At 31.2% G+C, this 72089-nt stretch overlaps 4 protein-coding genes across 4 annotated transcripts; 1 reads left to right on the top strand and 3 right to left on the bottom strand.

Annotated features, from left to right (window-relative positions):
• Nucleotides 1-8325: 8325 nt before the first annotated feature.
• On the top strand, nucleotides 8326-10263 carry LOC140882977 (RING-H2 finger protein ATL46). The gene is made up of 2 exons (XM_073289251.1): nucleotides 8326-9903; nucleotides 10071-10263. The coding sequence occupies exon 1, from the start codon at nucleotides 8806-8808 to the stop codon at nucleotides 9898-9900; it is 1095 nt and encodes a 364-aa protein (XP_073145352.1). The 5' UTR covers nucleotides 8326-8805; the 3' UTR covers nucleotides 9901-9903; nucleotides 10071-10263.
• Nucleotides 10264-13485: 3222 nt separating this feature from the next.
• On the bottom strand, nucleotides 13486-13971 carry LOC140877198 (uncharacterized). Its single transcript, XM_073280728.1, has one exon. The coding sequence runs from the start codon at nucleotides 13969-13971 to the stop codon at nucleotides 13486-13488; it is 486 nt and encodes a 161-aa protein (XP_073136829.1).
• An 11456-nt stretch (nucleotides 13972-25427) lies between these two features.
• Nucleotides 25428-28715, bottom strand: LOC140883638 (uncharacterized). The gene is made up of 7 exons (XM_073290188.1): nucleotides 28326-28715; nucleotides 28123-28203; nucleotides 27852-28028; nucleotides 26941-27111; nucleotides 26597-26809; nucleotides 26422-26510; nucleotides 25428-26240 (listed from the first exon to the last, which is right to left on the bottom strand). Exons 1-7 carry the CDS (start codon nucleotides 28408-28410, stop codon nucleotides 25533-25535), a joined length of 1524 nt encoding a protein of 507 aa, XP_073146289.1. The 5' UTR covers nucleotides 28411-28715; the 3' UTR covers nucleotides 25428-25532.
• A 37355-nt stretch (nucleotides 28716-66070) lies between these two features.
• On the bottom strand, nucleotides 66071-68876 carry LOC140881280 (homeobox-leucine zipper protein HAT5). The gene is made up of 3 exons (XM_073286465.1): nucleotides 68407-68876; nucleotides 67942-68315; nucleotides 66071-66620 (listed from the first exon to the last, which is right to left on the bottom strand). Exons 1-3 carry the CDS (start codon nucleotides 68486-68488, stop codon nucleotides 66243-66245), a joined length of 834 nt encoding a protein of 277 aa, XP_073142566.1. The 5' UTR covers nucleotides 68489-68876; the 3' UTR covers nucleotides 66071-66242.
• Between the last annotated feature and the right edge of the window lie 3213 nt (nucleotides 68877-72089).

Genomic DNA, 72089 nt, shown 5'->3' with positions numbered 1-72089 from the left:
AATTTTTTTAAAAAAAAATGTGATGATGCCATAGTTAATTTTTTATGGAAATTTCCAAGTTTTTATTTTGCTTATTCTTTAAAAAATATGGCATTATGAGAAATATATATTTGGGTATGAAAATTTGACGTGTCTTTGAAAACTAGATATGATTGATATGAAGGAATCTCATTTTTCGTACATATGTTTGATATGAACATGAGAATGAAAATGACCATTCCTATGAAAATGGCTATTACCATATTCATAGGAATGGTCATTTCATCCATTTTGGATGGGAATGTTCATTTCCATTTATTTTTTTTGTAAATATTTTTTTTTCTATTTTAGTTTATTCTTATCAATCTAAACTTATATAAACTTATAAAATAATAACAATAATATTTAATATTATATATAAAATAATAAATTATTATATAATTATTTTACTATTATATATAAATAATTATTATTACATATATATCATTATTATTAATATCTTTTACTATCTCTTACTATTTTATTAAAGATATGGGGATGATACCAACTGTTTGGTCCGTTGGTGTGTCAATAAATATATTAAATAATATTTTAAATTTAAACCTTTGAACGTGGATCAACCGAATGAAGTTGAAGATAACTACAAAAATACAGATAAATTTTGTATTTATTGTTTATTTTATTTTGTATCAATAGCTTCTATTTGAGTGTGTGTATCATTATGTAGGATTAACAATAACGAATAGAAGAAATCTTCTGTTACCTAAAAATAAGGATCTTGAAGGAGAATGACGAAAGGGTTTATGTATTTGCCTTCCTAATCTATTTGAGAGAACGGCGCTGCGTGTGTAAAATTATAAGGAGTAATATGTAGATTAATTTGTAAAGTTATGCGATTATTCACTCATATAGTCGAATAAATAATAAGATGTATATGATCCAATTCTATTTGTTTATATAAACATAATCATTTAAATGAACCGATTACAAATACTTGTATCACAATCATTGAGTTTGAAGCACACACGATGCATCATTATGAGATGTGTAATAAGTGTAACATGTGAAAAATTAAAATACACATGCATGTGTTATTTCTAAAATAAAAAATACACATGTATATAAGAAACAATAAGAAAAATTTAGTTTTTAAATAATGGTAAAATATAATAAGCGACAAATAAAGGAATAATTTGCAAGACCGTGAAATGTAATTTAGTGGAGAATAGAGGAATAACCGGTTGATTTAACAAATAAACAGTACCTCTCCGCGTGTAAACTTAAGCAAAACATGTATATAGATTAGGAAGGCAAATACATAAACCCTTTCGTCATTCTCCTTCAAGATCCTTATTTTTAGGTAACAGAAGATTTCTTCTATTCGTTATTGTTAATCCTACATAATGATACACACACTCAAATAGAAGCTATTGATACAAAATAAAATAAACAATAAATACAAAATTTATATGTACACATTTTATCGAATATATGTTGTAAGCATGACAAACAACTATACCTATTGTATAAAGTGGGAACCGGTGGTGGCGCACCACACTGCAACACCAATATAGTTTCACTTCTTACTTGAACTTATGCTCGGTAATAACACTGCAAACACCATAATTTTTTTTTTAATCAACAATGTTAAAATCACAAAATCCATAACGAAGAAGAGAAAATTTCACTAATGTATTGAAATTCTACCAATGTAAACTACCTCACAAGAATGCTTAGATCCCGCACAACTAACAATACTTGGCTACTTTGTGTGCTCTTGGTTTTTTCCTTATTCACCATCCAAGGTCTTCCCATGAATTGACGAAAATCAGATCAACAATTTTGTTGTTGATAAGATGGGATTAACGTGCGGAAATGTGAGAGGAGTTGGAGCGATAATTACCCATAGACCTATCCAAGAAAATTTTTTTGATTAATAATGTGAGGGTAAATTTTGAGATTATTATTGTTTTCATCGGTTTAGAGAAGAAACTATTTTTTGTAGTTATCTTCAACTTCATTCGGTTGATCCACATTCAGAAGTTTAAATTTAAAATATTATTTAATATATTTATTGACACACCAACGAACAAACAGTTGGTATCACCCCCACATATTTAATAAAATAGTAATAGATAGTAAGAGATATATTGTAACTTTTCGACACACAATACCTATATACTGTTGGAAATAATGGATGGTAAATAAAATGGTGAATGAGGCTTTCATGCACATTGTCCCACATTGGTAAAATATGGGAATGGATGACACAATATAATGCCCAAGTTTAGATAATAGGTTAGGGCCCCAAGGGATACCCATGTTTGTTAAGGGAAGCGGACCTAGTCTAGGCTAGGTTCGAACCATTAGCCACACGCGCGCGCGCCGCCGCCGCCCGTCCGGCACGGGCCTGGGCTTGGCTTGGGCACATGTTTAAATTTTTTGGACAAAATAAATTAACAGAATATTTATTTGTTTCCGGATATTAATTTTATTTTTCTTCCGAAATGTTCTGCGTGTACTGTCAAAGTGCATCTGTTTTGTCCGAACCAGTGCATCTTTTCGGTCCAAACGAATGCATTTTTTGAGGCCGAACCAGCGCATCCCTTCGGTCTGAACCTGTGCATCCCCTCGGTCGAGTGTGCATCCCCTCGGCCGAGTGTGCATCCAACTGATGCATCTGTCCGCATGCAACTGTCCAACGTCTATAAATAGACCGCCCCACTTGCATTCATTCTCACCAATTCACTTATTCTCTTCTCTTCTGCATACTTCTGCATCTGAAGTTTCTTACAACACTTCTGTTCGAAGTTCTTCGGGTTGGCAGTGCTGCTACTCGAAGTTGATCAGCGTTCTATCTTGGGAGACATTTTGCATCAATCCCGTTAGCACCTAGGCGGGGCAAATCTGTCTTAAAGATAGAGAGTCTAACTCTCGGCTCGCTGTAGTTGATCGTGTTGATCGTTAATTGCGTACTGAGGTTGTTCGTGATAATTTTGCTAACATATACATATTTAAAAAATTTGTTTAAATATTTTTCTGCGAGAAATATTTAATTATATTATTATTTTTTTAAAGGGATATATAATATCATATTAGAAACTTAAAATGGTTTTTTTAATAATAACATTTACGGGTGATATCATCATTTAAAAATTAATTTAAAGTGTGATAATACAAATAAATATTTTTACAAGAATATTATTCTTATAAATCAGATACAACGTACTCTTGGTAAAATAAGTTTTTATGATATCTGAATAAAATAAAAATATAATATTTTTTAAAATTGAAAGTAATAGTATTTTTTGTTACTCAACAAACATATTATGACCAATTAAAGTTGGTTACTAACTTACTATCTCTAAGCCATTCGACCTTAATACAGAGCAGAGTGGTAAATCTCATCCGTAATGCATGTATTTTTTATTTTTATTTTTTTTGAATCAATCACGTAATCCATGTATACATATTAATTTTTCAAGATTTTTTAAAATGCACCCAATTTATGAATTAATACGGTTAGGTAGGTTAATTCGGTTTAACTAATTTATGATCCCCTATATATGTGTGTGATGCATGTATATTATATATAATTTTAATAGAAAATACAATTTTTTTACGTAATAAATTTTTTTATGAAATATAATGGTGCCAGAGTATTTATTTGTTCAAAGAGAATGTTTTAGTTTTAATTTTATTATATTCTGTTCTCGTTCAAAACTATTACGGAATTAGTATATTTTGAGGGGAAAATATATTGCTACTACGAAGTCAGTTACCATTAGGCCCAAAATATTTATAATTATTTTTTTCGGATGAGAAATATTTTTTATTTAATTCATGTATTAATAATAATAATAATAATAATATAGGACAAATATATACCAAATGTTGTATTTTGCCCACATGGGCATAGGTGAGTTGGTAAGGCCTGAGGTGACGTGAGAAGAAATTCTCCAGCGTTGCGGGTTCGATCCTCGTGTGGAGCATATTCCCTGCTGAAATATTGTGGGGGTATGCTCTGGGGATTGGGCCATGTGCTCCCTCCTTCAGGTCCCTGTCGCTCATGCACATCCCTCGATTTGCCCTCCGTATGAGCCAATGGGCCTCTGATTCATGTGGAATGGGGTCCCCTTCGGGGTAAACCTTTTAATATTAGTATATATATTTTATTCTTGGATCCAAATTACTTTCTTAAAAATTAGGTGCGTAATTTCAGCCCAATTCAATGGGTCGTAACTCGTAACTCGTAACTGTAAAGAAGATTAGCTTTGAAACAACCTCGGGCCCACTTCCTTCTGAAATACGACAGCACTCCGCCACGTTTCACGCTCTTCAGAGACGCGTGCGATTCACCAAAAATAATTCATTTAAATTTTAAATACCGACCCAAAAAAAAACCAAAAAAACAAAAAATACGTAATATATATTTTAGAAGTGAGTAAAATATATTTTGGTACACGAACTATTGGTAAAATATCATATTGGTACACGAACTATTGAAAATGGCTTAATTGGTACATGATCCAACTAAAAGGTCAATTTTACTCTTAAATTGAATTAATATTATATTGATTAATTTTAAAATATCATATTTATTAAAAATTAATATATATATATATATATATATATAATGATAAAAAATTGTCAAGTCAAATTATACAACAAATATTGTAATATATTGTTATGATAAAAATATAGATCACCGGCGTCTGTTGATCTTGTGTTTAAATGATTGAAACAAACATATTTACCATTTTAGTTTTTCAATATTTGATACAACAATTTTCAACATTAAAGACTAGATTATGAAAAAACAAATATCAAAGAAAAAATTTCACTCATTGTCTCGATTTACGTAGTTCTAGTAACCCAAAAAATTTTCACTTGATTTAATAATTTACAAATTTATACTTTTACGCACACTTGAATTAAATATTAATAAATAAATATTTATTTAATTATATTTTATTGTTATTAAATATATTTTAATCCTACATACATATGATTTATTTATTGAATTTGTGGTTTTATTAATGTATAATTTATATCAATTTTTTTAAATTGATAGATATTTACATTGATAGAAAAAATATCATTTCATTATATATTATTTATATTTTAAAATATAAATAATTTATTAATGAGTATTTTTTTCATTAATAAATTATTTAAATTTTAAAATATAAATAATTTATTAATGAGTATTTTTAGTCCTACATGCATATGATTTATTTATTGAGTTTGTGGTTTTATTAATATATATATATATATATATATATATATATATATATATATATATATTAATTTTCAATAAATATGATATTTTAAAATTAATTAATATAATATTAATTCATATTAAGGGTAAAATTGACCTTTTATTTGGATCATGTACCAATTAAGCCATTTTTAATATTTTGTGTACCAATATAACATTTTACCAATAGTTCGTGTGCCAAAATACATTTTACTCTTTTAGAAGTAGAAAATCAAAATTAAATCTGATATTTTGAAAATATTCATTTATTATATTTAAAAAATCATGAATGGCAAAAGGCAACGCATTATTTATGTTCCGAAAAAATTAATTACCTGATATATTGCGATTTGCGATTTATTAATTATATCGCTACTATCAAGATTATTTTGAGTACGTTTAGTTGATTTTCAAAACTTTAAAAAAACAAAAATTATTGTATAAAATTTTTTATGGGAAAACTTATAAATTATTAATGATAATCATCCATTACAAGTCGTATCAACCAAATATTATTATTTTTAAGTGTTATTTACATCAACCACCCCTGTGAAATATTGAAAATGCACATTTCTCCCCTTTGAAATTTTAATGGGCATCTTCAACCCTGATTTTTTAAAAAATTAGCACACTCGACCCTTCAGATGCATGATTATTGCCCACGCGCCCCTCATGCAACTCGACAAAGATTTTGATATTTTTTTTGCACCAAATACCCCTGTGAAATATTAAAAATGCATATTTGACCCCTGTGAAAATAATTTTTAAATCTATTTAACCCATAATACATAATTTTTAATAAAATCCAATTATAAATGTTTAGCAAACATTTTTTGTTTTATTAATTTTTATTTTTTATTTTAAATGTATTATCATTAATTAATTATTTTCTAAAAAATATTATTACTTTATCATGTTATCATTATTTTATTAAACTCACTTCCTATTTCCAAATTTTTCATTAAACATGCATTCATAAACTAGTATTTAAATATTTTCAAGCACCAAAATATTGAACTAAACTGATAAGTTCAAACATATTGCTTTTTCGATTTAGGATTATATATTATTGAACCAAAATTTAAATTTTTCGAGAATATGCATTGCATAATTTGTAATAAATAATAAAAATAACATGCTTATATAATTCTAAATTGAAAAAGTAACATTCATGAACTTATCATTTGGTTCAATATTTTGGTATTTTTAGATATTTAAATCCTTATTTATGAATCATGTTTAATGGAGAAGTTGAAAACATGAAGTGATTTGATAAAATAATGATAACGTGATAAAGTAATAGTTTTTTAAGAAATAAATTAATTATTAATTATAATTTTAAAATTAAAAATAAAAACAAATAAAATTAAAATTTTTTGGTACTTATCATGCACTTATCATTTCGATTTAATATTTTGGTACTTTTAGGTATTTAAATCTCATTTATGAATGCATTTTTAATGGAGAAGTTGGAAACATGAAGAAAGTTTAATAAAATAATTATAACAAGATAAAATAATAATATTTTTTAGAAAACAATTATATAATCATAATAAATTTAAAATTAAAAATAAAATTAATAAAATGTCTTCTAGTCATATCCTTATGAGGTAGAAGAAAGGGTTGACGTAGGAGTAATTGAAATCTTCGAACATCCATAAACATCTCACTGTGTTATTTATCAGTTTACGCACCTATTTCGTATCTGCATACACGATTTTCACAAAGTTTTTAAAATCTGTTATTTGACATATTTTTGCACTTCACTGTTTGTCAAATAGCATTAGACGCCAAGATAAAGATAGAATTCAGTCATTAAACCAATTGAATTCAGCCCCTCTTATCGAAACCGTTCTTTTTAGAGTGTATTCACCTCCCTCTACATTCTAAACCGATCCTAACAAAATTATTTAATACTTAATACATCTAAAAATATTTATAAATTTATGTTATTTATTCATTAAACATAAACTATTTTATATGATTAAAAATTAAAATAATTTTTTTATTTTATATATAAATATTATGCTCACTCAAAACGTGTGCGTTAATGGTTAATTTTAATTATTTTGCAAGGGCCAATAGATTTATAGTATTGCACCTTAGAATAATATCGTTCATCAATTTGAAATAGCGATCGAGACGCACACAACATAATAAATAAAAATTACATAAAGATAATAGATTATGGTGAATAGTAGGTAGAGTGTAATTTTGAATACGACTTCTTTGTTATTTACCGATAGAAATAAATGGGTATTTTTATAAGCTAGATATGTAATTTGAAGTTCGCTTCGTATTGACAGATCAAAAAATTAGTATAAGTGCATTATGTCATAGTTTTTGTAAAAATAACATACAATAAAGACAGTATGGATATAACTTTTTCATCATAGTGTGATATGTTGAACACTTTTATTATTTTGTCGTGAGATCATATGAAAAATTTATAATATTTGACTTGCGTTATTTATACGTTATTGTGTTAGTTTAAGGTTTACTCAGTACACATCGAAAAATAATAACTACGAGTTCTCGTATAATAAAAAAGATACCATGTTTGGTACAGTGAAAATAAATTTATAAGAATTAGTTAATATCTTTATGTAATAATTGTATTTATTTTTTTATTAAAAAGTAAATAAAAAACATGAAATACTAATAATTTGGCATCATCATTTAATGTGGCCGCCATATCTATTTCATTTTTCAAAAAAAAAAAAAAAAAAATATCGGGGGTTTGCATGTCTATTGCTTCTAATTCTCCATTACATTACATAAGAAAGTACAACCCGTCTCTTTCGGGTTACATATACACGTTACTCTTCGTATTTAATATTTGCAAAAAAAATTGAAGCACCTTTTACTCTTTCGGATTTTAAAGTCAAGAATGTCTAAATGCATCCCTTTATGATTATTATTATTGTTATTATTATTATTAATGTATTATCATCATTATTATTATTTGTAGTAAAATTAACTTTTTTTTTTTGGAAGAAAATAAACACAATTAAATAGATTGATGGATACTCGTTGAAACTGAAATCTTGGCTCTATGCCTTGTATATTTATGTGTGAAAAAAAACATACGTTTTGAAGCCAAATATCCCCTGCAATATTATATAAGATATGGCTGTAAGATTCCAACCAAAAGCTGTGTCTTTAGGTTTATTCTGCAAATTCAAGAAACTGGTCCACTCAATAACAAGGTAGGTAAAAATACTCAATCTTTAAAGTTTCCTCGTGTCCCCATCTTTTTTTCTTGCGATCATCGAGCAATCAGTGAGTAGGTATTTTGCATCTGAAAAGAACATAAATTGTTCTTTATTAGCCCCCTGATGTCACGCTCTTTTCTTTTTGTACGATTGTGTGAGCTAAAGATTTGAACCTGTCTTATTTTTTTGTGGGTGTTATGTGTTTGGGGGTGTTTCGTATCGAAGTGGTTGTGCTTGATTCTTCGCTTTAGTGAGTGGAAGAGGATAAAAAAAAAAGTGGATGCCTTTTTGGTTTCTTGTTCAGAAAATGGGTGTGCAGAGTTTCATCTGTTTGTTGAATTGATTGGTCCAATGGAGGGACTGCGAGTGCAGAAATGGTCTTCTTCTGGGCATGCCCATTTGAAAATTTCTTGGATTCAGCGTCGAATTTACCAAAAAGATGGGATTTTAACGCATGAATCGAGCCCTCCTCCATCTTCATCTGCCTCTAAAATTAACCCTGCTGTTCTATTCATTATTGTCGTTCTAGCAGTTCTTTTTTTCATAGCTGGGCTTCTCCACTTGCTGGTTAGATTTCTCACCAAGAACCAATCATCCTCTGATTCCGATAGAAATTTAGAGGCTTCGACATCTGATACCCTTGAGAGACAGCTGCAGCAGCTCTTTCATTTACATGACTCTGGTCTAGATCAAGCTTTTATCGATGCGCTGCCCGTGTTTTCGTATAAGGAGATTGTTGGCCCCAAGGAGCCTTTTGATTGTGCCGTTTGCCTGTGTGAATTCTTGGAGATGGACCAGTTGAGATTGCTTCCCATGTGTAGTCATGCCTTTCATATCAAATGCATCGATACTTGGCTGATGTCGAATTCGACGTGCCCTCTCTGCAGGGGAACCCTCTTTGATCCTGATTTCTCCGTTGAAAACCCCGTGTTCGAGTTTGATGAGTTCAGGGAAGAAGATGGATATCACGGTTATAGAGAGAACACATTCCCTATCATCCGGAAGAGGGTGGAAATTGAGGAAGTTGCTAAAGAAAAGGGGGTTTTCCCTGTTAGGCTTGGTAAGTTTAAAAGAATTGACAATGTGGATGGGGACTTGGGAGGTGAAACTAGTAGTAGTAAATTGGATGCTAGAAGGTGTTACTCAATGGGTTCTTATCAGTATCTTCTTGGTGATGTGAGTCTCACGGTGTCGTTGAGCCAAGATCGAAAGGTTCCTAATGCAAAGATCGGTAAACGGATGGATCCAACAAGTAATCCTTCAGCCGACGAGAGTACAGAAGGGAAGAAAATAACTATAGGTACAAAGACTGATAGCTATTCTGTTTCCAAGATTTGGTTGTGGCCAAAAAAGGCGAAATTCGGAAGTTCTTCTAATGTCCATTTGGATCATCCATCTCCTCTAAACAAAGACTTGCCTTGGATTCCTGGAACAGGAGCCGTTTGAAAGGTATTTTAGCTTCTATTTTTCTTGTTCAAACGCCAATCGGTTATTGTTAGCCATAGAGTTGGAAGAAACATATTGAATGAAATGTAAAATGTCAGATCTTTAAACGATTCAAGCAAGAGAACTCTTGTATTAATGCTTCTTTTTTCATCTGCTGTTATCTTGTCAAGAAAATTCAATTTCAAAACTAGATCAAGATTCGGTAGAGAAATCTTGGGAAGATCGAAATTCGAAACAGGACGATTGGCCTGGACAGTTTCAGATCAGTATTCACTTGTTCTTGTGGGGGAACTCGATGCTCTCAGATGAAATCAAGAGCCACAAGATTTTTGTGTTTTTTTTTTAATGAAGATTTGAGGTTTGTTTTCAAGAAGTGCTAGGTTGCTCTTGTCAAATTTGTTTGGTCTGTTCTTAAATGCTGTCTCAGCAAGTTCAAGAGTTGAACCAAAAGAAGGCAAACACAACCACTAAGTTCTTGGAGCCTCGAAAAAAGGTTAATTTATAATTCAATCTAGATCTAAACTTAAATTGGTAATCAGTTCCTGTCAAAAAAAACTTTGTTTAAACTCTCTGGGCCCACATGTTTTGTTTCGGATGAAATTTGGTACAAAACATGAAAAATATGGTACAAATACATGATATTTGAGTATAAAACGTGTTAGATTTAGTATAAATATATGATTTTCGAGTACTAAAAAATATTGATATTAATAACACATTTATCTTATTTGGATGAAAATCGGTACAAAACATTGAAAATATGGTACAAATATATGATTTTTGAGTACCCAATGTGTTAGATCTGGTACAAATATATGATTTTTGAGTACTCAAACACATGTTGCAAGTTCACATTAATAAAGATGTTTAGATTTTATACTCAAAATTATATTTTTTGTACTCGATCTTGAACAATTAGTGCTCAAATATCTTGTATTTGTACCATATTTTCAATGTTTCGTACTTAATTTTATCCGAGAAAAATAATGTGGGCCCAGGGAGTGCAAACAAATTTTTTCTGACAAGGGACTGATTATTAATTTGCTTTTGGATTTAGGGACTGAACACCAATTCATCCCTCGAAAAAACAAGGATCGTCTCTAAAAAAAGGCATAAAATTTTTTTATGAGAATTTCTCACAAGTCAATTTTGTCGTGAATTCAATTTCATCATATATGGATTTCTGACTCAATTCATTAAAAATATTAATGTCAAAATTATTATTTTTCATTGCAAATACATATCGGGTTGATCATCTCATGAAAATAAATCCGTGAAACTTAACACAGTAGACATACCAAAATATACTAAAAACAAAATTGAATCCGGGTTTCGATCTGGGTTCCAAAACTGGAATTGGAGTAGAGAACTTGCGTTGGGTTTTGGTTACTAAGAATAAGAAACCGAAACGGGGTCAAACCATAACCGATATTTTAAATTGACACTAAGTTTTAAGAACATGGAGTATATAAGTATATAACTATATATAGACAATTTTATTTGTGTAGTCAAACTATTTATTTTATTATAAACTAAAATTTCTTCCAAGTTTTATTTCTTTTTTATATAAAAAAATATTTCTAATATTTTGCAATATACTTGTTAAATAACCAACTTTAATTCTTAAAAGAGAACTTAAATTTTAATCAGCATAGCCCCATCATAAACATGCATCTTTTAAAAATAGCCTTTTTTATTGAAAATTTTACAATATAGACTTGTATTTTTTGAAAACCCTAAAATAAACTTTAATTTTAATCCTTTTTATCTACTTTTCTTCTCCTTAGTTTATTTTGTCAAACAAAATTTTCCTTCCGTCCCGTGCACTTGTGCAAGTATTACAAAAATTAATGTGTGCTTTTGGTGGAAAGAATTTTTGGGATCGACTAGGGTTTTGCGTTCATGAGATGGATGTTTAAATTAAATTGAATCCGACTATCCATTTTTAAATCAACTTTCGCATTTACCATCTAATATGTTTTAGTGTTTAAGTAGAAAAGGTTTAAAAGAAAAATTAAATTTTGAATTAAAAAAATAAGGATAAATTTGGAACTTAACATAATTAAAAATTATAAAAAAGAACTCATATGAGATGATCTCAATTCTCAAACATAAATTTTGTGAAACAGATGTTCGACCTCATCCGACTCGTTAGAAGTACTCTTTACGTTCCACTCAGTTAGATTTGTGTGTGTTTTCACATATATTAATAAAGTGTTTAAAAGCTAAATTTTATCAAAAAAATTCCAAATTTGTTCTTATTTAATGAAGCTTTTAAAAGAATAAAATAATTGTATAAGTAGCTAAAGTTATTATTTAATATGGGTAAAAATGGTAACAAAATATGAAAGATAAACATTAAATACGAAAACTAGATTATATAATTGAGACGGATAAAAAAAAAATGTAGTATAAATGAATGAGACAGATTGAGTATTATATTTACGTCAAAATATTATTTTTTTTATTGCATATATGGATCGAGTCGACTCGTATGACAGTCATAATAACATCCGCAAACCATGTCATAATTACCAACTCATTTTTAAAGTTGATTCATTTAAAGTCCGAAATTCGTTATAGTAATTTTTCAAATGTTACAAGATCCAAAATTTTCAAATGTCTAAGCAAACGCATCTGGAATTCTGAACCTTCTTAAAACACTATACCCGTAAATAGTTCTAAGTTTTCAGTTTTCACATGGTTTACCATTTTGTAGCATTCAAATGCTATAAAATGTAAGCCTGTAGATGCGATGTCAAGGATTACATGAAAATACGAGTGGTTTTTTGTAACCATTGATCAACACTTTGACACCACTTAACTCATAAATGAGATGACGAAATATGTATAATATAAGATATATGAAATATAACATTGCATTACACTTATCTTTTGTAATACTAGAATCAAGCATGGGGCCAAAGTAGGAACAAATAATCAGCCGATATTTTATTTTCCACGCCAAACAGAGCACGGGGTACGATCTTCATGAACCATTTCAATGTACAATTTCAAAATGGTTGTTGAGACCCGATCCGGATAGTCTATGCTATAACGGGAGTGTTTCTCCCCTTATTTCAATACCATTAGATAACATGTGTGTTGATGATGCAATTGTTGACATTTGACCACATCATGGACACGAAAAAGTACTTTAGATGTAGCATAGAATAATCCGTAAAGTTAGAACTTTGTGTCACGAAGAAAGAATTTTTTTTAACATTCAACAACATAGCGATCGATCACTAAAGGATTCAAGAATGCGTATGAATTCAAGAATTTAGCAGATAAAAAGACAAGTAACTTCAAACCAACCAAATCAATGAACATATGTGTATGTATACCCATGCTACTTACAATTCTATAATCTATACCCAACCAGACTCTTCCTATGCTTCTTCTGGAGCAAAACTCGTTCCTTTCTCCCAGCCTCAGGCGAGTTTGGATCATGTGGATCTCTCATATTTTCACGCAAACCAGACAGAAGAAGCATAGATTATCCCCCAAAAAATGAAAGCAATTGTGTATCCTAAAAACAAGACTAAAATTGCATCCCATTAATTTAAAAAGATTTATAAACAATCACTTGAACGATGGCGCATCCTTCCCCATGTCCATGGATCCTCCTTTACTCGGCGCGTATCGCGACGAGAAGTCCCGGAACACTCGGTCGTCCTCGAACTGCTCATTCCTGCCCGGCCCGTTGTCGAAATTCAAGGAGTAGCTTAAAGGATCGTATTGGAATTTTCCGGGCTTGGCCCGGCCGGCCGTCCGATTGAAACGGCGGATGAAGGTCTTCCATTTGGGACCTGCCACGAGCTCCGACCATTCCCTTACCTTCTTCAATACGTTCGAACTTTTACCCCACCAATGGCCGATGATATTCTCCTGCTCCTTCTCCGACGTCGAAATCCGCTCCCAGTTATTCGATTCCCGCGATGCGAAACACGGTAAATTCCAGAAACAACAGCATCCCCGGCCGAAGAATGTGGTTTCCTGTAAATCTTCGCCCGAATCGGAGTCTTCTGGGGAAAACTCTGGGGCCGCCTGCTCTTGGATGGCGGACATTGCTGCTGATAAACGTATCGATTCAAGAGAGGGGAGAAAACTTGAAAAATAGGGCACGATAAGGCAAAAAAAAATGCCTTTATAATCTTCGATTCCTCTTGCAAAACTCCGATCCTCGATAGAATCGAAGATTAATCTTCTGCAAACCCTAATCCCTCTTCTCTCTCTCCCCTCTCCCGCTCCCTCTCTCTCTTCTGGTTCTCGTTTGATTATATATATATATTAGCGCATAGAAATTATTAACGGTAGAATAATTGGATGTTGGGAGGAAGCATTACCGGGAGATACCGGTGAGAGTTGGGCGTTACTTTTGAGTAAGTGGGGAATTATTTGCTGGAGCCAGCGAGTAGCCTGGCGCTTTGGCCAGGTCAAAATATGGTGCAACGGTCTGATTACGTGGCAATTAGCTTAGTGCTAACCCATAAACATAAATACATATATGACAAGATTCCGAATCACATTAAACAAATTCCACATCATAAAAAAATCCCTATGATTTTTTAGTATCGTAACATTTTAATTGAAATTTGTCATCTACTAATTGTTAAATGTCATAAATGTTGAATGATATTTTCGGATCGAACGTTTGTTATTTTACCAAAAATTATATTTAATAATAACGATGTAACTCAAATTTTTTAAACTGTATAACTCTCAAACTTCGCGTTTCGATTACTTCACCAAACAAAAATAACTATTACACCTTGACATATAATGCATACAACAACAAAAATGTCAAGTTTTAGCTGAATTTAAATAATCTTAGATATAGAAGTCCTAACAGTTCTTAATTAATTTTAGTTAACTTCAAAAAAGATATTATAAATATGATTAGAGCAAAAAATTTGAGTAGGCACACGACGTGTAGACAAAATTCTAGCATAAATACATTAGTGGTTGGATTTAAATAATTTAATGAAGTTTATGTACAAATTTACTGTTAATTTAATTAAGCTTGGATCATTAAATTATTAATTCAAAGGTGGCATTAATGGTTTTTCGTTGCCGAATAATTAACGTCTTCAACCAAAAACCTTTTTCTTTCCGTAAAAAAAAAAAACATTGCAAATTGGATTAAATTAGTATGATTACAGCATTTATCACTATTCCAAAATACAAAAAATTTCTTTCATTGATTGTTTTTTATGTTTAAATGAAAAAAAATATAATAATCATATATATATATATATTTACGTATGTACATTGTAATATATATTTTTTGTTTTATTAGGTGTTTTTTAAAAAAATACTGATTGATTGATTAATCATTTGCAAGCTGTTGCTTTACAATCATGGATGAACTAATCCCACCTAATTTTTGTTATTTTTCTCTCACCCCTTTATACTCTTTCAATAAGTTACTTTTGGTTCATTTTGTGGGCCGAATTGATGCGAAAATGCTATTAAAAATTATTCAATCGAAATCGAGCCGAAACGAATTTATTTAATATCCGAATTAAAATATATCACTCTTTATAAAATAATGGTTATAATTTATATTGTATTCTTTCCTTTCTTCGAAAAATTTACCAAGTTTAATTTTTAAGTTTCGATTAACATGAAAAGTCAAATAAGAACTCTTGTGCTATCCATGCCTAGTGTTATCAATTCGAATATATCACTGAAACAAGTACATCGCTACCACTTGCTCTTGATAGCACAAGGGTTCTGATTTGACTTAATCTATTCAGATACATTCTAGTCGGTTCGAATTCACAATTTTCGAGATGATTTCGTTTCGGATCGAGTTCAGTTGAGAAATTTTCTGATAGCATTTTTGCACCAATTCGACCTAAATAGATCTGAATTAACTCTCCTAGATTTATCCACATAACCAAGAACTTAAAAATAGAATTTATATTTAAAAATATAAAATAAATGTAATGAAAATATGTTATTTTTGTTCACTAATACTTTTATAAATATGTCTGATCAAAATAAATTTATTTAATCAATCTAATTCTTAAAAAAAAATTTTAACCCGGTCATCAAATTCGAAAATTAGAATTAAAATTTAGATTTTTTGAGAAAAAATTATCATATTAATACTAAATAAATAATAATTTTACAAAATATTATTAATTATATAATTAATTAAAAAAAGAGAAAAAAAGATTTCACATGGGGACCTGCAAATTGCAATATAATTAACAAATTGCAAGTCTCCAAGTGTGTGAGAGCGGCCGCTGGTCAGAGAAGCGGACACTGGTTGTGTGGCAGCTTCCGTTGCTCATAGGAGCGAACGTTGAAATTTTAAATTCCAACATCCGCTCTTGGCAGGGCCGGCGTTTTGCAGTATATTTGCAATTGCCACTTACAATTAATTTTTTTAAAATTAAATATAAAAAAAACCCGGATATGCCGCTCAACGTTTTTATTAATTTATGTAATAAATATCACACAATCTATTCACGGGATCATCCCATTCTTTGTCACTTAATTATCATTAGTTCTGGTTGAATGTGTGCTTGTAGATAGGGATGTAAATGAACCGAACTGTTCGCGAGCTATTCGGAGCTCGGCTCGTGAAAAAGCTCGTTCGGGCTCGTTCGTTAAGCTTATTGAGCCGAGCCCGAGCTCAATTTTGAGCTCGAAAATTTTAACAAGCCGAGCCCGAGCTTAAGGATGTTCGGCTCGTTAGCTCGCGAACATGTTCGTTAATAGGCTCGGAAGCTCGAGCTCGAGCTCGGCTCGTTTAGGTGGCTCGTTAGCTCGAGCTTGGGCTCGGCTCGTTTAATGGCTCGTTAGCTCGGCTCGTTTAATGGCTTGTTAGCTCGGCTCGTTTAGTGGCTCGTCAGATCGGGCTCGAGCTCGGCTCGTTTAGTGGCTTGCGAGCTCGGGCTTGGACTTGGGATTGGATCGTTTAGTGGCTCGTCAGCTTAAGCTCAGGTTCTGGATCGAGCTCGACTCATTTTTTTGGCTTGTGAAAACATATTAATTTATATAGTTTTTCGAACTCGGCTGGTTTAGTTATTTATATGCTCATTGAGTAAATTTAAATCTATAATATTTTAAAAATTAAATTAAATATTCTTAAAAAAAACTTGTTTTTTTTAAATAATAAAATTTTGATTTGTATTTGAAATTTATATCAAAGTATTGATATGATATAATAAATTTATTTGTTTTTAAAATATTATTGTAAAAATTATTAATATTGTTTTTACATATATATGCACACGAAACATTTGTTTGAAATTATAAAATTGTGATAACATCATATCAAATTTTCAATTTTAAAACAAAAATTAGTATATTGTAATAAATAGAAAATTGCTGATAAGTGATAACATCTAATCAAATATAAAATAAAATTTTTATATTAGCATATATTTCATTTATATAAATGTTCACGATATGGAGACACAAAATTAACTGAAATAAAAAATTAGTTATAATATTCGATCAAATTTCAAATTGTGAAACCAAATTCAGAATTTCATTACAGATAGAATTTATGGATATTTTCACATATATATGGATACAAAAAAGTTAAGTGTAATTAAAAAATAATGATAACATTTAATCAAATTTAAAATTTTTATAGAAAAAATAGATACATTAGTATGCATCTATATCGTTTCTGAATATTTTTGCACACAAAAACTAGTTAAAATAAAAAATAGTGACAATATTATATCAAATTTTGAACCAAAAAACATATATTTGATTATGTTTATTTCTTTTATTGGTAATTACGTTTTAGTAATAATTATATATATATATTTATATATAAATTTGGTATCGTACGGACAACAATCTTAAGCACTTACATGGACAACAACTGATGTAACACTTTATACATTCAATCAGTTATTGTTACATGAGTTGTTAACCAACTAGGTGTCTATGATTGTCAAGTAAAAGTTTAAGGTAGAACACAAAATATTTTAAATTTTAATATTAAATAATATTTTTTTATTTTAGATTATAATTTTATGACATACTTCGGATTATATTAACAAAATAATACAACCCTAATCAAATGGAAGGTATATAGGTTTATAATTTATATTGTATTTAGTAATTTTGTTTACAAAAATACATGCATGTATATAGCCATGAAAATACAAGAACAAATTTTTTCATTCATTTTATACATTTTCTTTTAATGATATTATTATCTATGTGAAGAAAAAATTAGGTATATATAATTGAGATGAAAATATTATGATATAAATCTTATATCACATTGGTATAATTAAATCATTATATATAATTAAAAGAATTTGTGCAATAATAATATCATTTCATTGATATAGGTAATAAAAATAAGCTTATCAATTATCAAACAAATTATAAAACCAAATTTTATTATGATTAAAACTTAAAAGTTAAAACTATGAATTCACTCTTGTTAAATAATATGATGTTTATATGTGATCATTAGAATTATTATGTAGAATGATGTTTTAAAACTATGTCACCATATAGGTGCCCATAAATTTGTGGTAGGCTGAAGTTTTTGTTAAAATATTTTCAAAACTTAATTTAATATTTTCAAAAATTTAGTTGCAGACAACGACTTAATACATCATTTGCGAATGGAATAACTCTTCAAAAACAACAACTTATTTTCAGAAATTGTTTTTCATAATTATAATAATTACCGATACGTTAGATACATACAAAAATTATAAACGTGTCGTAATTTAAAATTACCGATAATTATAACAACTAATTAAAATTATCGATATTTATAACAACTAATTAAAATTACAAACGTATTTTAAAAAATGGTCGTCGCATTCAATTTTCTGCTTGCTTATATTACTTTGTGATACTAACTTTATTTTTTATATTGCATGATGATTTTTAATTTTTATTAGAGATGATGTTGCGAAGAATGTTGGTTGCAGGATGTATTTAATTTTTATTGGAGATGCAGTTTGCAATTTTCTAATGGTTTTTCTAATTTGGGTTTTTTTTTATGTACAATGTAATGATGTTATATTGTTATTGTGTATCGTTGTAGTGGACTGTTGCATATGACATACATTTGATAATTAATTTTATAGTTTTATTTATGTTTGTCATTTTTATTTTTTTAAGAAAAATTTAATTTTAGTTTATATAGAGATTTATATTTTGTATTTAAGCTTCACGAGCTCGAAAACGAGCCCGAGCCCGAGCCCAAGCCCACTTAACGAGCCAAAATACGAGCTTTCTTAACGAGTCAGTTAAACGAGCCAACGAGCTTGAAAACGAGCTCGTTTAACGAGCCAAACTCGAGCCATAATACGAGCTTGCTTAACGAGCCAGTTAAACGAGCCAACGAGCTTGAAAACGAGCTCGTTTAACGAGCCAAACTCGAGCCAGGCTCGTTTCATATGATAAATGAGCCGAGCCCGAGCTTACAAATTCAATAAACGAGTCGAGTCGAGCTTTATTACAAAAGCTCGGCTGGAGCTCGAGCCGAGCCCGAGCCTCCACATATACCAAACGAGCCGAGCCCGAGCCTGATACTGTTCGGCTCGGCTCGTTTACATCCCTACTTGTAGAGTTCTTTACCTTTTTATTTGTTAAAAAATCCTATGAATTTTAATCAAGTTGACCTAAGTATGATAAGATTTTAGGTTCGAATCTTGTGGATGTAAAAAAATAACAGATATCGAGAGAGTTTTTTTAATAAAAAAGTTTGATTTGAGTGGAAATTAGTGTTATATGAAATCAATATGCATATGAACAGGGAAATTATATATAGAATTCATTCGCTTGGGCAAATTTGGAAAAGAGAAGACTTTAACCACAGAAGGGAATCGCCAATTGTAGTCCATGAAAGTATGAAGCATATATGCGAGCAATTGAGTGCCTTCTACTGTTTTAGTCTCCATTTGGATCATAAATATTTAGCAGGCTTGAAATAAACAATAAAATAAACATTATTTTTTTCGAAAATAAAATTAGGAATCGAAAGTTGTACAGACCAACTCATGGCCGGACAGGAACAGGCGGTCCACCATCCGGCGGACTGAAAATTCTCAATCCAACCCAACTCAAGGTGAGTTGCGTTTGCGGGTTAAACGAGTCGGTCCACGGGTTGGTTCACAACAAATAAAAATAAATAAATAAAAAATCATTATAATTAATTATAAATTTCATTTCATAAATAAATATTAATAAAAATATATAAATAAGTTTCTAATTATTGATTTTATACGTGTATATTTTATATAAAGTAATTGATAAAAAAAAATTCACAACTTCTATTTTAAAAAATACATATATAACCATAATTATCTAATGTAAAAAAAAATCTCCAAGACCGCGGGCCAATCCGAGCCCGTCTCGGGTTGGCAGTTGACACGCCTTTAATTGGGTTGAAAAAATTTCAACTCAATCCACTTAAATTGTATGGCTTGGCGGGTCGATCCGACATATTCAACTCAAATTGACGGCTCTAGACTTGGACTCTATCTTCGTAAGACGAATTTACTCCACATATGGTGTTTATGTTGTACGACAATTATCTCCTAATATATGACTTTCTTTTTGTAACGAGAGTACTCCAAATATTAAAAAAATTATTGAAAAAGTAAATATTAGAAAGAAATTTTCAATTTTATATTTATTTAATAAATATTTTAATAGGATAAAAAATTGTTGAAATTTGGTAATGTATTTAATGATGAAAATAGTTTCGTAAGAGAATATATAAATTATACTAATTTAACATGAAAAATTGATAAAATATTTGAGACGGATGAAAAAATAAATTGATATTTATATTTGTGACAAATGTAATATTTTTAAGATCAATTTTTTTAAAAAAATAAAACAACAATATTTTTACCAATTGACTTTTCTGACCAAACACAAGTAGTCGTGGAAGTAAAAAAATTCCAAAAAATGTAAACCTTTTTTTGAAAATAAAAAAACGGTCGATGACGTGTAGCTCATCTGACACCAAATCATCTGACATCAAGGTTCAAGGTGTGGGACGATGTCTTGAATTCGAGATCCAATTGTAACAAAAATCCTCTCTCTCAACTAAAAAAATGTATATATTTAAAATAAGATATTTTAAAAAAACCACGTGATCTAATGGTATTGAAATAGGGGGAGAAACACTCCCAGTGTAGTATACATTAACAGAAAGTTGACCATTATCGCGATTCGTGGGCCGTTTCCCAAAACACATGGGTGAGACTATGCTCCACCAGGTGTGCTACACCTGATGGATCTAAGCCCTTGGATCATGGGAGGACCACATAAAATTATGTGGGTCCAACATATTTTCATATGGGCCCTATTGATCCAAGGGCTATGCTGCACCTGGAGAAGAACTCTAGGTGCATCATAGTCTTACCCAAAACAGATAGTATTATTAATTTTTTACAAGTTATTTGTTCAAACATCCCTGTAAAATATTGAAAACGCACATTTCTCCCTAGTAAAATTTTAATAGGAACCTTCAACCCTGACCTTTTAAAAAATTAGTACACTCGCCCCTTCAGATGAGTGATTCTTGCGCACGCGCCCCTAATGCGACTGAGCAAAGATTTTGATATTTTTTTTGCGCCAAATATCGTTGTGTAATATTAAAAATGTATATTTGACCCATGTGAAAATAATTTTTAAATATATTCAACACATAATACACAATTTTTAATAAAATCCAATTATAATTATTTAGCAAACATTTTTTTGTTTTATTAATTTTTATTTTTTATTTTAAATGTATTATTATTAATTAATTATTTTCTAAAAAATATATTACTTTATCCTGTTATCATTATTTTATTAAACTCCTTTCGTATTTTCAATTTTTTCATTAAACATGCATTCATAAACAAGCATTTAAATAATTTTCATTACCAAAATATTGAAATAAACTGATAAGTTCAAATATATTGCTTTTTCGATTTAGGACTATATATTATTGAACCAAAATTTAAATTTTTCGAGAATATGCTTTGCACAATTTGTAATAAATAATAAAAAAATAAAATGCTTATATAATTCTAAATCGAAAAAGTAACATTCATGAACTTATCATTTGGTTCAATATTCTGGTATTTTTAGATATTTAAATCCTTATTTATGAATCATGTTTAATGGAGAAGTTGAAAACACGAAGTTGTTTGATAAAATAATGATAACGAGATAAAGTAATAAATTTTTTTAGAAATAAATTAATTATAAATTATAAATTTAAAATAAAAAATAAAAAATTAAAAAAATTAAAAATGTTTGAAAAATATTTTAGAATTAGATCTTAATAAATATTGTGTATTATTATTTAATACAAATTCTGCAATGCATTTTAAAAAATTAAGATTTTGGTTCAAAAATATATAATCCTAAATTGAAAATTAATATGCATGAAATTATCATTTTGATTTAATATTTTGGTACTTTTAGGTATTTTAAATGGAAAAGTTGGAAACTAAAAGAAAGTTTAATAAAATAATAATAACAAGATAAAATAATAATATTTTTTAGAAAAAAATTATATAATCATAATAAATTTAAAAATAAAAATAAAATTAGTAAAAATAAAAATGTTTGCTAAATATTTATAATTGGATTTTATTAAAAATTGTTTATTATGAGTTGAATATATTTAAAAATTATTTCACATGAGTCAAATATGCATTTTTAATATTTCACAGGGTATTTGGTGCAAAAAAATATCAAAATCTTTGTCAAGTCACATGAGGAGCGCGTGCGCAACAATCACTCATCTGAAGGAGCGAGTGTGCTAATTTTTTAAAAGGTCATGGTTGAAGATGCCTATTAAAATTTCACAAGGGAGAAGTGTACATTTTCAATATTTTACAGGGGTGTTTGGTGCAAATAACTCAATCTTTTACTATTAATCTAAGGCCTAAGCACCACATAAAAACTGAATGGTGTTTTGGTCTGGTTTTTCCCTAACCTAAAAATGCCCCTCCACTCACCCACGTTCTTTCTGTCATTTCCAATTTACACTATTTTTTTTTTAATTTTCCCCCTCTTTTCAATTCAATTCCTTTCCTTCCGAATTATGTGGAGAGGGCTGCTCTCATGCTATACATAAATATTCATTACTACATCGCACATGCATCGAGTGTGCCTCAATTGCTAGTTGTTAATAAAGTTGTTTGTAGGATATTTTTATCGAAAATTCAATCTTAACCTTCGGACGAATCGGAATATTGTTTTCATAAACCAGCCGGTAATCAAATTAGTCAACTTTTAAAAAATAATTTATCCATTCCGACCAATTCAAATGGTTTAATCGGAAAGTCGGACTTGAAAAGTGTTGTATCATATAAAATAATAATATAATATAGTAAATAATATATTTTAAATTTTAAAACTTAAATGTGTTCATAAATTAAATAAATAAAAAACGTGTTCATAGTTTATTATATATATATAGTAAAGTTTAAACAATGGAAAAATATATATAATAAAAAAATATAATTATATATATATTAAAAATAAATCAATATAAGCTCAAATAATACTAAAATAATATTTCTAACAAAGTTAAAATCTGAATAATTAAATATATATAACCAAAAATAAACTTTTAAATTTTAAATATAAGAATAATTGTTTTAGGAAAAAAAATAAAAGAAATAATAAAATTCTAATAATAATTAATTTTTTTTAAAGAAACGAATAGGTCGGACTGATTTCGGACCAGTTCACTAGTTCCCACCACTCTAAAGGTAATCGACTGCTATGGGGCCTGAGCGATTGGTCCAACCGATTTTTGAGCAGTTTTGAATGGTTTAAACTCTAAAAGAGTTAATCTTGACTGAACCTATTAATGATCCCTGATGAAATCGGACAATCTCGTCCTTTTTTGAAAAACACTGCTTCAGATAATGTATTGATCACGACTCATATGAGCATGACCACATAACATGTCAACACGTGAGACATACATCTACCAGGTAGGTAATACCCCACTTTTTAAGATCAAATTTATCATTTTGTTAAGGGAATATAGTCAAAATGGTCCTGTAAGTTTATCCATTTTGTATTTTGGTTTTGTAAGTATTTAATTTTGGATTTTGGTCCTATAAGTTAAGTTATAATTAGTTTTTAGTCCTTTCTTCGTAGATTGTTGACGTGACATTAGAAAAATGCTTAAATGACATTGAAAAATGATGATGTCTCTGTTGTGACATCAACAATTAAATGCTATGTTTTCAAAAACGGACTGTACCGACTGATTCAACCGGTTCGATCCGAAACCGGTCACTGATTTGATCCGAAACACTCAAAAAAATCATTTTAACAGTTGAACCGGCAAAACTAGTCAATAACCAAAAAATTGGTTTTTCGATTTTTTTTAAAAAAAAATTAGTTTTTTTTAATTTTAAAATCTTAATTTAATATTTTGGTATATTTATACAAGATTATTTGAAATTATTTCTTCGTTAAAAATATTATTTATTAATATTAGAGTTTATAATTTTTTTTGAATATATTTATATAATTAATTAGTTTTCAAATTACGATAAATATATATATTTTTATATTTATATAAGTTTTTTAGGTTTTTATAATTTAAAATATATTATTAATTATATTATATAAACGATTTTCCAATCCGATTGTCCGGTTAAAACATTTCAACCAGTTGGATTGTTTTTTAAGTTAGATCTGTTTTATCACCGGTCCGGTTATAAATTAAAAAACATTGCTTAAATGAAAAAAGAATAAAAACCAAAATATAACTAAACTTAAATGACCAAAACCCAAATTTGAATACTTACAAGATCAAATCACAAAACAAGCAAACTTAAAGGACTATTTTGGCTATTATCCCTTTTGTTAATTATATTTCCACTGCATGCATTTTTTTTATGACGTGAAAATCCGCAACCACTACCTTTTGGTACTCATTGGGTAAACATCTTAACTTATCATTTTGTTAATTATATTTCCATTGCATACATATTTTTTTATGACATGGAAACCTGCAACCGTTATCTTTCGGTGCGAATTGCGTAAATGCCCGGACTTACACAATAGTTTTGGGCAAGACATGTGCAATAGACTAGCTAGTCCAAGAAAGTGTTGGTGGGAAGGAATTGAATACCTGACCACTGACTAAATGCTTACATACTTTACCAATTTGAACAGTAACTTTGTATGATACGAATTGAGTAATTTTCAAATATGTATCATGTATCGTTTGGATATCTTATAATTTTAAAACTATTTTTCAACTTAGAGTTGTACCCAAAATTAGGGAGGACGATCTTCCCCACAGGTCGGAGCCATGCCGAGGAAAACGCAAAAAGGAGCAGGTTCGGATATAGATTATCGGGTTCGGGTTCATAGATTTTTCAAATCCCCACATAAAAATGGGTACATAATTACATACCCGCCCCCGAATTGTATATTTCAGTCCATTGTTTATTTCGTACCATCTACAAACTTTATATATTCAGTTCATAAACAGAACAAAGATTCAACTCTCATGCAAAACGAATTAACAGCAAGCGAAAAGAGAAATTTAGTATGATCCCAGAGCATTTTTCATCAGTGAATCAAACATCATACATCGTATTTTATACATTAAATACTACGAAATATTTTTAATGAGTATAACATTAGTAGCCGTAGGAGGAGTAACTCATGCAGTTGTATCTTGATCTAACATTCTGACTATTGTAACTTGATGGTTCTCCATAGTCAACAGCCTTTATCACCATTGCCTCGCGTCGTCCAATCTGTTCTTGGACGGCCCCGAATACTATCTCATTTGTCTCGCAGTTTTCATGCTCGTAACAAGTTTGGGGGCTCGACATGTTGTGCTTGTGATGATACTGGTGATGTTGCAGTTGCTGCATTTGATATGGTGGTTGCTGGCGAAAATCCCCATTCCATCCGTCGTGATTATAAGATTTGCTTTGCCTGAATTGGTGCCGAGAATTTTCTGCGTCCTTAGTCATGAATGGGTAGCTTTTGCGTGGAGTTGGTTCTCTCGTCTCGATTGGTGGGGGCTCATCTTGTGGGATCACAAAGCTTTCTTGCAATGGCCAGGTGTTCCCATGTTTCGAAGGGTGCCGATGCTGCTGTTGTTGCTGTTGCTGCATGGGGTGATAGGAAGGCTTTTTTCTGATACCAGAGAATAATCCGCCAAAGATTTCAAAGAAAGACGAGCCCGTGTTGGCAATTAGTCGTCCTAACGAAGTGAACAAGCCATCGTCTTGTTCGTATTTGCTGTCGTCCAATGGAATCAACGGAGGTCGCATGGACTTAGGAGGGGGCCTCTGATATGGAGCTGGCGGCATGTCTCTGACATAAGCCTTTGGATCCTTCAATAAAAGTTATTGGCAAAGAGAGAATGGAATATCACTATAATATCAGACTTGTAAGGAAATAAAGTGGTTCTAATAATGTTTAAATTGCATTCAAAACTTTCGACGCTATATGTATAAAACTAACTTATATTTGCCATGATTCTATTACAATACCCGTACAAGGCCTACTACTTACATTTTCGTATGAAAGCATTGTGGAAATCCGACGTTGTAGCAAGGCCAACATGTAACCAAAGAAAACAGCCGCCGCGAGCACGGCTATGCCTGTAACGATAGGTATATTACATCATTTGATAAGCACCAAAGAAACGCAACATGAAGGAGATGGTATATATAGAAATTCCTTTCACCTAAATGTAAATTGCCTTCATACTGCGTAGAACAATCGTCTTCATGGAGCTGGATCTCTCGAATCGCTTGATTTCCTCTGTCTATCACCAAAAGGGAGCAGCTACTTCCTACGTAGATCAAATCAAAATCATTCGAAAACTTGGCATCTTCACTCGGTCCATCAACGTGCCCTCCTCCTCGGCTCAATCTCCCACCAGCAATTGTAACGACTCCTGCAAAAGATAACATTTAAGTTCACGCACAAGTCGCGAGCCAAAGAATTTTTAGAGCATTTATTTGACTAACGATCTTGCTAAGGCGAGGGAGGCATTACAGAGAAACGTACAGCACTAGAATAATTCACCTGTGTCGCTAATTTTGCGGATCGCCATGTTCATAGTATCCGCAACATATATATTCCCTGAGTCATCCACAGTAAGCCCTTTCGGATGGTACAATCTTGCTTCCCTTAGCTTCCCATCTACATGTCCCGTGTAACCTTCCGGCGATCCAATAAGCAGCTTAGGTCTACTATCTGCGCCTCAAACATTTTTCTTGATGTGAAATTACATGGCACTGATTACTAATCTTGTTTCTTTTCCCAAGTTACCAAGTCTTTTTCCTTCCATATACAGTCTTTGTAAATGGCAGAGTTTAAACCAAAGAATAAATTTATGCACTTGCCATCATTCTATCCCCTTTAACCCTGGATATCACATGACATCATCTAATACACTATCATACCGGTATATCCTAAAGTTTCTATTTTATTTTTAGGGAGCGCGACCCGAAAATAATATCGTAGATAATACATTGGGACAATCATTTAAAAAACACACTCCCTAGTGCTAAAAATGAATAGAATTTAGCTTACATTTGAAGTTTGCGGACTTTACAAAAGTAAGGCACAGTCTGAGGAACTTTTTCCCTGTGACTTGTGCAAAACAATAAGCTTTGTACTGGTAAAGCTAAAACCCATTACAGTTGGAATCTAAAAGAGAATAAAGCAGTTGAGTAGCCCACCATCAAAGAACTTGGTCATCAAAGAAAAGTATCAGAAACTAACAAAATTTCTACAGGAGAATCAAATCCCCACACCAAAAGATCTACGGTGCTTAAAAACGACGTGCAAATGCATTCAACATAATAATAATAATAAATAAAACCTGTTAGTTCAAATTTTGTTTCAAAGATCAGAACTTTACTGCAAATGCATTCAACATATAATTCAACTATCATATCAAATGAAATGAAGGAAAAGAAGAGAAAACTCACATCTAGACAAAGGAGCTGAGATCTTGTAAATGTTGCTGCTCTCCGAGTCCAAAACCAGAAGCTCCCCAAATGCTGACGCCACCACCGAGTGTGGTTCAATCCCAAGCTTACTTCCATCGAACACAGTCTCGACAATGTAGCCACTCTCGAATTTCATCATAGAACGACTCGAAACAGCTGAAATCACGAAACCCATCGACCGATTAACACGAAAATGGTGGGAAAAAAGGTAATCTTGAAACATGGGTTTTTCCTTGCACGATCTGCGTACCAGTCTTGGTGGTCGATTTCAGCGACCACAACCACTTGAAGACGGCGGAAGCAACATTTGTGACGACCCCACCTACGATTTCTGAAACAACGTTCGCGGTAGAAAGCAAGATTTCAAGAATGAGACGGAATCCAAGAAAATGCGCCTCTCGTACGAGGATTTAAAAACTCAAAAGAACAGAGGATGTTTCGCATGTAACTCACTTGTAGCAGGTGACGCAGAAACTGAAGAACACCCGACAAGAAGTGTCACGAGAATGGCGAGAGGAATGATCCAATTCTTGCTCATTTCTGCTGTCTTCCACCAAAAAAGCAACAGAGAATTCGAGAATTTACCTGTTTAAGCTCCACATTATGTGCGTGAGCCAGTTGAAGGATAAAGGGTATGGAATTCGAGAATTTCCCAACAATTAAATGCCAAGTTATCCTTTTCATGCGCAGAAGAAGATAGCCATCACACTTTACACAATAATAAATGAGAGTAACAGAATCAAAATTATAATTGGAAAATTAGATTTCTTTTTTTTTAAATGGTAAAAAAAAAAAAAGTAAAAAACTAGTGAAGAGTGTTGTTTTTTTTGGGAGTGAAAGTGAAGTGAAGGGAATGTGTGTGATTAAAGAAAGGAAAGATGGGACATTGATTTTAGTACTGGTAACTAAAATATTCAAAGGAGAGAACAGATGTCTGCTTTTGTTGTCTCCGTGGTAGTAAACAAAAGGGCAACTCGAGAAATTTAATGTAACAGTAGAGAGTAAATGGGATGGGATTGCACACAAATGCTTGCTGTCGAGATATCAGGCTTTGTTCGGTTATCATTTCAGTGTACTTGGAGTCGATGCATGTTATACCCTGATATATACATGCTAGTTTATCTATGTGCTTGTTTGTTTAATCTTTATTTTAATTAATTGATTTATATTTGAATAAAAATAATATTATTGTTGTAAAAATTATCGAAATATTAAATTGAAATTTGAAATATCGAAATTAAAAAAATATAAGACAATTTTGGCAAAAATTGACGATGTTCTCTCTTGTCTAATAGACACATTATATATATATATATATATATAGATATCTCAGTAAACAAACAAGATTTACAGTGCCTAAGAAATCGGGTATTTTGAAAATTATGAAATTAGTGTTTAAGACGACTTCTATAAAAATATACATATCTTAAAGTATGTACAAGGGCCAATGAAATTGGGAGATGAAGTCCAACTTCATTGACCCCATCCATCATTGCCCCCTCCAAGGAGCAATGAAACTACACGCGGAAGTTTCCGCATGCAGTCAAGATCATGGGCCACGTGCGGAAACTCTTCGCGGTGAAGCCCAATTGATCTTGTTTTTATTTATTTTTTAAAATTTTTTCCCGCGGGGCCCACCATTATGGTTTTGTTTTTTTAAAAAAATTTAATACATGAACGAGATCTCAAATATTATTTTAATTAATAAAAATAATTTTAATTAAAAATAAATTGTAAAAAAAATCAAAAAATTTAAAAATAATTAATAAAAATATTTAAAAAGGTAAACGATTATATTTTTCAAAATCAATGAAATTTTATTTTTATTTACTTATGTCAAGTTTAATTCATGTCTATTTTTTTCATGTTTATTTTTTATTTTGGAATATTATGTATGCTTTTAAAATTATTTTGTGTATTTTATTATGTTTTAAAAACATTAATTAATAAATTAAAAATAATAATATTTCAGCATCACCACTACATCATCACCACACCATTGTAAAAACGTACAATGAAGTGATCAACGATGACATCCTCATGCGATCAAGTTACCAACTTGACCACACCAACTTCCTCACATCCTTGTACATGCTCTTAGTAGACAAACAAAATTTATTGTTACCTCGAGAAAATATTTCAACCCGAGCCCGTTTATAATTGGTCTACCCGATATGGCCCAACATGTCAAGGTCCAGCCCAGTTTGGACTATGTTGGACTTTGACCAGGGCTGGTCATTATGGGTCGATCTAGGCTGTTTCTAATGGGCCGCAAGTATTCTTTTTGAGTTTAAGTAGGACTCTGATATATATGAGATAAACCTGGATCTTTTCAAATATTTACGAGATAGAGACAAGCTTACAAAGGGACCAATGGATGAAGAGTCCTAGTCCAGGTCCCCAGGACATGTTATAATTCGACTAGGTAACTTACTATTTTTTCCCTATAAATACAGGTATTGTTACGGTTGTGATTATTCATTATTCATTATTCACTACTAATTATTCATCACACATTCACTCTTACTTTTACATTCACGCACTCATATCTCTCAGTTTTCGCATTAATCATACCCTCTGCCTTCAAGACACTGACTTAGGCATCGGAGGGGTCAGGCCGAAAACACCTTCGGCGCCCCTTGACCTAGCTGTTGCTTACGCATACTTCATTGATACCCGACCCGACCTATTTCATAGAAGATTTGGAGGATTCATTATACCAGACCGAACCCGAGGTAAAATTTCGACATCATCAATTGGCGCCGTCTGTGGGAATTTGGAAACAAAGGGTTAAGATGGTGAGTACAAGAGAAGAAACAAATTTCGGATTCTCACATGGTTTGCGCATCAGAAACTTGCAAAATTCATAAGAATTAATTGAACCGTCGGATCGGGTTCAAATTTTGCAGACATATTTATTAATATGTTTTCTAGAATCTGAACGGTGAAGATTGTGAATGGAGTCTTGTACAATGGGATTTGGACACCCTAACAGCAGCTGCTCACTCGCACAGTTTCTGTATATTTTCGCATGGCTTGCGCATTAGAATCTTGCAAAAATCATTAAATTAATTGAACCGTCGGATCAAGTTCAAATTTTGCAGACATATTTATTAATATGTTTTCTAGTATCTGAACGGTGAAGATCATGATCAGAATTTTGGGACTTGGGGAAAGATGGCTCAGACCGCCGAGCTGCAACACAATCTGCTTGCATAGTTTATGAGCAGTGTTCTTGAAAAAGTCATTCTCAAAAATCTAACCGTTGAAATTATTTGAAATTTTTATCATGAGTTTAGAACATCTTGACGCACATTCAGGACGGTTGAGATTTATTTTCGCTTGCTACATCAAGTCGGTCCTTTGATCAAAGTATATAAGATATTATCTTGCTATACATCCGAAGTCATGTCATCGACAACTCATGAACGAGATAAGTATTTCAATCATCGTTATGTTTGAATTAAATTATTAAATTTTTATTTATTATCATTATTAATAATATTCTGAGGCATCTTCTATTATCAAAATTACATGTTTGTTTTCTTGTGATCAAATTTGTTGGACTTCCCTTCCCTTGTATTGTTGTTTGGGTTATTTTACGTCATCGGACATGCAATATTGCAGTAAGGCCCAATTTTATTATATTGGGCATGCGATCTTGCTGTAAGGCCATTTTTTACGTCATCGGGCATGCAATCTCGCAGTAAGGCCCAATTATATCATATCGGACATGCAATCTCGCAGTAAGGCCCAATTATATCATATCGGGCATGCAATCTCGCTGTAAGGCACAAGTCTATCACATCGGGCATGCAATCTAGCAATAAGGCCCAATTTATGGTTTAACACTTTTAAAAGTCCGGGCAGGTCCGGCATCAAAATCCCACATCAGTGGCATCAAAAACCCACATTAGTGGTATACAAAAGCCCAGACAGGTCTGGCACCCAAGGACCACATCAGTGGAACTTAAAAGCACAGGCAGGTCTGGCACTCAAGGACCACATCAGTGGAACTCAAAAGCCCAGACAGGTCTGACACTCAAGGACCACATCAGTGGAACTCAAAAGCCCAGGCAGGTCTGGCACTCAAGGACCACATCAGTGGAACTCAAAAGCCCAGGTAGGTCTGGCACTCAAGGACCACATAAGTGGAACTCAAAAGCCCAGGCAGGTCTGGCAGACAAGGACCACATAAGTGGAACTCAAAAGCCTAGACAGGTCGGGCACTCAAAGTCTGTTGGAGAACGTTGATCAGATCAATCAGAATTGATACCCGGTGCAGCGGAAGTTTAAAAATTTTATATGGAACGATTCCATAATAGGTATCAAAACTTTACGATTAAATTGTGCGTGTAAAAATTAAATAACAATTAAATTTTTACCTCCAATCTCGAATCGAGATTATGGACACCAACAGATTACTCTGCTCTTGTTGTATATCCCAGGAACTGATGGACGAACAATTCTTCAATCAGGTTCACGAACAGAAATTTAATTCCTCTGATAGATTGCACTAGAAAATCTATCAGAAGTTTCTACGAAGAGAATTAACGAATTTGATCCGTTAAACCAGACTGCAAATTCAAAATTCACAGGCTGGATTTTCCCGAGCAGAGAGGGAGGGGGCGGCCACTTAGAGAGAAAAACAGCTAGGGTTTTCGAAAATTGTGACCTTTGTTGTGTAATTTCTGTACTGCAATAACTTATTTATAATGTGGGCTGCTAACAGCTCAGGGCCCATTTAGTCATAAGTTCAAGCCTGACAAGCAAAGCCCGCATGTTCAAAAATTAATATAAAATTCATCGTGACTCAGATTGATAAACCAATTTCACCAATGTTCACAGAAACCATTTCTGCATCTATTAAAGTCAAGATAAATTTTCTGAATCCAAATTCAATGGTTTCCAAAAATGTCTATCCCTATGTCATTTTAGGAAATCTTACTCCTCTACTCTTAAATAAGAAGTCCCACTTCTTTGTTCATTAAATTTAACTCTTTAAATTTAACTATCTCAACGGGAATTAAAAATCCATTACTTGTGTGACCCTCAATGGTTCAGGGATACAGCTAGTCGTGAGCTCACAACTCCTTGTGACTCGGAACAACAATTTCCGACTTGCCCATCGAATCATGGTAAGAGCGTCTAGCAACATCGCCCCATGATTCCCTAGGTATCACTGATAGTGCCTGCAAGAACCAATAGATTTTGGTTAGCGTACAGTACGGTCCCTTCATCCAAATATCCCGATCGAATCAACAACCATTGGTAAATCGAGAGTCGTTCGAGATTCGATAACTATGCAATGCATCTTGAAGATCAAATAGTGACATCGCATGTGCTACTAAGAAACCATTTCTTAAAACACATCATGTACTCTGGCCAGAGATTCGTCACACTAATATCTCCTCAGATTGCATAGGATATCCACACTAGCAAGTATGTGGTGAATCCTTGACAACAAAGCATCGACTCCTATATGTGTCGTAACTGTACCCAATCCCGACACCTGATGACCCTAATAGAGTCGGTAAACGAGTCAAAGTACAGTACTAGCATATAGAGTCTCAATGATGTTTCAAGTAGTAAGGACTAATGGTGTACAACCAAAACCACGGACTTTATCCACTCGATAAATGATAACCACTTGGAAATTCCGGATAGGGTAGTTCGATCATTCATCGTATGAATATCCATTTGTATGCTTTGAACATCTCTATGTTCCATACCAATGAAACGTGGTACTCTGCATCGCAAATGCTAGTCTCAATCTCGAGCGATCCTTATCCTTATTAACGGACGGCTCAATCGACTAGGAACTGTTTAGAATATACAGTGACTATAAGATGTGTTTCATGATAGCCATCCCCATGTGCTACCACATCTTACACACACTATAGTATATTCAAGGTCTTCATCTAAACATCTTATAGTATGTCACAACATAATAATATGATAAAAGATAAAGTAAACGCCATTATAAAAGTGTAAATTATATTAAACAAAAGATTGTTTATACAAAGAGTCATCAAAGCCCTTAGCCACAAGTTGGCTCACCGGGCACCCACTCTTTCAAAGTCCACCTCAGTGGCCCACGTCAGTGGTATTCAAAGCCCACGCAGGTCTGGCACTCAAAGTCTACTTCAGTGGCCCATGTCAGTGGTATTCAAAGCCCAGACAGGTCTGGCACTCAGTTTCAACCCGAGCCCGTTTATAATTGGTCTACCCGATATGGCCCAACATATCAAGGTCCAGCCCAGTTTGGACTATGTTGGACTTTGACCAGGGCTGGTCATTATGGGCCGATCTAGGCTGTTTCTAATAGGCCGCAAGTATTCTTTTCGAGTTCAAGTAGGACTCTGATATATATGAGATAAGCCTGAATCTTTTCAAATATTTACGAGATAGAGATAAGCTTACAAAGGGACCAATGGATCAAGAGTCCTAGTTCAGGTTCCCAAGACATGTTATAATTCGACTAGGTAACTTACTATTTTTCCCCTATAATTACAGGTATTGTTATGGTTGTGATTATTCATTATTCATTATTCACTACTCATTATTCATCACACATTCACTCTCACTTTTACATTCATGCACTCATATCTCTCAGTTTTCGCATTAATCATACCCTCTGCCTTCAAGACACTGACTTAGGCATCGGAGGGGTCACGTCGAAAACACCTTCGGCGCCCCTTGACCTAGCTGTTGCTTGCGCAGATTTTATTGATACCCGACCCGACCTGTTTCATAGAAGATTTTGAGGATCCATTCTACCAGACCGAACCCGAGGTAAAATTTCGACATCATCAAATGTGCTTGTGAAATTGAGTGTTTTGCAAAATAATGAAGGTAGTGTTTGGGATTACATCTAGGAAAGTAGTTTTGAGTTTGTTTTTCACAAAATTTTGAAATTTTGTGAACGAAAGTTCAAAAGTGTTTTTTAAAAATAATCGCAAACACTAATGAAGTATCATAGAAATTGTTGTGTTAAAATATAATATAATAATATAGGAAAATTTTTCCACATTTTGAGAAGTTTAATTAATGGGGTTCTAGAAATGAATTGCGGATCACAATTTGTGATGTAGCCAAACTCTTGAATGTTGTAGATAGGTTGGTGGCTATATCAAATTTCGTATTTGATCTTGCCCGACTAGTTTTTTTGGCTTCATCTTTAGTTTTGTTGGACTATTCATTCATTAATGTGAATGGAAATGGGCTATTAATTTACCCTACCCTCCATGTGCATTTATTAACGTCAGGCAGTGGGATGTCAACAAAATTGGCTTGTTCCCTACACATTTATTTGGCCAGCTGTTGTGAAGGCTCTTTGTCCGGCTGCTGTTTGACCTTTCATTTTCAAATTGCATGCAATTTGCTTGCATGATTGAGTTGTTGCTATGAACTCTCGGTCTTGGCTTCTACTGAAGATAATTCCATTACATCTCACTTACGAGCCTCTTCATTTTCGCAGACAGAACCTCTTCATCTTCGCATACAGAGCTTTTCTTTCATGTCTTGAGCTCCAACTGATGTGTGCCCCTGTTCGTGATGTTCTTGTGTTCATACATGCTTATTTAGTGCGTTTGTAGACTTTCATCTACTACGTGCTTCAGCTCCTGTGTCCCTCACAACTCGTTTATCATCTCGTGATTTCGATGTTTATCACATATAATACATTGTTAAGGGTCAACTAAGGTTTTTTTGTCCAAATGTGAAATGTTTGTTGGAAAGGGTTATGTTTGTAATGGCTTGTTTAAGCTCAATGTAATGGCTATTAAGCCGAAAATAAATAAAGTGACTACTTCTATTTATTTGCTCGAGTCTTCCAATTTGTGGCATGGTAGACTAGGACATGTTAATTATGATATAATTCGTAGATTAATTAACTTGAAAAACATACCCACATTTCATATTGATAAAAACCACAAATGTGAAATTTGTGTTGAGGCAAAACTAACAAGATCATCTTTTAAATCCATTGAAAGAAATAATGGACCCCTTGATTTAATTCACACTGATATATGTGATTTAAAAGGAGTGCAAACACGTGGTGAAAATAAATACTTCATTACTTTTATTGATGATAGCACAAAATATTGTTATGTGTATCTTCTTAAAAGTAAAGATGAAGCTATTGAAAAATTTGTTCACTATAAAAGTGAAGTTAAAAACCAACTTAATAAGAAATTAAGGTGCTAAGAAGTGATCGTGGAGGTGAGTATGAATCACCTTTTGCTGAGTTTTGTTCTTAACATGGTATTAGACACGAAAGAACTGCACCTTATTCGCCTCAGCAAAATGGTGTTGCAGAGAGAAAAAATCGCACTTTGAAAGAAATGATGAATGCATTGTTATTGAGTTCTGGTTTGTCACAGAACATGTGGGGAGAAGTTGTTCTAACAGCTAATTATCTTTTAAATAAGGTACCCCGAAAGAAGCAATATAAAAGTTCATATGAGTTATGAAAAGAAAAAACACCTTCATATCAATATTTGCGAGTGTGGGGTGTCTTGCTAAAGTAGTTATACCTACTCCGAAAAAGGTCAAGAAGTTTGAAGTTCCAAAATGATATTACTCGAAATACGAAGATTTGAGTATTCACTATTCAGTATTGATCATATTACACAATCAATATTGGAACGATCCAATTGATAGATTTCACATACTATTATTATTATCTGCATTACAACACAAAGTTATAGGAGCCGGAGAGTACGTGACAAAAACAATACAAAACTCAATTTAGTACAGTTGTCTATTAAAGCTTTTAGGAAAGTAGAACGTATAGATCGAAAATGTTAAAGACTCCTTATTTATAGATTATTGGATAATTTTATGGTTATGAACATTGCAGACCTAGTTGAGTTTATAGGTTGTAATATAAGATCCCAATAATTTTTTAATTGAGTATAGAGCTCATTGAAAAGGAGAAATCGGCAGGGCCGATCTTAACAATTTTTGGGCCTGAGTCTAACTTTTAAAAGAGGCCCCTAAATCATAATGTTTGTTCATATTATTTTAGACTAATAACAAATTTTTCGATTTAAGAAATGTGCAATAGTCAAAATATTTCTATTTTAATTGAGTAATAAGATTAAGATCAAACATGTACAAAATGATTACTATAAAACAACTCGTCTAACAGTTTAGACTTAACAATATGATCAAATTGTTCAGAAATTTTTTTCTCAATTAATAGCATAACCAATTCATTCAATCTTTTCATATAACATGGTTTATTGAGAAAATGCTTTGAAAAGCTTTAAATTTGAGAAATTTTGTTTTGCACTTACAACTGTAAAAAGTATAGAGTATTTGAGAAATATCCATCAATTTTTTTTCTAATAGTAATTCACTACATTCATTGTCGATTTTGTTTTTCTTGGTAATGAGAACTTAAAAAATGTCAACTCCGAAAATAAATCGTATTCATTAATATCAGAACAACCCTTATGAGTCAGAAAATATGTTTTTATATTGGTCAAATTACACTAATATATAATAAATTTAGGGAATAAAAATATGTTTTGTTTATAATGGGCACGAGAAAAATAATTTATATTTGAAAAAAATTATCAAGAGACATAGGAATAATAAACTTCATAAATAAATTTATAAAAAATCCCATAAATAATATAAAAAAAAGTTTATATTAGGCAGTAAGCAAAAAAAAAAAAATTTCCTGAGATATGAATGAAAAAAACCCAAGAATAATTAATTTATATTGGATCAATTTACACTTTTATATTTTTTTTCAAAATTATGGGCCCCAAAAAAAAATGGACCCGAGTCGGACGACTCTTCGGCCTCCAAATAGGAACGGCCCTGAAAATCGGGCAGGTGCACATAAAAATGAAAATTAGATTAATTGTGTAGTTTTTGTTTTTAAAGACTAGGAAATATAAATAAAATCCTTGGCAACTTCACATAACCACCTTTATTTTTTTAAAAAAATAATACTTCTAAAACATTGTTAAATACCAGTGTTCTAAAAATCCCCGCCTAGGCGTTGGGCGGCGACCCGCCGCCTCGACTAATGCCTGGGCGGCGCTTTGGGCGTCGCCCGATTAATTGGCCGCCTAGGCAGCGCCTTAGCCGCCCAAGCGGCCTGGCACCGCCCAGGCGCCTGCTTCCTAGGAGACGCCTCAGGCGCCTAGGCCACCGGGGCACCGCCTAGGCCACCTACTGCCTAGTCGGTTTACCCATTAATAAAAATTAAAATGTTTTTTAATTTTTTTAATTAATAAAAAAAAACTTAAAAATAGATATTTTAATTTTTTGAAAGAATTTTACACAAAAACTGAAAAAACATAAGATATAAAAATTATTTTTCATAGTGAAACTCATAAATATTCCAAAATTTTAATTTTTTAGGCTAAAAAAAAAACCGTCTAGGCGGTTGGTCGCCGCCCGACTACCGCCTAGCGCTTTTTAGAACATTGTTAAATACTTTTTAAGATGAACTTATAAAAATATATAAGTTCTTTGCAAAAGAAAGGGGATACCACCCAGTCAATCAGGTGTGCTCAGACTCACTTTTGACAGTGCAAGCATCCATAAAGTCGTTAAGTGATTTGAGCTATACGGGTCATGTGCATTAGAAATCGAGTTGATCGATGTCAGGAGGATAGCTAATGCTGCGGCACATTCTTTGACAAAATTTGTTATTTTTTTTCCTACACCTTTTTTTATGGGTGTCTGAGAATTTTTTTTGTGGTTGGATAAACTTGTAACTCTGGATCGTTTACAACATTAATAAAGAATTAGTGAGAATTACATGTTTCCGTAAAAAACAAATGAATTTATAAAAATGGAGAGGGAGAATTTCGAATTTTTTGAACCAACATTTTTCAAATTTCAAAGGAATATAAGGATATATATATCGACTCAAAGGTAACACCTGGTTAATTATGTTTAGATTTTGATAAAAGTATTTTAAATTAAATGTTCTCAAGCCTATGATTTGGATTTCATTGTATTTCTTTCCATTATGTTTGGATTCGTTGATCGAATCTGATTCGGAATTCAAATTTAAAATAGCTTCCTTAAATATAAATATTTTTCATCCAGACCAAGTAAGTTTTAATTTAGCCAATTTAATTGGATTGGCCTGGCACATATGTAATGTCCAATTAATAGGTCCATATCAAATGTTGCCCATCTAATTCATTGCTTTACTTACATTGGTATGAAATTGGGGAATTAAACTTACACATTTTCTATTTTCATCCTATTATCAGTCAATTCAATTTTTTTTTTTTTCATATTTCTTCTCTTGGAATGTTGATGTAATCAGCACAGTTTAGAACCAAGTCAATATTCCGATAATAAAATACCGAAATTTAAAAAAATGCAAACTAATGGACTACAACTGAAAATTAATCTATAACAAAACTATAATGAAAATATATAAGTTACTGAAAAAAATGTTGTTCTCCCGATTGAGTCATATGTTTTTGTAGTTAATTAAAACATATCCTGAAATAATTTTTAAAACCGAACGCTATACCATCACGATTCATTTGTATATGCTAGCAAAAAAGAACGTGCGATGCACGTTGATACAAAAATATAATATAAATTAAAAATAAATATATAGTTAGAAATTTATTTTATTAAACTTGTGTTATTAGCAAACGATAATATAATGAGCATCAACACATAATATAACAAAATGGATTGAAACAAACTTTAAAAAAAATGTTTCCTTCCACGCATCATTACAATAAAATAAAAAGTAACAAAACATAATAAATCAACAATTTAGATAGAGATATAATATGTATCAAAGTATATTGTTGATAACCAATTAATATAAGAGAAACGATAGATGTAAACTTTAGTGTACATTTTGGTTTACACCTTACTAATAAATAACAAAATTATCTTTGACCAAGATATTTATTTCTTATCACATGTATTTTTTTTATTTAATGAGTGGAACTTCAAGTGAGTCTAAGCTAAGGCGTACACAATAAGGTGTAAATCTAGGATTTTTTAATTATAATATAAAGAACGTCTTTAAAAAAAGTTGGACATATAACATTAAGTTAAATTATCTACGATCCTTTTAATTTTTTTGGTAAATTTATATAGGCGAGATAAATAATTTATTTTTAAATGTTCATAATTATTAGTTCTGAATGTTATTTGATGGAAACTATTGGATATTGAACTAATATTTTTATTAATTTAATTTAATGTAATTTTTTATATATCACGATACTTGGTTTATTACCAATAAATTAGAATATTAATAAAAAATGATCAAATTTTTTCATGACTTCTAAATTGTATAATTTTACATAATGATTACAAAATATAATTAGGTGATATTCTTCTAACTACAATCATATTGCTATTTTACAGATTCCATTTAATAAATTCTAAATTAAATTTACTGTATATTCTATTGAGTAAAATTAAGTTAAGGCATTTACATCACTTAAATTAAATTAAAATGATTTAATAAATTATAAAAAGTGAAAATAGAAATAACCATTGAAACTTTTGCATTAGTTTTATGTTTAATTGTTTATCAATTTTTCCATTTTATCATAGTTAATTATGTATTATTAGAGCAGTATAATTTCAAATTAAAAGTATAAATAACTACAAACTCAAATATAAATATAACTCAACTTTACATTTTTATTTTTAATAATTTTATTGGACTCCAATTTAAATAATTAATTAAATTAATAATGTTATTTATGAGGCTATTTTATATCCGCTGAATAAACTTAATAAATTATTAAAAATAATTGTAATGTAATTAAATAAATAAAACTCCCACGGAAATAACACAAAAAACTCACATGCATGCCAATTATTAATTATTAATAAATCATGTGTATAACATAACAATAAAAAATAGCAAGCTAACTGTAATCTAGATTGAAATAAACATATAATTAATATGAGCATGAAGTAAATATATATGGTTAATTAATTTGTCCATGAAATTAAAGTTGATAAATAAGAAATATAAATTCTCATGTCTTTTAGATTTCAAAAAAAAAAATCTATCTAATTCTAACGTTTGTCAAGGGTTCATTGTTTTGAAATTTAGTTTACAGTATTTTTCAAATTTCCACGGCATATACATATTTATTTCTAATTGTTAAAATTATAGTTTTCTAATGGAAATTTATGTATCGGTAACCTTTATTTATTTTTAGTACACTAATGACGATTAATTATATTCATACCGTGTCATATTGATTTTTTAAGTTTTATTTTTAATTTTTTTTCATTATATAGATATTGATTTTTAATTATTTTTAAAAAAATTAATCCGAGAGAAGTAAATATTTTTGTCAAAATAAAGGTAAAAAATTTGGTAATTAGGTGGGTCAATTTTTAAGTGAAATAACCATTAAATCATTATAAATTTAATAATGAATAATTAATAATGAGAAATATTAGAGCACTATAAAATTTGTATAGTTCACAGTTCATAGTAAAGAAATAATACCAAAATAAAGGAGGTAAGATTTTTTTATTAAAAAAATTTAATCCGAAAGAATTAAATAATTTGGTCAAAAGTAAGGTAAAAAATGAAGGTAAATAATTTAGTTAGTTGAGAAAGATGTGAGTTAATAATTTGGTGGGCCAAGATAAATGTAAAAGTATTTGTAGAAGGTTAAATGTGTTCACAGTTCATAATAAAGAAATAATACCAAAATGAAGGAGGTAAGATTTTGCACTCTAATGACGATTAATTATATTCATACTGTGTCATATTGATTTTTTAAGTTTTATTTTTAATTATTTTTTTCATTTTATAGATATTGATTTTTAATTATTTTTCATTTATAGATATTGATTTTTATTTTTATTTTTCATTTTATAGATAGTTTATTAGTTATAATAATAATTAATTAGTGGTAATGCTAAGTTGAGAAAAATGTAGATAAGTAGTTGGTGGGTCAACCTAATAATAATTAATATTTATTAATGGTTAATTTTTGTAAACAATATTGATTTTTGATGGTTTACTGACAAGTAATTATATTAGTGGGTTTCTCAAAAAGAAAAATTATATTAGTGGGAAAATTTATAAAGAATATTGATTTTTTAATGACAAGTAATATTAGTGAAAATAGTTACTCAAGAAAATGTGGGTAATTTAGTTGGTGAATAATGTAATTATAAAAGTTTTTGTAGAAGGGTAAATGTGTCAATACACAATTACAAAACATCTCCAATATCCACACTTATATATATATATATATATATATATAGTTTTGTTATGCTGCCCACTTTCCGTGCCCACCACCATGCCCATCTATGAGGTGACACTCATCCATTGGATGAACCATTTGTATATGATTCATCTCATCTATTGGATGATTGCCACATCATAGGTGGGCATGGAGGTGGGCACGAGAGGTGGGCATAGGGGTGTAAACGAGCCGAGCTACTCGTGAGCAACTCGCGAGTAGCTCGGTCAAAGCTCGACTGGGGCTCGATTTGACCGAGCTTGAGCTCAAGCTCGAGTAACTCGAGCATACAATCGAGCTCGAGTCGAGCTTTGAAACTATGTGATCGAGTAGCTCGCGAGCTACTCGATAAGCCACATATATATATATTAAAAAATAATATAAATATATATAAATATAAATATAATATAATATTATATTTATATATTAATTTATTTATAATATTTATATATTTATTTATAATATTTAATTAATTTTATTTTATTTATTATATTTATATATATATTTATTTTATAATATATATAATATAATATTTTATTTATTTATTTATTTATATATTTTTAATTTATATATATATATATAATATAAAAGCTCGAGCTCGAGCTCGCGTACTCGAACTACAACCGAGCTCGAGCTTATATTTTACTACTCAATCGAGCTCGAGCTCGAGTAGTAAAATATGTTACGCCTTAAACGCATACAAATCTCGTGTGATAAGATTAATGTTTTTAATGCATTAACAAGTCTCATAATATTATGTTTTGATGATTACAAAACTCGGTTAATTGTTACTAACCATTTAAAGTGAGATTTTGCAGATTAGATTTATTGAAAAATAAATTATTGGAAGTTGTTTTGAAGCTATACATGTATTTATAAAGTCTTGTATTGCTCATTGAATGGATGGAACATTGTTATGAGATATGAAGAAAAAGACAAGAAGAAGCCAAAGTATGGAGCAGCAACTTCCGAAACTTATTGGAAATTTTTTATGACTCCAAATCGGATCTCCACCAGTCATAATCTAGATAAAGAAGTGTTACAAGTACTGTCCAAATTTGAGAGCAATCCAACGACTAGAATGAGAGATATGAATTTTTCCATATATGCTGCACAGTACCCACTTCTGCAAGGAACGAAACCATGAAGATTTGACTTCAGAAAATAACTGGGAATGTTTGAGAAATCTTTGTGGTGCATAACACATAATTATGATGTCCATGATGATTTTTTATTGTCGTAAGAATTGTCGCTCAATTACAATGGTGTTGATAATCTAATGTCATGTGCACAACTTTGACAAATATAAAAGAGTAAGTATTGCTAAGTATTGAATGAGATCCACATGTGATGATATCATTCATTACTTAATGTCTACAATTTCGCAACTAAATGTAATCATAAACTTAAAAAATGTTGAATATGATATTTAGATATCGATTAGCCTAATTTGTAAGACAGATCTAGTATTTGTATTTTAATATTAAAAGACGATGCTTGATCTTGGAGTTTGGCACATCACAAGAACAATAAGAGTAAAAATGCGACCTAATTCAGCATAAGTAGTTCTACTTACGGGATAAAATTTTGGGCCACTAATATCGAATTGACCAAGTAAAATAAATTAGGTTCTAATTTTCTTGGATTCAAAATCATTCCATATTAATTTGGAATAATGTCGGATATTTTGGCCCAAATAGTGAATCATTTGGGTATAAGAGACTCGTTCTTTGCACTAATGCGAAGATGTTATGATTTGATGCGTAACACACATTATGATCTTTATGATGATATTTCATTGTCGCATGATTTGTCTCCCAATTACATTGGAATTGATCGTCTAATTTCATGTGTGCTACTTTGACAAATGTAGAAGAGGAATGTATTGCTCATTATAGAATGAAATCATATGTGCTAATATCATTTAATGTCCAATGTCTATAATTGTGTAACTAGATGTAATTATAAACTTAAAAAATTGTTGAATATGATATTTAATCATCGATTAGCCTAATTTTTAAAACGACGCTTGTATTTGAATTCAACTATTAAAATAGCATGTGTGATCATGGAGTTTGGCACAACACATACATGAACAATAAGAGTACACATGCGATCTAATTTAGCATAAGTTGTTCTCCTTACTGGGATAAAATTTAAACCACTAAGATAGACTTTTTCAAGTAAAAATAAATTAGGTTCGAATTATCTCAGATTCAGAATCATTTCATATTAATATGGAATAACGTCGGATATTTTCAGCACAAATAGAGAAACAGTTGGGTATATGAGATTTCATTGACACATTATTTGTCGTCCAATTACATTGATATTAATAATCTAATGTCACGTGTCCTACTTTGACAAATATAAAAGAGGAATTTATTGCTCATTATAGAATGAAATTTTATGTGGTGATATCATTCAATGTCCAATGTCTACAATTGTGTAACTAGATATAATTATAAACTTAAAAAATTGTTGAATATGATATTTAAGTATCGATTAGCCATTAAAAAAAGTATCGATTAGCCTAATTTATAAGACGACGCTTGTATTTGAATTCCACTATTAAAATAGCATGCGTGATCATGGAGTTTGTCACAATACATGAACAATAAGAATACACATGCGATCTAATTTAGCATAAGTTGTTCTTCTTACCGAGATAAAAGTTTGAACCACTAAGATAGACTTTTCAAAATGAAAATAAATTAGGTTCTAATTATCTCGGATTTAGAATCATTTCATATTAATTTGGAATAATGTCGGATATTTTTGGCACAAATAGAGAAGCACTTGGGTATAAATTAAAGACTCATTCTTTGCACTAATGTGAAGATGTTATGATTTGATGCATAACACACATTATGATGCTTATGATGATATTTCATTTTCACATAATTTGTCGCCCAATTACATTAATATTGATAATCTAATATCATGTGTGCTACTTTGACAAATGTAGAAGAGTAATGTATATTTCTCATTATAGAATTAAATCATATGTGGTGATACTATTCAATTCCAATGTCTACAATTGTGTAACTAGATGTAATTATAAACTTAAAAATTTGTTGAATATGATATTTAAGCTTCGATTAGCGTAATTTGTAAGACGATGCTTGTATTTGAATTCAACTATTAAAATAACATGTGTGATCTTGGAGTTTGGCATAATACATGAACAATAAAAATACTCATGAGATCTAATTTAGCATATTTTATTCTACTTATCGAGATAAAATTTTGAACCGCTAAAATACACTTTTTCAAGTGAAAATAAATTAGGTTCAAAAGTATCTCGAATTCAGAATAATTATATAATAATTTGGATATTTGTGACACGAATAGAGATACGTACAATTGAATACACACACTCGACCTTTGAATACACACTCTTCAAAAAATATTATTTGTACCTTGTTTTCTACACTTTTAAACACATACTCATAAAAAACGAAAATATGCACACTCGACTTATTTTACGTACTTCTCAATTATCTGAATATTATACTCAACTTATTCGAAGAACGCTCTACAATTTCTACTAGTTATGCTGAATCTAAGATTATTTATAATTGAGTTTCTCCACTCAAAAAATGAAGTTGTGCACACTTAGGTATCTAAAGTAAATACTCGACCTAGTAGCTACAAAATGAACATTTCAATACATCATCATAAAATTTAAACAATAAGATTGTTTTTTTTATCAACACATAATGTAAACTTATACCACGAAACTCCATGATGATTAAAAAAAAATCATAGTTCAATCTCTCAAACTACAAACTATAAGCATAATGATAAAAAAAAATCAATAAATTACTCGAAATTTATCTGCAACAATCCATTCGCATTTGATAATATAATTTTGGATCAATCTTTGTTCATCTTCACAACTTATTAATATCTGAATATGGCATTCGTGTTATGAGCTAGACACTCCAACTGTATGCATGAATAAACACCACGATTGAGAGTTGCAACTTGCTAACACGAGATTATTTCACCACCTTTTCACTATCAATGGAAATCTCGAAAGATGAAGCATGCAAACTGTCAAAAAAATATGTCTGCAAGTAACATAATTATTTACAAACTTCGATAACAGATATTGAAATATAATATGGACAGTTTTAAAAGTTATTGAAATACAATATAACCAAGTAACACTTATACTCTCAAATCCAAACAAAATTTCAAATAAGAACAATCAATGCATCGTAAAAATAGACTCTAATAAACAAAAGTATATAAAATTTAATCATCCATCAAAGAATTACATATCATTCTGATGTTGTCTTTCTTTGTATTTGTCCACGCTTTGTAGCTGTCTTCAACTATGAGCATGATATCAAAGCAGCGGATGATCCAAGAACATTGAACAAGGTTCTGTACATCAAGCTACACAAGAATATCTATTCATTAATCAACACCCTTGTTGTGTTATGGGAGAAGAATATTGGTAAAATAACGGAGAAAAAGTATGTTCCCGAAGAACAAGTCTTGAAACAAATTTCTGAAACTCCATTACCTGCCAACGTCTTACTCTCAATCAACCACTCGATCTATGTTAAGGGGGATCAGACATACTTCGAGATCGATCCGTCGTTCGGGGTTGAGGCCACAGAGCTCTATCCAGAAGTTGAATATACGAAACGGTGGAAGAGTATCTTGATCAATTTGTTTGAGAATTAAAACTTGTTTCAAGGTGGTGTTACAGTATGTGATGTGTTGCCTGTGTTATTGTTATTTGTTAAATTATTATTAATGAATAAATGTGCGTGTGTTTGCTTATTTCTCTCTTCCTACTCAAATCTCCATTTTGTGTATACAACTTAGCATGGGCGGTTTCATATATGGTCCGAGCCCATCAAGTTTTTATATAAATTTTTAGATTTATTTGTACCAAACACCCCTGTGAAATATTGAAAATGCACACTTCTCCCATGTGAAATTTTAATAGGCATCTTCAACCCTAACCTTTTAAAAAATTAGCACACTCGCCCCATCAGATGAGTGATTGTTGTGCACGCGCCCCTCATGCGACTGGACAAAGATTTGGATATTTTTTTTTGCACCAAATACCCCTGTGAAATATTAAAAAAGCATATTTGACCCCCGTGAAAATAATTTTTAAATCTATTCAACTCATAATACACAATTTTTATTAAAATTTAATTATAAAATATTTTGCAAACACTTTTCGTTTATTAATATTATTTTTAATTTTTAATTTATTATGATTATATAATTATTTTCCAAAAAATATTATTTTTTTGAGAGATTTAAAAAGTACCAAAATATTAAATCAAAATTATAATTTCATGCATATTACTTTTCAATTTAGGATTATAGATTTTTGAACCAAAATCTAAATTTTTTAAAATGCATTGCAGAATTTGCATTAAATAATAATACAAAATATTTATTAAGATCTAATTATAAAATATTTTTCAAACATTTTTTATTTTATTTTATTTATTTTTATTTTTTTATTTTAAATTTATAATTTATAATTAATTTATTTTTTAAAAAACTTATTACTTTATCTCGTTATCATTATTTTTATCAAATCACTTCGTGTTTTCAACTTCTCCATTAAACATGATTCATAAATAAGGCTTTAAATATCTAAAAATATCAAAATATTGAACCAAATGATAAGTGTTACTTTTTCAAATTAGAATTATATAGCATGTTATTTTTTTATTATTTATTACAAATTGTGCAATGCATATTCTAGAAAAATTTTAATTTTGGTTCAATAATATATAGTCCTAAATTAAAAAGCAATATGTTTGAACTTATCGGTTTAGTTCAATATTTTGGTACTTGAAATTATTTAAATACTTGTTTATGAATGCATGTTTAATGGAAAAGTTGAAAATACGAAGTGAGTTTAATAAAATAATGATAACATTATAAAGTAATAATATTTTTTAGAAAATAATTAATTAATGATAATACATTTAAAATAAAAAATAAAAATTACTGAAACAAAAAATGTTTGCTAAATATTTATAATTGGATTTTATTAAAAATTGTGTATTATGAGTTGAATAGATTTAAAAATTATTTTCACAGGGGTTAAAAATGAATTTTTAATATTTCACAGGGTATTTGGTGCAAAAAAATATATCAAAATATTTGCCCAGTCGCATGAGGGGAGCGTGCGCAACAATCACTCATCTGATGGGGCGAGTGTGCTAATTTTTTAAAAGGTTAGGGTTGAAGATGCCTATTAAAATTTCACAGGGGAGAAGTGTGCATTTTTAATATTTCACAGGGGTGTTTGGTGCAAATAACTCTAAATTTTTATTATATACTTGTATCATTTATGTAATAAAATAAAATATGGTAAATGTCAATTTTAACTCATATTGATATTATATATTTTGAAAAATAAAATATTTAGCGACTTATCAAATAGTTATATAATAAAATTATTATGAATTGAAGATAATATACTTGTGTTGTACAGGTTTTTGGGATGTCCTATTTATGGATAGGTCATCCCAAAATTTTTGTAAGACCAAAACAAAAATTTTTAACACGTTTTTGTTGTTTATATTAATTAATTTTGATCGTTTGATCATTAAATATTAAATCAGGGCCCGGGTCTTTTTACTTTAACTTTTTTGCTCGTCTTTTAGTGATATAAATTATGTATTCGTGATTTTTTATGAATTATATCCAATAACGGAGCCAGATTTTTATTTTTATCCAGATTAAAATTTTCTAACCTCTCAATTTTTTTAATATGTTTAACTTGAATCTTTTTATTTTTAAAATTGTTCACAGAGATATTGACAAAGTGAACTAAATTTAATTTATAAAAAATAGGAAAAAAAAATTGGACACCCAAGCTATCACCGAGCAGAGCAACACATGGTTCTGCTATTCATTGTGCCCCCTGAACAAAATTTTTGGATCCGTTACTAAACAATTAAAAAATAAGTAAATCTGATTAATTCTGTTTAACCAAATTATTGTTACAAAATCCGTCGCTAGTAGAACTATTGTAGTACAGCGTGGCGTTTTTTGTGGTCATAGATTCTTATTATCTTCTTCAGATTGAGTTCACAACATGAACTTTTAGTAAAACGATAAATTTTCGATTTTACAATCAATATTAAACATCATGTCACATGTGTTTCTTTAAGGTGAAATGCCAAGTAAAGAACTGAACATTGATTTGTATATAATTGAGATCCAAGATTTGGTCCAGTACATGCTGCTCTCATCCAGTACATGCTATCTTTAGGGTGGCTACCTCCAACAGTAATTAGATATATGGATCAGATATCTTTGCAGATCAATTGATTTTATTTGCTGATGTGATATGGTCCATTCAAATGTTTTTAACCCAGAATTTTGTCAAATTTGGCAAAATGTACTTTGATTATATATATTTTCCCAAATAAAAAATTATTGAAAGAAATTTTATATCCTTGAAAGTGACGAATACTCTAATTTTTAATGCATAAAATAAGATAATCAAATTACATGAATATGCTATATATAATATGAATAATAGAAAAACATTAGACATATAAAATAATACTGATCCTTCCACTATGCCAGGCATTTTCAGATTCCATCTGTATCACGATGATAGCCTAGAAGATCAAACCTATACATATGTATATGTAGATAGAGAGACACAGATCGGCAAGCCAGAAAATGTACATGGATGATACCTGTTTGCTAAGAGAGCCCAAGTGAGGCCAATAAGACAAGCATAGTTATTTGGATTCTTGCTCAGCCCAACCCAAATTTTCTTCATAAATGATAGCCTAGAAGATCAAACCTATACATATGTATATGTAGACAAACAGAATCATACATTCCAAATTTAAGGAAAATTTGGATAAAATAATACTCACTTCCCATGTAGGCTTCTTTTTCCCTTTTCTTTCCTTAGCACACTATATTATTTTATGCATAAAATAATACTCATGGCACAATTAATTGTATTTACCCCATGGGATAATACTCATGGAGTAGGATCGAAGTTTCCGTGATGGATCGTGAGATTCTTCTCAAAGAAAATATAAAATCATATATATGAGATTGTGCATGCAGCATATGGGCAATCACTTGATCAAAGGCCAAGTAAAGATATTCATTTTTGCAAAAAAAAAAATCCCGAGTAAAGATGAGAAGATGGTTTGTTAATTTGCCAAAGAGGGCACAGTACATTTGGAGGATTTCGAATTTAAGGTCATGCTTGGTAGACAGGAATGCGGCAAGCTATGAATGGAATCCATTATGGAATTGAATTAGTGTGAGAATGGAATGACATGTATATTCCTTTCCAATGCTTGGCATCAAAAGTGAATGAGGTTGGGAATGAAATACTAATTACTTATTTGATTCCAATATTATGATTGGTTGCTCAAAATAAACCGTTGGAATGGAATAAAATTATTTTCACTGACAAAATTACCCTTTATGTCAAATGAATAAAAATAACATATGCAAAATATGTGTATTCATTTTATTCTATTTTTATGAAGGTTTTTTTTTAAAAAAAAATAAAAACAAGTAACAAAATTACGAACTTGTTACAAACAAATTTCAAATTAGTAGCAACCAAAAAATTCCAACTAATTTTAAATAACAAACATATTAAATAATGTATTGTTGATTTCCAAAAGAGAAAAATAAGGAATATGGTTTTCTAGTCATCACCCAAAGTATGACAAACGATATTGGCCAACTATTCTTTTATTTTTTCAAAAACTTTAGACAGCACCATTGTTAATAGCTTCAACCAACTGCTCCTTTTCTTGTTCCAACATGCTAAAAAACACTTCAATTAACTCGTCAGATTTTGCTATGAGACACACTGCTTTCACGATTTCTCCAGCAGTAAGATTAGGAATCTTTCTTATCTCAGAATTAATTTTTTGCCGTTTTTCTGAAATTTCTGCATCAACTCCAATTGCTTTCGCAAAAACTTGTCTTGCTTTGCTAATTTCACTTCCAATAATTGAAGCCGCATCTTTAATATCTACCATGGAAATCATGTTATCATTGCTTTTGCTTCTCTTTCGCTTCTTTTGGTTGTGAAATCCTTCACTTCTTGGAGATTGCATAGGAGAAAATGAATTATAATTATCAAAATCTTCAAGACCATCTTCTACCGGTGTTTCAATACCATTGTTATTATTGGGTTCTTCTCTTTGTATCTCTTCCATCATATCAACGGAATTTTCGGCGCTCAACCCTGTTGCTTGATCTTTTCCGAAAATGATAATTAGCTCGTCATAGAATGGGAATGACTTGTTTCTCCATGCTGAATGAGTAGGATGACTCTGGAAAAATAATAGTTTTTGTAATAGTCACTAAATAATCAACAATATGAGAAAATATATAACCAACTAAATATGCAAACCTGAATATATAAATCCCATACGGCTTTTTCTGCAGTAATACATTTTTTTATTGGATCATAACCAAAACCACTTATATTGGGGCCATTCAACATATCATAAACAATATGAAAATCTCTCTTGAAGACCTTAATTCTTGATTCAATATGTGGTTTGGCCTTCAAACCTGAATTGGGTAAAGAAACTTGCATCTTCTCCTCAACATAATTAAGATATCCAGGCTTGAAACCATTTTCTGCTTTATATGCTCCAAGATTTACCATATCTAAAAGTGCTTCAACAAGTTTGGCATCTTCTTCATGCTTCCATTTTCTCTTGTTCTTGCCTAGACCTCTCTGATCTTGGTTTTGATTGTTCATTCTTCATTAAATAAGCCAATAAAATGATAGAATTATAAAAGAAAAAAATGTTTTTCGCACTATCTACATAAAAAAAAATTACGAGAAAAAACAAAAAATAACACTAATTAAAAAATAAAAATATTTAACAAAAAATTTCATTGCACCAACAATCCAATCTATTTATTCTATAACAAAACAAATCATATATGATTTCTTTGAGCTGCCCAAGTATTGAACATATTATCTGCAAGATTTCTTCTAAATTCAGTCCATTCGTTAGAAGGCTCAATTACAGTAACAAGTTTTTCTGCATCAACGACATTAGTGTTTAGGCTTTCCTCTTGTTCTTCTTGAACTAGTGGACTATCATTATCTGATTGATAACCACCCATTTCTTGTCTTATAAAATTATGAAGTAAAAAACATGCCATGATGATGCGATTTTGAATTTTAATTGGATAATACGAGGGACTTCTAAGGATTCCCCAACGACTCTTTAACATTCCAAACAATCTCTCTATTACATTTCTAGCAGAAAAATGTTTCATGTTGAATAATTCTTTATAAGTAGTAGGTTGATGTCTTAAAAAAATATACAACAATTAATGAGTTTGTCTTCAATAGATCACTAGTTATGTTAATTTTCAAAAAATTATGATGGATGAATCATACCACGAGGAACAACTAAACCATTTCTCCTACTTATAGCATCTCTTAGAACTCTACCATCAGCGGCTGATCCTTCCCAACCGGTCAACACATAGATAAATTGCATATCATGGGAGCACACTCCTAATACATTAGTAGCGATTTCATTTTTGCGTGTGCGATATTTTGGTTTGTCTTCTGAAGACACACGAACCTTGATATGAGTGCCATCTAGAGCCCCTAAACACCCCTATCATTAAAAAATCTCTAATAAGTATATTATAACATATATAAACTAACTTCTATATAATAAATATAAACTAACTAAAATACCTTAAAATATTTCCATCTCTCATCCGTAGAGTCATCAGGCACTGCCTCGGCTTTCTTAAGTAGTTCTCCTTGAAGTCTAATTAGAGCATTTATCACTTTTTTTTTGAAATATCTACTAATTGTTTCCCCGAAACGTTCAAAATTAGCATTTATAACTCTATGTTTTACGTGATGAGCCAAAATATGCAATGTCAATGCAACTTGTTCATCCACTAACATATTATTGGTCGATGAAATTATACCTATTGCTTCAAGTTTAGAGCATAAACGAACAAAAGTTGTCCTATTCATTCTAATTAAATTGTAACATACTCTATCGTTTGCATAAATTATTTTTTCAATATATTTTCTCCTCTCATAAAAATTACGTTCATGTATTGACCTTGAAATAATAAACCTATTGTGATTTTCTATAAATTTAAGAACAATTATCCAAAACCAATTTACTAACTGCATTATATTCAACCAAAAAGATATCATTGCTATGTATTTCTTTTTTCTTGCCAGTTTTTTTGTTGCTAAACTTAATCTTGCCATAGCTGCAAATATATTAAAAAAAAAATATATTAGCTGGGTTAGTCCAAAAAAATTAACACGATAAATTCCTACTTGTTGAAACATATTATATACTTTTAAAACTTCATTTTCTAGTTAATAATCATAAAGGATAATTAATTAAATCAAATCCCATTTATTTGTTAATTTTTGCCACCATGCTACTGGTCGCAACTATGACAAGCATACAAATTGAGATATCAAACAAAGATTAAAGCTATGTTTCGCAACACAAAAACAAATTTATTAGGAAGAAGAAAACACCCTTTATTTATACGATAAAAAATATTAGTCCAAAAGCAAAATTAGAAGTAACATATATATTTTAAGATGGCGAAGAAAACATAGACAAATTGGCACACAATAAACAATCAAGAACAATACGAAAAGCATCTCAAAATTAAAATAAAAACCCACCAAGAAAGGAGATGTTATGAAGAACGAAAGTTTTCATAGATTACATATAAAAAGACAAGGTGGTGAAAATTAATTTAAATTTACCTTCGAGAGACGTGAAAAAATTGAGAGAGTAAAGGAAAGATATGTATAAAATGAAAGAATATGGCGGGAGACGATATAAATGGAAAAAAAGAAGATAATATAGATGAGAAGAAAAAAAATATGATTTTATCACGTTAAAAAAAATATCATCAGATAATTTTGGAAGATAAAATAAAATAGTAGATAGAATAAGGAATGGAATTGTGATTCCTTGATATAATCAAAGGAATCACTATTCCCATGAATTTGGGAATGAGTATTCCATAGAAATGAGGATTCCTACTTTTATTTATTTACCAAGCACGAGATTTGGAATGAGGGTTGGAATACTCATTCCATTCCCACCTCATTCCATCCTACCAAGCATGACCTAAGGTTATGTTTGGATTGATGAGTTTGAAATCAATGAGTTTAATTTTGATTGTTTTATTGTTTACAATAAAACAATATATTAAATCTTAAATCTACTCCTTGATGTTTTTTATTATTTATAATAAAAAAAATGAATTTTAAATAATATTATTAACTTATACGCGTATTTGAAATTTATGTCAATTAACATGAAATTTATGGATTTCTCTTTAAACAACAAAAATACATTAAAATATATTTTAAATACTTCAATAATCAAAACACAGCCTAAAGGATTTTGAAAGGATGATTTGAGAGGATACATATTACGATGAATTTGAAATCTGACTTAAAAAATAAGTGGTTGAGATTTTAAATCTATTGTCAAGTAGATTTTAACAAAAAAACTAGTAAATTTATTATTATGAATTTGAACCCCTTTTTTAACTTCTAACCACTTATTATAACATGAACAATTTTAATCAATCGAATAACTAATATCCAATAGAAAATGTATATTTCACCCATGAAGGGGAACTATATTTTTTGTCTTGTTATTGGATTTTTTTCCTTTCAATTTTGGCCATGTTATGGTTTATTTTCATTTGTAGTCTTGTAAATGTATTTGTTTCCATTTTCTATCTTTTAACTTATATGTTATTTTTATTTTTGATCTTTTTTAATCGAATTCTATCATGTATTGAGGTCAGAAAAAAGAACAAAAATGAAAGCAAATAAAATTTAAATGATAAAAAATGAAACAATATAAAGTATATAGGAGTAAAATTAGAAATTTATAATTAACATGACTAAAAATAAAAAAAATACAAATTACAAGACTAAAAATATAAATATAATTCACTATTAATTGGATAAAAATAAAAAAAATACAAATTAATAACAGGAGGAGAAATTTATTTTGCCCACCAATAAAATATATATTTCATAATCGGACATTGATATATGTGGCACCCGAATGAGGTCAATTGACCGAGTGGTATATTTGATCCGAAATATTTATTTATATTATATTTATCAATGACTATTATATTTAAATATATACTTTGATATAATAGATTAGCCAGAAAGAAAGTTGTGTTTAAATTTTAAGATAGAACGTGAATTTGAAATTTTCTTTTTCTTTTTCTTTTTATTTTTTCTTTTTCTTTCCTTTTTATTATTATTATTTTTTTAAAAGTGATTAGTGAGAAGGAAAAGTCTTGAATGCCACGAATGAAATGACTGCGGCCGGAATATTAGCGTCTTATTTGAATGCCACGGATAGCACTCCAAATTATCGGCATGCCTAATTAAAAGGCAATGAATGAATAATGGTAACTATCTCGTCTATATCCAATGTAATAATTGATCATATTCGTTATGCTTATAACTCAATAAGTAAACTAATATTCCAAAAAGTACTCAATCAATATTCCAGTTAAACTAATCGACATTTGGTCAAATACGTGAGCGATCGTCTTGCCTGGATCTCCAACGATTCACGTCTCCATGCATTTGGTGCTTGTGAATATCGTGTATATTTAGATATTATTTGTAATTTTAAAAATAAATTATTATAAATTTTTTCTTAACAAATTTGTAAAAAACGAATGTTTGTTTTTGTCAAATGAACTTTTGTATTCAATGAGAATAATTAATGACTTTTTTTGCATCTAGAAGTCTAGTGGTATTCAATCACGACTTTTATATACTCTATAGAAATCTAGTGGTATTCAAAATAGACTTTTTTAGAGTTTTAAAAGTCAAGTGATATTCAAACTCGACTTTTAAAAACTTTACAAAAGTCTAGTGTTATTCAAAATGTCAATGAACTTTTAATAACTTTATGAAAATCATGGACATACAAATTAAACGTTAATGCTCAAAATACAACTATATATATATATATATATATATATATATTATATATTTATTATTTATTTATCTTCATGTATTTTTTCGTTCTTTTCCTAATATCAAAATAAAAAATATTATTCAAAAATTTGAAAATTTTGAACTATTTTGTGCTTTTTAATTTATGATTTATATCAATAACTATAATATTTAATGATAATAATATATGATTTAAAAAATTATAACATGATTTAATTCAAATATTTGAATAGCCGGATAACATATATGATAAAAAATAAAAATTGACAAATAAATTTTTATGATATAATTGATAAAATAATTTATAAGTTATCATATTTTTTTTAAAAAAAAATTAACTTTATACAACCACAAATTTTTTAGTTTTTTATTTTGTTACATTAATATATGTATATATATATATATACACATTTAAAATAAATAAAATTCATTTTCATCAATAAATTTTAAAAAATATTTCAAATAAAGTTATTATTTATGTCAAATAATTATTACTTCAAAGAAAAAAAAATGAAAAATAATAAGAAATATTAATAGTATTTTTATTTTCTTACTAATATAGTGTGCTTTTATTATTATATTAAATGTGAACTTATTCTTAATAATATATAAATGTATATATATATATATATATATATATATATATTATTTAAATACAACTTTTGTAGTAGTGTAAGTTTTTTAGTTTTAAATGATTAATTTGTTATTTTTTATTTTAGTAGTGCGAAATGAGGCTAATAATTTTAATAACAAATAAACTATATCAAAATAGTTTATTCATTGATTGCGCTTATATATGCTACAATAATATATAGGGTTAACTTTATAAATTCAATATAATGTTTATAAAATCAAAAACATAATCACAAGATTTTTTTTTTTTGCTGCATAATTTACCTCATACTAATAAAGGATCATTACTACTAATGACACACATATTTAAAGTAAAATAACCGAAAATTTGTCCTAAGTACTTAATTAATTAATTATCAATAATTTTATACACAATAATTTTCAGATGCATTATATTTCCAATAATAACTAAAAATGATGGTCTCTCCAATCAATAATTATCATTGTCTTATTTATATTAATACTTCTAATTATAACATTTTTTTCAATATTTTTTGACACCAAATGACATATTAATTTAAGTGGATACAAATCTTGCTCTTTTTTTTTTACTATAATTTACTTTAAAGAGTTAAGTTCAAATATAAATAAAATAAAATAAAATGAGAAAAAATTTGATGTGATTTGATATACAAAAACGGTTAGTATAAGACCCACATCTATTATAATATAGTATATTATAGACATAATAAAGCCAATGATGTAGATTAAAATGATATTGAAAAGTTAATATAGTTAAATATATAATATATAACTAGCCGTTTGTTGCACACGCGTTGCGTGTGTAAGACGTCTTTATTTCAAGAAGAAATTAAATGTAATTCTTTTACAATTGGAATTTTAAAAGCCGTTCTTTTTTATAGCCTAATTTTAAATTTTAAATCTCAAATAAGAATACATTACAAGGGGCAAAGGTGGTAAAAAAAAATTTGGTGTGTCAATAACCAACCAAATCAGTTTCTATGTAATGCACACCCTTTATAATATTGTATAGATTATTCTACTTATAAATATTTCACTTGGTTTAATTTATTACTTATTTTTTTAGTGTTAGTTTGTTTACAAATATACTACATTAGTTTAATAAAATTTGTTAAAAAATAATGATTTAATTATAAATTATTAGTAACTGTTAATTAAGATGTTAAATTTAATTATGTTAACTATCATAAATCTTCACCGATCAGATTAAGTATTATGATGTTATAAAGCTTTTGTCCAAATTTTAGGTCAATCCAACGGATGGATTAAGAGATATGAATTTTTCAAATTTGTTGCACAGAACAGGTTCAAAAACATGATGAAGCGACTTCCGAAAATTACTGGAAATTTTTGACTGTTCAAATCAAATCTCCACCGTTCAGAATGAAGATCTGGATGTTTTAAAGCTTTAGTTCAAATTTTAGATCAATCCAACGGTTAGATTGGAAGATATGATTTTTCCACAAAATCCGCTCAGTGCTGGGAAAAAGAAGGCAGCGGCGCCGAACACTTTTTGTCACTTCTTGACTTCTTACCACACGCTCCAAGCACTCAAATCAGATTCAAAACTTTTCCAACTATAAATAGAGGCCATCCAAGTTCATTTGGTGACATCCCAACTCATATCTTCTCTCCTTTGCAAGCAATTTCTCACTATCAAAGTGTTTGTGTGATATATTTGAGATTGTTTGTAAAAATATTTTGTGAGTTGGTTGTGCTATTATTGTAAGCACTTGAGTGTGAATCCAAGTGTGTTGTGCTATCGTTGTAAGCACTTGAGTATGAAGCCAAGTATGTTGTGCTATCGTTGTAAGCACTTGAGTGTGAAGCCAAGTGTGTTGTGTTGAGGCTATCCTTGGAGCCCTTAAGGCCAAGTGTTCTAGTTGTATCGGCGCGGTGATCGTGTTGAGTTGTACGGCTATCCTTGGAGCCATCAAGGCCAAGACGTTGAAGTGCTAGTGGATCCTTGGTTAATCGATCTTAACCAAAAAGGGGAGACGTAGACGATTTATCGTCGAACTTCCATAAACATCTCTTATCCCTTTTACTGCTTTATTTACATTACACATTTATTTACCGCACTTATTATTAACTGCTTTAAGTCTTCCACTTGCGTACTTGCATAATTGCTTTAAATTACTAAAGTTGCCAATAGAACCTAAATCCCCCCCCCCTTCCCCATTAGGTTCTAACAAGTGGTATCAGAGCCATCTTTTTACAAAATATTTTCAAAAAGGCTCTATGGCAAATCTAGCGAGCGACTATGCTCAAGGGCAATCAACAAATCGTCCTCCTCTTTTCAATGGCATAAACTATGGGTATGGGAAAAACCGAATGTCCCTATATATCCAATCCGTAGACTATGACCTTTGGAAGGTTACTGTGAAAGGTCCCTACATACCTACTAAAGAGGTTGAGGGTGTCAAAATTCCTAAGGGAATGGACGACTTTTCCAAGGAGGATATGAAACTTTTATCTCAAAATGCTAAAGCCATGAATATTCTTCATTGTTCCTTAGATATGAACGAGTACAACCGGATCTCGATGTGCTCATCCGCTAAAGAAATATAGGACAAGTTGGAGATATGCCATGAAGGGACTAATCAAGTCAAAGAGACGAAGATCGATCTACTCCAACTCAAATACGAAACATTTGAGATGGAAACCAATGAGGACGTCGACACAATGTTCCGAAGGCTTACTCAAATCATCAATGAGTTAGCCCAACTTGGAGAAAAGTATCCATCCAAGCAAGTTTGGAGAAGAGCTCTACGCGCCCTACCCAGGAGTGGGATGCCAAGAGGACGGCCATCATTGAGTCCAACAAAGGCGACAACGCATCCTACGATCTTGATCAACTACATGGGACACTAAAAACCTATGAGTTGGAAGTGGCTACAAGAAAAGAGTCAAAGAAGGAGGATGAGAAAACCAAGGCAAAGGGGATTGCCTTATCCACCCAAGTCGAAGAAGAAGATGATGATATGGCTCTCTTCGCAAGAAAATTCAAAAAATTCATGCGAGAAAACAACTTCAAAAAGAAGACGGATAAGGAAGTTACTTGCTACAATTGTCAACAACAAGGGCATTATGCAAATGAGTGCCCTCTCAGAAAGAAATATGACAAAGGCAAGAAGAAAGCACTCATAGCCACTTGGAGCGATAGCGATGACGACGATGAGGAAGCCAACCTTTGTCTCATGGCCAAAGATGATGACATCACCTCCGACGACAATGATGAGGTACCATCTTATGATGAAATACTTCAAGAATATAAACTTATGTTTGATATGGCTAAAACCCTTAGAAAAAAAAATAAACTTCTTAAAAATGAATTAGATTCTAAGAAGCATGAAAACCTAAGATTAAAGGATGACATAGCTCACTTAGAAAAATCATTTGATAAGTTCAATATTAGTAGTAATAAATTGAGTAACTTACTTAGCATGCAGAAATGTAGTTTTGATAAGGGTGGAATAGGGTATGGTAAGAAATCAATTGACTTTACTAGCCTAATTGCAAAGGCAAAAATGAGATTACCCCCTACATGCTCTTATTGTTGTAAAATAGGACATGTTAGACATAAATGTAGATCTTTAAGATTTCAATATAATCAAAAGAGCTATATGAAATGGAGGCCTAAGAGTACTTAACAACTCATCAGTTGGCATTATGAGATCATGATCTAAGGGAGTTCATCATAGATCGGTTTAAATTGCCTTGATGCGACTGGTCTTCCTGATGAACGCTGCTCTGTCCAAGAAAATAGGTTTTTAAAGAGGCATAGCCCTACCTACTACTGGGAGCACTCTTAGAAAGTGGAGATGATGTTGCTATGAGAGACTGAACTCTAAGAAGTCTATTTTGTATCTCTATTTTCTAACACTGTGGACCCAAAAGAACTAAAGGGTACCAAAATAAATTTTTTGTAGGGAATAGGAAAAATGTTCTCCCTAGCATATGGTATCTAGAAAGTGGATGTTCTAGACATATGACGGGAAACAAGGAGCTTCTACAATCCATCAAACCAAAGGAGAAGGGAACTGTCACCTTTGGAGACAACAGCAAAGGAGTTGTCGAAAGAATCAGCTCAATAGGTATATCTAAATCTTGCTTGATTGATGATGTACTCCTAGTGAATGGGCTTAAACATAATCTACTAAGCATAATTCAATTGTGCGATAGAGGTTATGAAGTCAAATTCACTCCCCAACACTGCACCATATCACTCATGACTGACAAATCCATAAATTTTAAAGGTTATAGAAGTGAAAATGTATACAAGGTTTCTTTAAATAATTTATCTTTATCAAATATTAAAAGCCTTGTATCTTTGAATGTTGATGACAACATTCTTTGGCATAGACGACTAGGTCATGTTGGTCCTAGTACCATAGAAAAACTTTTTAAACTTGATTTAGTTGTTGGTATGCCAAAACTCAATTTAAAATTAGATTCTATTTGTGATGGATGTCAACTTGGCAAACATACAAGGAAATCTTTTAAAAGCAAAAATTTTATATCAACTTTTATGCCCCTTGAACTTCTTCACCTAGATCTATGTGGTCCCTCGAGGAATGCTAGCCTAGGAGGGAAGCTTTATGCATTTGTCATTGTTGATGATTTCTCACGATTCACGTGGACATTGTTTTTAGCCCACAAAAATGATGCCTTTGATTATTTTAAAACTTTTGTGAAACGTGTTGAGAATGAGAAAAATCTTTCAATAAAGCAGATCCGTAGTGACCACGGAACTGAATTTCAAAATGAGAGTTTTTCAAACTTTTGTGAAGAGAAAGGCATCGGTCATAATTTTTCTTGTCCTAGGACTCCTTAACAAAACGGGGTCGTTGAGAGGAAAAATAGGACACTTGTGGAGATTGAGAGGACCATGATATGTGAGCATTCTCTACCAAAATATTTTTGGGCAGAAGCAATGAACACTGCCTGTTACATTATCAATCGTGTATCAATAAGGCCAATTCTCAAGAAAACTCCATATGAATTATGGAGAGGGAGAAAGCCTAACATTTCTTACTTTCGAGCTTTCAGTTCCAAATGCTACATACATAACAATGGTAAGGACAACCTTGGCAAATTTGATTCCAAATCCGACAAAGGTATCTTTCTCGGATATTCTACCTCAAGTAAGGCCTTTAAAGTTTTTAATAAACGCACTTTACTTGTTGAAGAATCTATGCATGCTATTTTTTATGAATCTATGTCTACTATTGTTCGCACTAACATTGATGATGTAGAATTACTCGAAGAAGAGTTGGCTTCCTCAAGCCTAAATGATATAGATGTTTCCGTTGAGGAAACACCACTTTCGAAGGATTGGACGCTTCACAAAGATCACCCAATGGATCTTATCATCGGAAGTCCTTCGAAGGGAGTAGCCACTCGTTCTTCTCTTAATAATATTTGCAATCATCTTGCTTTTGTTTCGCATGTTGAACCTAAGTGTATTGATGATGCTTTATTAGATGATTCTTGGATTATTGTTATGCAAGATGAGTTGAATGAGTTTAAACGCAATAATGTTTGGAATCTTGTTCCTAGGCCGCACGATAGATCTATCATAGGAACTAAATGGGTGTTTAGGAATAAACTTGACGAGCATGACACTATCACTAGAAATAAAGCTAGGCTTGTAGCTAAAAGATATAGTCAAGAAGAAGACATTGATTATGATGAGACTTATGCGCCTGTTGCTAGACTAGAATCTATTCGCATGTTACTTGTTTTTGCTTGCTCTAGAAATTTTAAGTTATTTCAAATGGATGTTAAGAGTGCATTTCTTAACGGTGAATTGAAAGAGGAAGTTTATATTGAACAACCCGATGGTTTTGTTGATGCATTATTACCTGATCATGTGTATAGACTAAACAAAGCTTTGTATGATTTGAAACAAGCTCCTCGAGCTTGGTATGAAAAACTATCAACTTTTCTTATTTCAAATGATTTTTCAAGAGGAAATATTGATATTACTTTGTTTACCAAACATGTCAAAGATGATTTATTGATTGTGCAAATTTATGTTGATGATATAATTTTTGGTTCTACTAATGAAACTCTTTGTCAAGAATTCTCTAAGTTGATGCAGGATCACTTTGAGATGAGCATGATGGGGGAACTTAATTATTTCCTCGGATTGCAAATCAAACAGTGCAAAGATGGGTTCTTTGTGAACCAAAGCAAATACATCAAGGAGATTCTAAAGAAGTTTGGGATGGAGAACACAAAATCATCATCCACACCAATGAGCACAGCAATCAGACTCGACAAGGATGAAAATGGTAAATCTGTAGATCAATCTTCCTTTCGTAGTATGATTGGCTCCTTATTATATGCTACTGCTAGTAGACCAGACATTATGTTTAGTGTTTGCTTGTGTGCACGATTTCAATCATGTCCAAAGGAATCACATTTGTTCGCCTTAAAACGCATTTTCAAATATCTTTCAAATACTCCAAATCTCGGCTTGTGGTATTCGAAAAATTCTTTCTTTGATTTAAAAGCTTATTGCGATGCCGCCTTTGGTGGATATAAGGTGGATAGAAAAAGCACTAGTGGAACCTGTTTTTTTTTTAGGAAACTGTTTAGTTTCTTGGTTTTCCAAAAAGCAAAACTGTGTTGCGTTGTCAACGACCGAAGCCGAATATATGGCTGCTGGTAGTTGTTGTGCGCAAATTCTTTGGATGAAGCATCAATTGCTCGACTATGGCGTCTCTTTTTCAAAAATCTCTATTTTCTGTGACAACACAAGCGCCATATGTCTAACAAAGAATCCGATTCAACATTCGCGCACCAAACATATTGACATTCGTCATCATTTTATTCGTGACCACATCGAACGAAATGAAGTTGAACTTCAATATGTTGACACAACTAATCAAATTGCTGATATTTTTACAAAACCACTAGATGAAAATACTTTTATTCGTTTGCGTGGTGAACTTGGCATGATTGAGTTGTAATCGCTTGTAGACATAAGTTTAAATTTAATATCATATTAAGGGGGAATTTAATATTAAATTCGAGCAATTTAATGTTGGATAATAAAAATTAATTATATTTATTCAAAGTTATAAAGCTCACGTTTTATGTGAAATTTATGTGTTGCTTTTTAGAAATTATATTTCAATTCTCTTGTTTTGCATTTATTTTTCCAATCTTTTTGATTATCACAAAAAGGGGGAGAATTAGTTTGGTTAAATACTTTAACTAAGGGGGAGAGTTAGTTCGGTTAAATGCATGGAGAATAAAATTGGTTATTTGATAAACATTCTCTTCTTAGCTAATTGTTTAATTTAGGGGGAGTTTTATTCATGCAATTATATTGTGCAAATTTAAATTGTTTATTTAATATTGTACATTTATTTCTCCTATTTAACCAAGTTTTGTGATCATCAAAAAAGGGGAAATTGTTACGCCTTAAACGCATACAAATCTCGTGTGATGAGATTAATGTTTTTAATGCATTAACAAGTCTCATAATATTATGTTTTGATGATTACAAAACTCGGTTAATTGTTACTAACCATTTAAAGTGAGATTTTGCAGATTAGATTTATTGAAAAATAAATTATTGGAAGTTATTTTGAAGCTATACATGTATTTATAAAGTCTTGTATTGCTCATTGAATGGATGGAACATTGTTAAGAGATATGAAGAAAAAGACAAGAAGAAGCCAAAGTATGAAGCAACAACTTTCGAAAATTACTGGAAATTTTTTATGACTCCAAATCGGATCTCCACCAGTCAAAATCTAGATAAAGAAGTGTTACAAGTACTGTCCAAATTTGAGAGCAATCCAACGGCTAGAATGAGAGATATGAATTTTTCCATATATGCTGCACAGTACCCACTTCTGCAAGGAACGAAACCATGAAGATTCGACTTCAGAAAATAACTGGGAATGTTTGAAAAATCCAAATCAAATCTTCACCGATCAGATTCAGTATTATGATGTTATAAAGCTTCTGTCCAAATTTCAGGTCAATCCAACGGATGGATTAAGAGATATAAATTTTTCAAATTTGTTGCACAGAACAGGTTCGAAAACATGATGAAGCGACTTCCGAAAATTACTGGAAATGTTTGACTGTTCCAATCAAATCTCTACCGTTTAGAATGAAGATCTGGATGTTTTAAAGCTTCAGTTCAAATTTCAGATCAATCCAACGGTTAGATTGTAAGATATGATTTTCCACAAAATCCGCTCAGTAATGGAAAAAAGAAGGCAGCGGCGCCGAACACTTTTTGTCACTTCTTGACTTCTTACCACACGCTCCAAGTACTCAAATCAGATTCAAAACTTTTCCAACTATAAATAGAGGTCATCCAAGTTCATTTGGTGACATCCCAACTCATCTCTTCTCTCCTTTGCAAACAATTTCTCACTATCAAAGTGTTTGTGTGATATATTTGAGAGTGTTTGTAAAAATAGTTTGTGAGTTGGTTGTGCTATTATTGTAAGCACTTGAGTGTGAAGCCAAGTGTGTTGTGCTATCGTTGTAAGCACTTGAGTGTGAAGCCAAGTGTGTTGTGCTATCGTTGTAAGCACTTGAGTGTGAAGCCAAGTGTGTTGTGTTGAGGCTATCCTTGGAGCCCTTAAGGCCAAGTGTTCGAGTTGTATCGGCGCGGTGATCATGTTGAGTTGTACGGCTATCCTTGGAGCCATCAAGGCCAAGACGTTGAAGTGCTAGTGGATCCTTGGTTAATCGATCTTAACCAAGAAGGGGAGACGTAGACGATTTATCGTCGAACTTCCATAAACATCTCTTATCCCTTTTACTGCTTTATTTACATTACACATTTATTTACCGCACTTGTTATTAACTGTTTTAAGTCTTCCGCTTGCGTACTTGCATAATTGCTTTAAATTGCTAAAATTGCCAATAGAACCTAAATCCCCCCCTCCCATTAGGTTCTAACAAAATATGAGCTCGAGCTCGAATAGTGTGCTACTCGAGCTCGGCTCGGCTCGATAACACCCCTAGGTGGGTATCATATCAAAACTATATATATATATATATATATATATAGATTAAACACGTAATAATGTAAACCATAATATGATATATGTTCAAGTGTAGACTGGATGCAGGGTCCGGTCTTACGGACCCCTCCAAATCGACTCGAGGTTCGTTGATGCGTCGAGGTGACAGTTATACACTGAATTTGTTAATGTTTACCTAAAATACAAACAATTATTGAAAAGGAGAATGACATTGTAATTTACATTTGAAGGGTAAATAATTAAAGGCATAAGTTGAAGATATATATACTTCTATAATTCTAGGAGACCCAAAACCTATGTCAAATTAAAGACCCCCTTGGATTTAGGATAGAATATATACCATACATTAGTTACCACATTACCAGCACAAATCAGAACATTTCTCCAATACTGATCATATAGACCAGGAACTTGATTATTTTTATTAACTAATCATAAGAATATATAATAATGCCCCCATGTTCTAAAATTAAGTCCAGATAAACCAGGCGATCGGCTCCCCATCCCCGTCTTCTTGGTGGTGGGGCTGCTGATCAGCCGCGGGGAAAACGTATTTGAAATAGCTGCCGCCATTGTCGCTGCCGTCGTCCTCCTCGGCAGCCACCACGCAGTCAGGGTAGTGACTGCTGGGGAAGTAGGAGTCGCCGCTGTCGAGCAGCTGAAGGCAGTCGTCGTCCACCACAGCGCTGCCGTCGCTGCCGATGCTTTGCCGGTCTTCCACCTTCATAGTCATGAGATGGAGACACGGCGGTGCGTCCGTCGGGACTGGATTCGATGCATGATCATGAGCCGCTGATTCTCCGGCGGGCTGTTCTTCGGATTTCGCCTTCTCCATCAAGGAAAGAACCTGTATTGGAAGGATCATCCTTGTAATGTAAAATGTCTTACCATTTTGACGATTATAGCTTGGGCATGTACTTGTATTTATATAAATAATTTCAATAATAAAACCCTATAACAGCTTGAATATATCCTGATTATTATTTAATTAGAAATCAATATAAACTTTAGTTCCACATGTGGGATTATTTTTTAAACAAATTGAATTTAAGTAAAATCATATGTCAAAGTCTAGAGACTAATTAAGAAGGCATATTTGCTTTAAATAATTGAAATTTCATCTTTATTTTAAATTAGTGGGGGTAGGATCGATGCTATTTAATCCATGAAAGAATAAAATTTGAGAGATGAGTCCATGTCAAAGAAAGGCATCTTATTCTTTCGACTCAGCCAAACACGTCCTTATCAATTGTGAAATCGCGCCAATACAGCAAGTCAGCAATCCATATATGATATATGTAATATGTGTGAAAGACTAAAAAATTTTATATTCTCAAATAAAATTAAATAAATGAAATTTGTCTATCTGATGGCTCATCCACCCTCTTTACCATTCTTTGTTTTCTTAATTTTGAGAGACAAGATACAGATCAAGTTTCGAACTCAAGATCTCGTTGTTATCGGGATAAAAGTTGAAGAATGTGTTAGAAATTGACTTGAACCTAACTCACCTCAAAAGTTAGCTCAAGAGGTGAGGATTGCCTTTGTTTATATATTAAAATCCCAGGTTATTTAACCTACCGATGTGAGACATAAATTAATACACCAGCACACTCCTCTCACGCTCAGAATAAAACGACTGAAGCGTGGAGATATTAACACACTCCTCTCACGCCCAGGAATGAAAACTGGAGCGTGGAGATATTAACGGGTGGCCAACTATGGGCCGTTCAACACATAACGATGGAACACAGTCTCTGATATCATGTTAGAAATTGACTTGGACCTAACTCACCTCAAAAGTTAGCTCAAGAGGTGAGAATTGCTCTTGTTTATATATTAAACTCTCAGGTTATTTAATTTTAACTTACCCATGTGTAACACAAATTAATACTTCCCAAGAAGGTTCTTTTGAATCTTTTTTCTCAAATTTTTTTGAATTTTAACTATCTCAAGAACCGTAAGAGTGTCAGTAAACTAGCTCCGCGATCGTTTTGCAAACCATGACCCAAATTATAAATGATCCCTCTTAGTGATGATAATAAGAATGATATTAAGAATTTATTTATACAATTCGTTGAATCTCTTTTACTCTAGAGTATGGAATAAATATTGCAAGGAAATTAAATTGTTGGAAATGAAATCGAAGCGTGATTCAATAAGGTTACCTCAGCTTTGAGTTTGTCATTTTCCTTGGAAATGGATTCATAATCGGAGGCGAGTGAATCGTAGGAGGATTTGAGCTGGTCGAAATCCCTCTCCAGCTGTTTAGTCTTCCACCGTGCGCGGCGGTTCTGGAACCAAACCGCCACCTGCCTCGGCTGCAACCCCAGCTTCTTCGCCAGCTGAGTCTTCCGCTCCGGCTCCAGTTTGTTCTCCACCTCGAAGCTCTTCTCCAGCGAGTGCACCTGCTCAGGAGTCAGCCGCCGCTTCTTCTCCGGCAACTGCTCGTCGTAGTATTCCTCGTCGTACAGCTCCTCCGACGTGCTGAAAAAGGGCCGCCTCCTCGACGTTTCGTCCATGTTCATCCCCGATCTTCCTCCTGGTACGGATCGAAAACTGGCGTAAACATACCATCGACTGGGTAACAACAACATACATGAGTAGTGAAATAATTATGATCGAATCCGTACCTCGGAAAATGGATTCACCATTTCCAAGAAAAAGCATGTTGCCGTGGCAAGAGGGGTCGAAGAAAATACGACCAGATTCCATTTTCTTTTCTCAGATCTCCGGCGATCTAACACCTGCTCAATATATTCACACACACACACACACAAACACACACACAAAGTTTCCCGGAGAGAATTTAAGAGCTATATATATATAGTACGATTTATATTCGGAGATTTGGAGAGGATTCGTTCGAAAATGTTAGAATAACATTAATTTGTGGCGGAAGAAACTGGTGCTCCACAGTAACCTCGCCGGAATCTCCAAGGGGCAGATGCAAAATCCCATCATGCGAAGCACAAATTGTCCCAGATCCGGCGGGGGGAACTACCGATATCGGATTCCGATCAACGGCGGAGGGAATGGATCCCAACCAGAGGCTCCGGAGAGGGGTAATTCGGGAATATAATCTATCTCACTTGGGCTCTTTGGTGCTAAAGTTCTATGGGACGAGGCTGTGGGGTTTTATAGTGGTTTTTGTGCTGTGCAATTACCGTTTAGGACAAGAGGACTTTGGAGTATTGTGATGATTGCAGAGGGCTGGATTGGAAATTCGGGGTGGATTATGGGTGCTGCTTAGTGAGGTTGACTAACTTGCGCCAGGGGGTTGTGAGGGGGAAGGTGGTGCTTACGTGGACAGGATCTGGACCGTTGGAAAATATCACGAATGCATAATGCGACAGCGCCAGATCAGTATGGAGAGAGAAAAATTCTTTATAAAGTGTTCCCATGCTCTGCTGTCGGGGAATTGTCGGTTGCAATTAAATTTCCTCCGCGTCCAATTTTATTTTATTTTTATTTGAGTTGGAAGAAAGAATTATTTTATAATAATTGAGTTTTGAACACGATATTTCGTTCTATATTTTAGGATATTGATCTCATATGAGCTACACGTCATTGTCCCAACGGTTATTTTTAAGCGAATTTGTTTTGTTGGTCGATTCGCCATCTTAGTCCATTAATTTATATATTTATTTTTTTTAAGAATGTCGATTATATTTGAAAAATTGATGTTAAATGAGCTACATGCACGTTATCGTCCCAACATCTATTTTTAAGCGAATTCCTTTTTTGGTCGATTCACCATCTCTAGTAAAAATTCATTATAAAAAACTGCAAATCAGTGGATTTAGACCATAAATTGATGGATAATATGATCGAAAAAGTAGGGAAAAAGACATGCAAGTTATATAATAAAAATGTCGTCGAGGAAGAATAACAAAATGTAATTATATTCATTACAATTTCTTAAATAATTTTTAAATCTATTTTATGCACACTTAATTATTTACTCAATTCGAATCCTCTTAATAATATCATTATAAGTTTTACCGTAAAAAAATTTTATTGAATCAAATTGAAATACAGAAACACTCATATGAAACGTTTTCGTAAATTAATTTTATGATAAATTTTTGTTTTTCGAAACTATTTTTACTGGAGCAATGTTATATGTACAACAAATTTTGTATAACAAATATTACAACACAATGTAAAAATTAAATATATCAAAATCTCACGATAAATTGAATACAAAATCTCGCGATAAAATAACAAATCTCACAATATAATTGTTGTAAATATCATTTTATACGATATTTATTCTACTTTTAGCATTATTTTTTTTTCTGTGGCACAAAAAACCTCATATATATTTGAAATATATGGTAATAAGATGCAGCTATCATTCACGGCAGGAGTTTGTGTATTGGCACACATACAAAAACGATACCTTTTTCAAGGAAAATAATTCATCCAATAATTTTTGTCTTTAAATCAATTTGTGATTGAAGAATAATATAATAAAAAAAAAAAAAGTGATTGAAGAATAATAAATACACGGACGCGGGCAAGCTAAAAAATGGTGCTTTATTTTCTTTTGTTGAAAAAATCCAATTGGTTCAATAGAACAACAAGTATAAGGCAGTGTTTCGTAGAATTTTTAGAAAGTATTTTTCAGATTTTTTTTAAATAAAAATTTTAAAATTTTGTTAAGAAAAAATTGAAAAGTGCTTCCTACAAACTCTCTCAAACACTACATAAAACTCATATCGAATCGCTTTTTTTTTTAATTGCCTCATGTTGGTGACAAGAACAGAAATTAAACTGGATCTCTGAGCCTGTTTAGAAATATCATCGATCATAAAAATTGACCCGAAGTTTTGTGTAATTTATAAAATTTTATATTCCATTGCTAAAGCATTACTTTTGGGTTTGTTACATTTAATTTACATAAGAATTCTCATCTCGCTACAAATTGTCCGAAACCCCGCGATCCATGAAAAAAATATAACTTATTATGTCGAAAATATTACTTTTAATTACAGATATTGTTAAAATACAATAACAGCTTTCTCTGCTGGGTAGAGCTATCGAACCATGGTGTTTGTGCTGTTTTGCGGTTTAAAAGATTTGAGTTGTTCCATTACCACCAACTATATTTTTTGGTAAAGCGACAAACGCTCGATCCTACAATTGGTATCAGAGTCAAGTTCATAGGTTCAATTCTCATTAGTTGTAAGGAGTGTAATTATTGAGAGAAAGATGAGACAAGCACTCGGTCCTACAGATATAAACCCGATCAATCCATCTTAAGCAGTGGCGGAGCCACCTCGATTCAAAAAATTAAAATATTGAAAGACTTAATAAATTGATATTTCTGACTCCACCATTGATCTTAAGAACAATTTTCTGTGAGACCATCCCATAGTAAATATATATACTATCAATTTAAAAAATTTTCTTTGAAAAAGAAAGTTGGTATTTCATATTTGTAGTGAGTGCATGCCACTGTTCCTACATTTTCTTGAAATTTGCAGATTCAGCATCGAGCACTTGCAGAGTTGCAGCAGGGACCCATGGAATCCATTTCTCTTTTTTTTTTTTTTTTTTTTTTTGTGGTGGGTTCAAGAAATGAATGAAAATAAATAAATAAACTACTTTCAGTGGAAATTAATAGTTTCATATGTGCGCATGTTACGTACTTACGTGTGAGAAATGCTCAATTTTATGTCATTTTAATTAGGATACTATCTCAATGAAATACATAAATGCTATATTTATTGATATACCTGAGTTATAATGCAATATCTATATTTGAATGAATCTTTAGAGTAATGTCCTAAAAGTAGCAGCATCTCATTTATGTGCGAAACAAATGGACAGAACTCAGAAGTACTATTTGAGATTTTAATGTTAACAATTATAATTTACACTTACGCACGCTCCATTATTATAAATCACGTAAGCTCCACTTATTAATATATAGTATTTATTTATTTAGAATACACGTAACATAATAATATAATAGAGCGCAAGTTACGTAAACTGTGTATAATATATCGACATATTTCAAATTCCAGTGCCATATATCCATATATATCGAGCTATATATATATATATATCCAAAGTGAAGTTTATTGCGCTTGTGACCAATCATGAACAGGTCACTAGTGGGATTAGCAACATTTTAATTATTCCAACCAAGAACATTTTAATTCGTTTCCCTTTTCGTTCTAAAAGTAGTGATTTTAATTTAAAGAAATATTATTTATTTGTTTAATTTTCAACAAAACTATCCACATGTTTGGGATCATTTTGCGTTAGTGGGAATATTCCCCCAAACACTGGATAGAAATTAGAA

Source organism: Henckelia pumila, chromosome 2, assembly GCF_033568475.1.
Source record: "Henckelia pumila isolate YLH828 chromosome 2, ASM3356847v2, whole genome shotgun sequence".
NCBI lineage: Eukaryota > Viridiplantae > Streptophyta > Magnoliopsida > Lamiales > Gesneriaceae > Henckelia > Henckelia pumila.
The sequence above is the reverse complement of the archived record's forward strand: the minus strand, read 5'-3'. Positions and strand labels throughout refer to the sequence as shown.

What these genes read in the sequence shown, in the direction of transcription:
- LOC140882977 (XM_073289251.1), top strand. Translation starts at nt 8,806, where the DNA reads ATGGAGGGACTGCGAGTGCAGAAATGGTCTTCTTCTGGGCATGCCCAT.
- LOC140877198 (XM_073280728.1), bottom strand. Translation starts at nt 13,971, where the DNA reads ATGTCCGCCATCCAAGAGCAGGCGGCCCCAGAGTTTTCCCCAGAAGAC.
- LOC140883638 (XM_073290188.1), bottom strand. Translation starts at nt 28,410, where the DNA reads ATGAGCAAGAATTGGATCATTCCTCTCGCCATTCTCGTGACACTTCTT. An exon ending in CCGCAAAATTAGCGACACAG is followed by an intron (nt 26,810 to 26,940) that starts GTGAATTATTCT and finishes TATCTTTTGCAG; the next exon opens with GAGTCGTTACAATTGCTGGT. An exon ending in CAATGCTTTCATACGAAAAT is followed by an intron (nt 26,241 to 26,421) that starts GTAAGTAGTAGG and finishes CTTTTATTGAAG; the next exon opens with GATCCAAAGGCTTATGTCAG.
- LOC140881280 (XM_073286465.1), bottom strand. Translation starts at nt 68,488, where the DNA reads ATGGAATCTGGTCGTATTTTCTTCGACCCCTCTTGCCACGGCAACATG. An exon ending in TGGTGAATCCATTTTCCGAG is followed by an intron (nt 68,316 to 68,406) that starts GTACGGATTCGA and finishes GATCCGTACCAG; the next exon opens with GAGGAAGATCGGGGATGAAC. An exon ending in ATGACAAACTCAAAGCTGAG is followed by an intron (nt 66,621 to 67,941) that starts GTAACCTTATTG and finishes CTTCCAATACAG; the next exon opens with GTTCTTTCCTTGATGGAGAA.